General features: G+C 34.8%; 1 protein-coding gene across 2 annotated transcripts; it reads left to right on the top strand.

The window, feature by feature from the left end:
* The first annotated feature begins 50,470 nt into the window (after positions 1-50,470).
* Positions 50,471-70,714, top strand: LOC143387831 (transport and Golgi organization protein 1 homolog). 2 transcript variants are annotated; one of them, XM_076841981.2, is made up of 24 exons: positions 50,471-50,581; positions 51,735-51,866; positions 54,062-54,083; positions 54,993-55,081; positions 55,322-55,399; positions 55,480-55,590; positions 56,798-56,869; positions 57,050-57,154; positions 57,797-57,919; positions 58,018-58,126; positions 59,163-59,218; positions 59,307-59,397; positions 59,569-59,707; positions 64,430-64,531; positions 65,356-65,416; positions 65,531-65,566; positions 65,643-65,710; positions 65,821-65,921; positions 66,105-66,242; positions 67,019-67,087; positions 67,191-67,267; positions 67,393-67,464; positions 68,873-69,035; positions 70,041-70,714. In XM_076841981.2, exons 1-24 carry the CDS (start codon positions 50,471-50,473, stop codon positions 70,352-70,354), a joined length of 2,439 nt encoding a protein of 812 aa, XP_076698096.1. In that variant the 3' UTR covers positions 70,355-70,714. The 2 variants fall into 2 exon arrangements, with proteins under 2 accessions (XP_076698096.1, XP_076698097.1); XM_076841982.2 differs by lacking the exon at positions 67,393-67,464.
* Positions 70,715-72,089: the final 1,375 nt, after the last annotated feature.

Raw genomic sequence — 72,089 nt, 5'->3', positions numbered from 1 at the left:
AAAATGTTGCTTTTTAATAATGTAGGGAGTAGTGCTATGGTTGATTTTCAAAAAATTTTTCTTTTCTTTTTTATTTGCATTTTATTTTATTATATTTATTTTATTTTATTTGCATTTTTATATGTATTTTGAGCATTTCTTAAATGAGCAGTTACTTTAAGAAACTTTATTTGTAAATTGCTTACAGAATCGATTCCAAATACCTCCAAATTTCTTTCCATCTTGACTTTTCTCTTTATCTTCTCTGTCTTACTTTCTTCTACTCACATTATCTCAGTTCATTCTTCAAAACTTTAAAAATTTTGATGGGAAGGCCTGCAGCTTCTTCATTTCACGGCATGACCCACCATATTTCACTTGTATTAGATCCAGCTGCATCATACATTTAGATTATTTGCATACATCTGAAGGATATTCTTAGACTTCAAACCCTTGCCTAATAGGTAGGGAGTAATTTGGACTACATGCTCTTCTCTTAAAACTCTTGTCATTATTCTTCCATATCTTTTCTTTGGCTTTGGCTCTACCTGTAGCAATAATTTTTCCTTTGTATTAAAAGATAGCTTTTATAAGATCATAAGCAAGCCCATCCCAGTTTATTTCATACTTTCCAGTTTTATTCACCTATTTTATCATGTACTTTCAGTGAAGCATTTATCACAGTTTGCATGCACTGTATTTTTAAAAATGTTATTGCATTTTTTAATACTTCTACTTTATTTATTTATTAATTTATTTTTATGTGGTGCTGAGGATCTAATCCAGTGCTTCACACGTACTAACCAAGTGCTCTACCACTGAGTTACAACCCCAGCCCCACATGAACTGTGTTTTTAAATTGTGTATATCTTTTTGTCCCACTAGATGTTGAACTCTCATGGGCAGCAACTGTATGTTATTCATCTTGTATATCTCACAGTGCTATGTTAGCAAACATTTATGGTCTTAAGTTGATATAATTCATGATTTAGCACAATTTAAGTCATTAATCAGAATGATGTTTTACTTCATTTTCACCTACATACACTTCTCCTTTTTTGATATGTAATTTTAATTCATCATCTTTTTCAAAAGAACATTTATTTTGTACTAAAGCAAAAGCACATTAACTGTAGAAAACTTTAAAATACAAAATTATTTCAACCACAGCATATTTCTGTTTCTTTTTTTAATACACTTTTGTTTTAGTCTAGTCTAAATCATGTTGCATAATATATCCTTCTCTAATAGTTGTGTAATCATTCAACAAATATTAATTAAGCACCTACTATCAGGAAGGTATTCTAAGATTATACCAATAAACAAAGTAATGGTAATACCAATAAACAAAGTAGTCAAAATTACTTGCTTTCATAAAGCTTATATTGTAGTGGAGGGAGACATAGTATACAATAAAAATATACATACTAAGTGATAGGATGATAAATTCTTTGAAGAAAAATGAAACAGTTGAATAGGAAGTATATGTCAGGAAGAGAATTACAGTTTTAAATAGATCAGTTGGTACAGGAATTTTCATCAAAATAACTTTTAAACAAAGACCTAAATTATTAAGAGAACTATGTGTTGTCCGAGGACAAAGCATTTATTTATAGTGGTGGAACATAAATGTCCACAAAAAGAAAGCTTATTATTTTAAAATTATCTAAATTTTAATATATAGCCATACAGATCCTATTATCATTTAATTATTACTTGAGGAATTGTGTTAAATAAAACTAATTTCATCCTAATCTTAAAAAATATTTGATATACATGTATATTGATATATATAAATATATATGTGTAAATAAAATATATCAGAAATTAGCACCATTTTATTTATGGTTTACAATTTTTTAAATGTGGGTGTTTTTAGGTTTTCTTAATGAATATGTATTAAGATTATAAAAAGTACTAGAAATTAATTTTAGTACATACTAACTTCAGGTTCCTGTTAATGGAATAATGGGTATTTAACTACGCTCTCTCCAGAATCAACTGTAAAGCATGAAACACTTGGTTTTATTTAGCATCTAATTAGCAAAGCACAGTGCTTAGATACTTAAAAGAAGGGAAACCCAAGAAGTGAGCTCATCCTAGTATCCATACTAAGTTCAGGGAAGCAAAGCCCAAATACAACTAGCAGGATGGAAGAAACAGTAATTAGTGTACTGCTAAAGTGGTTGGAATTTGTGAGTCTAGGTATTGGAAAGAAGGAAACTTCTTACAGAGTTTCAATAATCTTTATAGGGGGTCTCTCTGATTTTTTTGCCTAAATATTGAACTCCATGTGTGCAGGACCACTCTCTTAAGAATGGGTACTAGGACTTCAAAGGAGATTCTGGAGATCACACAGTGCTGAGAAACTTTTTCAACCAGCCAGATTCAAAATCCTTGCTTACCACCCTGGGTATTAGTTGTAGATGCAAATAATATAAGAAAAAAAAATGAGACATAACAATGGATGCAGGAGAGATTTAGGGAATATTATAGACAACTTGATGCCAATAAATTTTAAATATTGAATGCAGTGGATAAATATCAAGAACATTTTAGGTTACTTCAGCAATAGAAACCTGATGGCCTTTTAATCATTAAAGAAATGAAATCAGTTCTTCAAAAGCTGACTATAAAGAAAATATCAACTCTTGTAAACTTATTTCTAAACTACCATAGAAAATCCCCTGTCTTCTAAGTTTTGAGCCTGTGTAAACTGGAATTTTCTGTTCCTTTAATGTTTGGTAGAACTCACTTATAAAACCATGAAGAGTTGATTTTTTATTTTACAATAATTTAAAATAAAATAGTTGATTTTATTTTAAAAAAATGCAATCCTGAAAATATAAGATCAATCAAAAAGAAGGCAAGAAAGAAGGAACAATGGAATAAAGAATAGGATGATAGATTGAAAAGCACACATGATGGTAAAGTTAAAACCAACAATATTAACAATTAACTTAAAGAAAAATGGACTAAACATTGCAATTATAAGGCAGAGATTTTCAGACTGTTACATTTTTTGTCTACAACAGTCACTCTGCTTCTTTTTTCCTTATGATATTCCCTTTTTTGAAGAGCCAGGACAACTACTTAAGATACTTAAGATATAGGTGAAGTTTATTTGATTATAGCTTTTATTTGATAAAATTTTAACTCTCTCTTTTTTTTCTTTTTTGTGGTGCCAGAGATTGAACACAGGGTCTTTTGCATACCAGGCAAGCACTCTACCAACTGAACTATATTCCCAGCTTGATACAATTTTAATACAATGAATAACTGCTATTTTGTAGCAACATATTTAGGCATGAATGCTAAATAGCTCACATAAATGACAGTAATTCCTCTTATTTTACTTAACCAATTTGATTTGTCATGATTTATTTGTCATGATTTAAGACCCATTTATATGCTATTTACAGGAGATAAACTGTAAATATAAAGATACAGAATAAATGTAAAAGGAAGGAGAAAAGATATTCTAAGCAAAAAAACTAATCATTAGAAATCTTGAGTGACTCTAATAATATCAGACAAAGTAATCTTCAGGACAAAGAGTCTTCAGCACCAATACTGATGATAAAAATACTAGTTCATAAAAAGACATAAAAACTGAATTATCTATTTATAACTAATAATGGAGATATTATGATCCAGAAACTTAATTCATCTTATAGTCTTGCCATTTAATAATAGAGGACTTATTACATTTAAACTTCTTATAATAAACAATAGAGGGGTATTTTTCTTTTGGTGCATCCTGTTTAGTAATTCTTTTACTCATTTACATTTTTTTTATTCACTTGTTTTAGTACCCATTTATTCTCTGTGCAATTAAATCTTCTGTTTTCTGATATGGATAAATAGTGGAATGTAGGTTTGTAGTAATACTGTCTAGATTGGAGTTCTGGATCCTCTTCTAGATTTATATTTCTTTATACCTCACTTTGTAAGCAGTGTAATAAAACACTGCATTGACACTTAGTACATAATAGCATTAGGTTTTTTGTTTGTTTGTTTTGTTATTTTTAGTATTTTTTATGGTTTTTTTGGGTTGGATGGTGGTGATTAGAGCCTTCTTGTTGCTCACTAAACACATGCTGTTAAAGTTGTTTCTCACTTCTTCCTCAGTAAAGAAATACTTTACTTTGTTGTTTGTCCTTATTCTAGAGGCCCAGATGCCATACATTCATACATCTGTTCACTGTCTTTAGTCTTCCAGGTCATCAGACTGCCATTGACCATCATTGATATTGGTACTGGTTAATTATTTGAGAACTAATAAAAAAGAAAGATAAATCATGACAAATCAAATTGGTTAAGTAAAAGAATAGTAATTACTGTCATTTATGTGAGCTATTTCGCATTCATGCCTAAATATGTTACTACAAAATGGGAGCTATTCATCTTATTAAAATTGTATCAAAGCTATAATTAAATAAACTTTACCTATATTTTAAGTGTCTTAAGTAGCTGGCCTGGCTCTTCAAAAAAAAGGTAATATCATAGGGGAAAAAAGAAGTAGAGTGACTTGTTGACAAAACACGTTAACAGCCACTTATACTGCATAAACCTAGATTCGATCTGGTTCTGGGGGTAAAAGCTCTATAAAAACTCTTGAGATAATTAGGAAAAATGTGAATGTGGACCATATGGTATATTATGTTGTGGAATTGTTAATTTTCTTAGGTGACATGATGGAATTGTGGTTATTTATGAGATTTTTGCTTCTTATTAGGATATTCATGTTGTCCCCTTATTCTTAGGAGATGTCATGCTTTTCAATGGTAGAACAGATGCATGTATTACATATGTGTTTATATGTAGAAGAAGAAAATAAATTTGGCAAATATTGTTGAATCTGGGTGAAGTGTATATGGATTTTTGTTGTGCTGTTTTCATTTTTTTTGTTGTTTTAACCACTTTTATAATGAAAAGTTGAATACCTGCACAAATGTAACAATTTTAAAATATCTCCAGAAAAAGAAATCATGATGAAAATTAGAAAATACTAAGAATTAGACACTAATGAAGATTCCATATTTGAACTTTAGATATGGCTAATTAATACTTACAGAAAATTTGTGATGTAGCTTTAGAAAATATGTGTTATGCTTTAGAAAATTAGTGAGACAAGCTTTAAATTTCAGATGAAAAATGAGTTATAGAAGTAACTAAAAAAATAGGTGAGAGTAGAAATCAATTAAGTACAAAATTAAAACATGGTAGGATCAATAGCTTCTGAGTTGATTTCTTTGCAAACTCCCATTAGGTGTTTAAGACTCAGAATGATGAATCAAGAAAAATAATAAAAGAAATAAAAAATGAGACATAACAATGGATGCAGGAGAGATTTAGGGAATATTATAGACAACTTGATGCCAATAAATTTTAAACATTGAATGCAATGGATACATATCAAGAACACTTTAGTTTGCTTCAACAATAGAAACCTGATGGCCTTTTAATCATTAAAGAAATGAAATCAGTTCTTCAAAAGCTGACTACAAAGGAAATATTAACTCTTGATGGTTTTAAAAATGAGTTCTACCAAACTTTAAAGGAACAGAAAATTCCAGTTTTACACAGACTAATTTTACAAAAATTAGAAGATAGGGAATTTTTTATAGTAGTTTAGAAATAAGTTTACAAAGTCTTCCTTTATGAGACATTCACTCCATGCTTTATTGTGAGATGGACCTATTAATGCAGCAGAAACAGGAAAAAAGCAGAAGTGATGCAAGAGAGATTTGAGGGAATGGTTTATGAGGCACAACAGCTTCTTTCTTTCTCTCTCTTGGATTGTTTGTTCTGGGAGAAGGAGCTACATCATGAGGACATACAAAGGCCTATGGAAAGACCTCTGTGATGAAGAACTAAGGCCTTCTGCCAAGCGTCATGTGAGTAAGCCATCTTGAAAGTGGATACTACAGCCCTGCTGACATCCTGAATGACACTTCATGTGAACCCAGCTAGCTAAGCCATTCCCAAATTCCTGACACACACAGAAACAATGTTGGCTGATTTAAAGCTTTAAGTTTTGGGGTAATTTATTACACAGCCATACATAGATAACTTATGTACTAGTATTCATTTGTGAAACTAAGATAATCTCGGCACCCAAATAGGCCATAAAAATGGCCTTTAGATTTACTATCCTACTCATAAACAGGAATAGATAATTTAAAACAAAAATTAGCAAACTGAAGCAAAACATGTCTAAAAAAACATGGTAACTAATTTGAATTCATTACAGAAGTGCAAACTTGGCTCATTAGAAAATCTGTTCATTTAATTTACTACCTTAACATGTGAGGGAAGATAAACTGATTATCTGAAGTGATGCAGGAAAAGAATTAATATATTGTATAACATTCTATCTTTCTTTCTTTGGTACCCAGGATTGAACCCAGGGCACTTAACCATTTTTGAGCCACATCCCCAACCCTTTTTTGTTTTTAGAGACAGGGTCTCCCTGAGTTGTTGAGGACCTCACTAAGTTGCTGAGGCTGGCTTTGAACTTGACAATCCTCCTGCCTCAGCATCCTGAGCCACTGGGATTACAGGTGTGTGCCACCATGCCCAGTTTACAAAGAAACATCAAAAAATATACTCATTAGTGAAAAATATTTAAAATACTCCCTTTAAAATGAATAAACAATAAATGTTCAGAGTTCATAATACATTTAGATGGAAAGAAAAAAATAAAATGAATAAAACAGAAATAGTTAGAAAGAAGAAATTTAACATAGGTTAACCAATATAGAAAATTCAATCAACATAAAAATTATTGACTTTATTAAGATAGTCAATAAAAATATTTAAAATATAACTGGAAAATTCCTTGGCGATAGCTCTAATTTTAGATGTTTAAGACTTTATTATATATTTAAAAGCCTTATTGAAAGATATAAATAATTTAGGACTGAATAAATGGAGGTATATACCATGTTTGTTGTAATAAAGACTACAATAAACATTTTTTTATTTCTCACCAAATATGTTTCATATGTATTCATTGTAATTTTAATCCAAATAGTATTTTTTTTAAAAATATCTGATTTAGGACTGGAGTTGTAGCTCAGTGGTAGAGCACTTGCCTCGCAAGTGTGAGGCACTGGGTTTGATCCTAGTACCACATAAAAACAAATAAAGGTATTGAATCCCTATACAACTAAAAAAAATAGAAAAAAAATCTGATTTAGGCTTTTTTTATGGAACAGGAAAAGATCTAGAATAGGCAAAATGCACCTAAGAGAGGGAAGTCATAGGTTAAGAAATTGCTGTACCAAATGCCAAGACTAGTGATGATTACAGTATTTATGATAGTTTGGTATTAACATACAGATAAATAACTGGAGGAAAAGAATTGAACGTAGAAAAGACTCATATATATCCTGACACTTGTTACAGGATAGAGGTGATCTTTCAAACAATGAGAAGAATGGTCTGTTAATAAATGCTGGTAGAATAACTGAATATAGAAGAAAAATGAAATGGGTCCCTTTTTCACCTTGATACAAAGTCAATTAAACTTTTTTTGTTTTCAGATAACTGTTGATTCACATGTGATTCTAAGAAATTGATTCTGTATATCCTGTTACACATTTTGCTCCAATGGTAACATCTTAAAATTTGTAGTAAAATATTACATTGAAGATATTGATGTAGATACAGTCAAGACTGAGTATTTCTATCACCACACAGATCCCAATAGGACCCTTTTACAACCACACCCACTTCCTTCTCACCCTTCACTCTCTCCTTAACTCTTAGCAATCACTAACCTGTTTTTCATTCTAAAAGTTTTGCCATTTCAAGAATGTTGTCCTACTAGGTTTATATAGTAAGTAATCTTTTGGCTTTTTTCACTTGACATAAATCTTTGAATATTTGTTCAGGTTGTCCCAGTTATTAATAATAATGTGTTCCTCTTTATTGCTGAATAGTATTCCCTGGCATGAATGTACCACAGTTTGTTTTACCCATACCTAAATAATAATGAAATAATCCTAATTCTCACCTCAGTTTCTTTGTATCATTATTGTAATTCTGTTTACTTTATGGAAACATACACAGAGTATATGTATATAAAATCATACATAATTGAATACATTATTCCTGTTATTATTTTGACCAAACTGTTATCTGTAAGATCATTACATTTTATCTTCACATTTCCCTTCTCTAATGTTCTTTGCTTCTTAATGTAGATTTGAGTTCTGTACTTTATCATTTTTTTTTGCTTTCTTTTTTGGGGGGAATGGGATATTGGGGATTGAACTCAGGGGCACTCAGTCCACTGAGCCACATCCCCTTCCTCATTTTTTATTTTATTTAGAGACAAGGTCTCTCTTGAGTTGCTTAGCTAAGGCTGGCTTTGAACCTGTGATCCTCGTTCCCCAGCCTCCTGAGCCAATAGTATAACAGGCATGCACCACCATGCCTGGCTGTTTTTCTTCTTTCAAAAAAAAATTTTTTTCGACAGTTTTTGTAAGGCATGTCTACTGCCAACAAATTTTTTGGTGAGATAGTCCTCCTTCAGTATTGAAGGGTATTTTTTTTTTCTGTTTTAGTATTTTCTCAACAGTTTAAGTATTTTACTCCACTATGCTCCTGCTTATGTCATTTCTTAGGATTGGTCACATGTTAATTGTCATCTTGTTTATGCATGTGTAGCTAAAGTGTCCCCCTCACCCTTGACTTCTTCTAGGATTTTTTTCCCTTTATTTTCTGTAGTTTGAGAATGATATGGTTAGGTATAGTATTTGTTTGTTTGTTGGCATTTGTCCTGGTGCGTGTTCTGTCAGCTTCTTGGATCTGGGGTTTGATGTCTGACATTAATTTGGCGAAATTCCTTGTCATTATTGTTTGAAAAACTTTCTTTGTTCCTTCCTTTCCTCTCTTTCTTGAATTTCTCTTACACACTTTACATCTTTTGTAGCTTTTCTACAGTTGGATATTCCAGGGGTCTAAAGTCTTTTTCTTGTTTTCAATTTCTGTAGTTTCTATTGAGATATCCTCAAGCTTAGATTCTTTGCGCATGTGTGTTCAGTCTACCAAAGCCTATCTGAGTTGAAATACTTCATTTCTGTTAACTAATCTGTAGCTTTTCTTTTTAGTTCTTATAATTTTCATCTCTTCTTCTTATATTATCATCAGTCCTTGCAGGCTGTCAACTTTAGCATCTTAATTATAGTTATTTTAAGTTCCTGACCTTAGAATTTCAACATCTTTGCCATATCAAAGTCTGATTCTATTGCTAGCTGTGCTCATGAAACCAGATATGATATGCTGGGTAAAAGGAACTGCTGTATATAGCCTTTAGTAATGTGGTGGTAAGGTTTGGGGGAGGGAACATTCTGTAATTCTATAAATTTCACACTTTTAGTAAACCTGAACTGGAATCTGGACTATAAATTATACTTCATGAGTATTTTTTGATTCCCCCCCCCAACTCTCAATGAGTCAGAATGATTAAAGGTGGCTAAAGTTGGAAAATTCCCTTCTTTCAGGTCATTTGGTCAGACGAGGCTATGTTTGAACTAGTTTATCTTGAGGGTTGAACTTGTTAATAAGAATAGAATGCTTTGGTATATTTCAAAATGGTTCCTTTGTCTCTTCTACCTGAATTACATGGGAATTTTTCCCCACCATTGACTGAGAATATCTGCTTGAGGTAAAATTCAGAAAAGTTGAAGAACCTCCGGTGATTGGTTCCTCTTGGAGTTTTTCTCTCTCAGACTTGTCCACACTGAGCCTCCAACAACTCATTAGTTATAGTACAAGTTTCCCTGCTTTGATACTGATTCCCACAGAGGTTTTGCTGTTTTGCTCCACCCTGTGAATCTAAGAAATTTCTCATTTTCTAGTTTTTTTAGCCTTTTTCCTTGTTATAGATCTTATTGGAGATTTCGGCTTCTTGCATGCAGAATCAAAAAATCTAGCTTTTTAAAAAAAATTTTTTTTAAACCTTCTAACAGAGTCTTTTCCAAAACTGGCATCCAGTTTATCAGTTTTCTCTATTATGGATAATGCTTTTGATGGCACATCCACCTTGCCCTATATATGAGAGATTTTCTCTCTAAAAATTTTGTAGTTTTGTTTTAAATTTAAGTTCATGATAGATCTTGAGTTAATTTATGAGACTTATCTTTTTGGAGGATGGGGGGAGATAACAGTTATTGAACCCAAGGATGCTTTTCCTTTTAAGACAGAGTCTTACTGAATTGCTCAGGCTGATCTTAAACTTGGGATTCTCCTGCCTCATCCTCCCAAGTTGCTGGGATTACAGGTGTGCACCACAGTGCCCACTGAGACTTATCCTGAAGTTCATGTTTTAAACTTTATTTTAATTGTGACAAATACACATGACACAAAATTTGCCATCTTCTCCATTTTTAAGAATATAGTTCAGTGGTATTAGGTATGTTCACATAGTTAGGGGGGCATTAACACCTTCCATCTGTACTCAGTAAACAATAATACACTAGTCCCCCTCCTACCACACCTTGACACCCAAAGTTCTTTTTTTCTCTGAGTTTAGCTAATTCAACTAAGTACCTCATAAGTAGAATCATTCAGTATCATTTTTCATTTTGTGACTGGCTTATTTCACTCAGCTCATCTTTAGGCTTCACCTATGTTGTAGCATGTATTCATATATATATATATATATATATATATATATATATATATATATATATATATATATTTAAGGCTAAATGATCTGTTGTATGTATATATCTTTTTTTGGTCCATTTGTTTATTGGTAGATACTTGAGTTGCTTCCACCTTATTCTATTATGAACAATGCTGCTCTGAACATGGGTGTACAAATATCTCTTTGAGCCATTCCATCAGTTCTTTTATGTATATATACAGAATTGGAACTAGTGAGTTCTGTTGTAATTTTATTTTTGATGCTCTGAGGACCACTGTACTATTTCCCATCACAGATGCATCTCCACAAGCACTGGCACTTACATTCTGGTTTGGGGGGTTGGTTTGTTTATTTTTCTAATAGTTGACATCTTACTGAGTATGAAGTGGTATCTATAATATATGGAAGGCCCATTGCTACAATACCATTATTTGAAAAAGCTTTTTCCTCCATTTAATTGTGTTTGCACTTGAGCATATTTGAGTACTTTTATTTCCAGATTTTCTTTTCTGTTTAATTGGTGTGTGTTTCTGTCACCTATCAATACTATGGTAATACTAGCTTCATAAAATGAATTTGGAAGTTTTCCCTGTTCTGTTTTCTGGAAACAAATGTATAGAATTGGTGATAGTTCTTAAACATTTGTAGAGTTCTCTAGTGAAAACATATGGACATTTACATTCAAGTTTAAAGTTTTGGTAATCATGTCAGAGTATGAAGGGATAAATCACTAACTAACTAGTTGAAGTACAACTGAAAGATTAGTATTTAAAATATTTAAAGACATTCTTCAGTTTACTAAGGTACACATAAGCAAATAGACATTTGGGCAAAGTTACTTCTTCTTTGATCCTATATAAAGAACATTGAATCTAAACTAAGGATTTGGAGAGACCAAATAATATTTTTTGGAGTGTATACTTTGTTTACATTTGAGATACCTTCCACAAACCATAGAAAAATCTTGCTCCTAAGAGGAAGTAACTCTCGTTTTGTCTTTATTGTTTTAATTGACTCTTATAGGTTATTTCAGTTCCCTTTTGGTTCTAGACAGTATTTTAAATATTTTTGTGTGCATTACTTATTCTGGTTGGCTGATGACTTTTTAAAACTTTGTCCTGTGAAGCTCACAGTGCTTTTAAGCATGCCTTTTTTTCAGCGGTAGCAGTTTTAAAGTCAGGTGAGTTTGTTATCCTCATTCTCATTTGTTTTCAAAAAGTTCTCTCTCTCTCTCTCTCTCTCTCTCTCTCTCTCTCTCTCTCTCTTTGGTTTACAGGAATACAGGAACACAAACTAAAATAAGATTATTTTAAGTAGGATTTTAATTAAAATCATCCTGTATTCCACAGTCATTACGACTTGAATGTGTGCAATTTTTTTTTGTTTTTTTTGGTAAGGGTTTATGAGTTTTATTTCTTTTTTTAAAAAATCAAGCTTTTGTTTTGTCAATTTTTAATTTTTACTTAACCACTGAGCTGCATCCATTTTTATTTTTTATTTTGAGACAGGATCTTGCTAAGTTGCTGAGGCTGGCTTTGAACTTGGGATCTTCCTACCTCAGCCTCCTGAATCTATGGGATTATAGGTGTGCACCACACTCAGCTCACCTTTTGGTCTTGATTAAATAAAAAGGTATTCCTGATAATTTAGTTGTTAGAGTTTATATATAAATATTAGTAGGAACTAAACCTTCAGAGTGTTAGCCCATGATATCCTTTTTCTTAAAATCCATCCTTACTAAGAGTTTAGCATTAGATTTTCCCTATAGTTTGAAGCACATACTAACAACCTATGCTTCTAAATCAACATTTCCCCATTTGCAATACTAATTCTATGAAAATAAAAGCTTTTGATTAAATTAATTTGGGAAATGTTGTGTAGGATAACTCTGTAACCCACTCTCAAATGGTCAAAGTGCATGTTAGAATATTAAGATTCATAAGGAATCCTCTTTTATAAGGATGGGGAACGTAATCCTCCTTAAAATCCTATGTTAAATAAAATTAGAATCCTATCTAACTTTGTCGAACTCACACTTGCTAAGTTTTCTTGAACATCAGCCATTTTTTGCATGGGTTGTCTGTGTATTGGGAGAACAGTCCTCACAAAATGCACTTAGAAAATATTGCTAATAAATCACTAATCTGTATCAACTTTGTAGTTCTCTTCATCTTCAGGTTGTAATTTGACTGGCTACTAGTATTTTTTATACTCTTTTATATTTAACAACTGTCTTCTACCTATGTTATGTCATAATTTCTTACTACAACATAAATGCTTTATACCTGTGCTGTGATTCTTGCTTTAAAGCAATGAACAGTAGGATATTAGCTTAGTGATTTGGGGCAGCCAGGGGGAACAGATACTATAATATCGATTATTTTACTGTCCTAGTAAAACCTAGAAGGGAATTATTCTTCATGTATTGTGGTCACTGGCGATCTATAGAAGAGTATTGGAAGTTAAGTTTAAGCCTTAAAATAACAGATGACCTCTTTTTGTCTCAGCTTGCTTACTTCTAAAGCAATCTTCAAACTTTTTAACATTCTTTATAGTTCATAAGACATGCTCTTTCATGGATCTGTGCTGTCCATTTCACTAGCCAGTAGTAACATATGGTCATTGAGCGCTTGAAACATGGCTAGATCAAATTGAGATGTGTTGTAACTGAAAATAACACTGGATTTCAAAGATTTAGCATCAAAAAGGATAAAATGTTTCAAAATTTTTATATTGATTATGTATTTAAATGGTAATATTTTGATAACTCAGCCTCCTGTTGTGCCTTTAAAATATATGTCTTGGTTTCTTCCTCTCTAAAAGCATCATTTATTTAAACATTGAGAAGATGAGCTTACAACTCATTGATTTCATTAAATAGCCTCTTCTTTATAAATTAAAACACATTTACTCCTTTGTGGGAGAGAATTTTAGTGTTAACTATATAATTGATTTTTGTATTATTTTTATCTTTTATTATGAGAAAAGTAAAGTGATTCTGTGGTTTAAGTGAAAGGCAATTAGACATTAAATTTGGTGACTGTTGTTTTTTGAATCAAATACTTAGGTTCTGAACCCTTTACTACTGTAGTAAACTCTAGAAAGAAGTAATAAGTCATGTCTCATAAGCATACCAAAGGACCATCCCAACAGCAATTTTCATAAACTTTCTGGTATTCATTTATATGAGACATTGGCATTGTCTAATATGCACTTCAAACATCATTATCTGCCATCTTATAGGAAAACTCATTCTAACTTTAGTCTTCTATAACATTTCCTTTTTGATTTCTCTTATAATCTGGGTTAAGTATCTAAAAATGATTTAATGCTTTTTTAGTTGAAAAAGAATCGCATATACCTAGTGCCTCACCTATTAGTGATACCTAATATATATTTAAAGAAAATTATGTCATTTATCTTTATTCCCGTGTGTGTGTGCGTGTGTGTGCGCGCACTCACACACACACACACACACACACCTCTTATCTCTAACCCAGTTTTTTCATTATGTAACATAAAATGGTGCTAAGTTATATGGCTATAAAACCTTTTTTCTGAAATAGTACAGTGTCAGAAAAAAAGAGCTATTTTCCCCATTGGGCTATCCAACAACATTATCCTGCTCCCTGTTTTAGTTTGTTTTTAAGTATTTTTATATGTTTATTATAAAATATAAGTAGTGACAAGAGCTTTCTAAAATTTTGAGAAGAAAATGAAGCCTCAAAAATCTCATTTTTCAAAGAAAACAGAGCTATCCTTACACATGGGTCTCAATGTACATGCACCTGCCTCCTGGCTCCTTTTATTATTTTTATGGGCCTTCTTACCTATATCCTATAGACCAACTAAATTTTCCTGTATTTGCAATCTGCAGCTACTTCTGCAGAATCAGCACTAGAGGGCATTGAAGTTTAGCAAAGGCTAAGCCTTCCTATAACTCACTTCTGGCAATAGATAATTGTTGTTAGGGAGAAGAAATTTCCCAAAATTGTGAGACTAGAGCCCACAATTTTCTTGATTAAAATTTTATTTCTGCTATATATATCACAATATTTCTTATTAGATAATTCATTTGAAGATTTAATTTTTAAAAGTATGTTATAAATGAGTAAATGCTTTCCTAAGACAAAATTGACTATCCACTATATACTTGAAGCCTGTTGACTCTGTGAACTTTTGTTATCAACTTGAAAATCTGTTTGTTTTGGGGGGGAAAAAGGAGAGAAACATGGATTGAGACTAAAGAAGCAGCAAACTTTGTTCAGAATACTGCCTGCTTAAAAACACAGATTTTTTTTATAATCCTTTTAGTGCGTGTTATATCCTCTTAGTGCTATTCGTAAATATTATAATGGAAAATTTCAGGATTTGGAACAATCAGCTGTCATTTAATGAAAGACGCCTATATATGGAAGAACAGCAGAAAAGAGAAAATAACTCACTAGAAAGTGAAAATTAGTCATATAACCTATAAGCTTTCAAATACTACCAACATACACTTTCAGTATTACTCCATGACTGCTTAATAAACATCAAGTAACAGTGGCCCAGTAGTCATTGACTGTAGTGACTCAATCTGCTATTCTTAGTTTTCTGTGTTGTCTATTTTAATGTTTGTTTCATAGTTTGAATCAACATCAGAAGGTTTTGGGGTCTTAAACTAGTCTCAGCTATAGAACATACATGATTGTTGTGCTTTTCTTTTACAAGGATCTGCTAAGCATTTTCCCCTTAAATTTTTCATTGTGAAAAATTTCAGATATGTTACAAAAAGAGAAAAAAACTATGAACCTCATATCTTTATTGTTCAGCTTTGACATTGTTAATAACCTTCCCATAACCCCCATTGGTTATTTTGAAAGGAATCCTCACATTTATGATTTCAACTATAAATAAATATAATTATGATTGACACTAAAAGAGTAGTTTGTTAATAGCAGCAAACATAATCAATACTCAGATATCTAAGTGCATCTCATTTTGGGAGGAGAGGTTACAGTTTGTTTCAATCAGTAATATTATAGTATCATTGGTTAATATCTCTTAATCTATAGATTCCCTTTAAATTTTTTTTCTTAACAGTTTTTTATTTGTTAAGCAACCCTTCATCTGAATTTTGCTGATATCATCTCCTTGGTGCTATTTAGTATATTCCTTTTCTCCTCTATTTCTAAAAATTAGAAGTTAGATGTGATGTGATATTTGGGCAAGTAGTGGTGTGTACTTTCATCAAGTATTAAGAATTACTTTTATGACTATACTGAACTAGATATAATATTGATCTAGGAATATTAGAGTTTTATATTTGTTTTGTTTTGTTAAGGACCACTGAGGCATGTCTTTGACCTCATTCTTCTTTTTATTTTCTATTGCCTTCCCTCACACATACACTTGAACTTCAGGTTAGGAATTGTTGGGAAGACACTATTACTTACTTGTTGTATGTTCCTGCATTATTTACTTTTAAATATAGGAGCCAATGACTATTCTGAATGGAAGTAATACATTATATCTTTAATCATTTTTTCCCATCTCTAGGTTTCCTATGATGTTTATCACCACCTTCCCTATAGGAATTGTTCAGCTAGAATGGCTGTATCAGGTTTTCAATATGTCATTGCCTTTCTATACCTAGATTTCCCTGAACATTCTACAAAGACATTAATAAATGGTTTTACTAGCATATCAGGTTTTTAAAAATTTTTTTATTTTGAATTAATTTGGCACTAAGATAAGCAGAATATTCTCATCTTGAAGAAGAAAGAGCAGAGTCAGTGTCCAGTTACACATAAGCAGTATTTTTGCTTCTAGCATTCCAGAGTCTATTTTAATACCCTTTGACTTTTATGTTGTGATACTTGGTTTGTATCAAGGAGCAATATCTAGATATTTTTTTTATATTTTATCTTCCCCTTGCCTCCCTTTCTCTCTCTTCTCTCCATTTCTTCTTTTGAATATACATTTAGAGTTGCCTAATGTGTATCAAAGTGCTAGGCTTAATGAAACACATTAACAAAACATAGTTTTTATCTACAAGGGAAATGATGGCCCATTGGGACCTATAGTCTATTTATATGGAGTGAGGAGAGTCATATTACACATAGAATCCAGAAAAACTGAACCCCCAAATTTAAAAAGCAGACTTTTAGGAGAAAATAAATCTCTTTGTGGAGCTGGGATTGTGGCTTAGTGGTGGAGCGCTTGCCTAGCATATGTGACACACTGGGTTCGATTCTCAGCACCACATACAAATAAATGAATAAAATAAAAATTTCTTCAACAGTGTTTTAGCATTCTTCCTGGATAATGGGGACAAATAAAAATCAATGTGTGAACTTACATAAATCATTTAACTTCTTTTCTGTTTTAGAAGTCAGTAAAGTAACCCCTGTCTTCATTAAACCTTTTTTTTTTGTGTGTGTGTGTGTGTGTGTGTGTGTGTGTGTGTGAACCCAGGGCCTTGTGCATGTGAGGCAAACACTCTACCAACTGAGCTATATCCCCAGCCCTCATTATACTTTTTTAATCCTCAATTTCCTTAACTGGAAGTGTCAGGGTTAGTCTAGTGTCATGTAACAATAGAACCTATTACATGCTTATTATTGTAATATGGCCTTTATATAAATCGTCTTTTTACCAAAACCTCTGGAGGAGTATAAAAATGGTGCATCAAAGTTAAAAGCATATAACTAGTAGTTGCAGAATTCTTCCTTATAAAGACCATAAAAATAAAAATTTCTTCAACAACTAATAAAAATATTTTTAAAATAAATAATGTCTTTGTGACCTGATAAGGAAAAAAAAATTTAAACACAACACCAGAATCATTTTTCATATAGAAAAACACATTCAAGTGCCACATAATGATGTTTCAATCAACAGTGGACCATGTGAGCCTATAAAGAGAATGAAGCTGAAAAATTCTTATTTTCACATAGTCATTGGCTATTGTGATAGCTCAATACATTTTTCACATGTTGGTGAGGATAATGGTATAAACACACTTACTGTGCTTCTAGTCATGTACTAGTATATAGCATAACATTTATATGCAGTTCACAATATTTGATAATAAACAACTATGTTACTGGAGTATGTATTTGCTATACGTTTTTGTCAGTAGAGAGTTAATCCCCCACTTATGAAAAAGAATTTACTGTAAAAACAGTACACCTTGTTTTGCCAGCAGCTGACTGATCAAAAGGCCATGATCAACAAAATTGCAATATTTTATTTATAGATATATTTAACATTTGTAATAAAATACACAAATTCATGAGAATGATAACTTCCAGACAATGGTCACTGCTGAGGAAGGAAGGGTAGAATCAGTTTTATCTAAAGTTTTCATCCTTAATTAAAAATGAAAAGCAAAGTATTTATATTTATTCAATGGGTACCAGGTACTTTACTTGGCAATAAAGTTTATTCTTTTGTTAGAATTTTTTTTATGCTCAGTACCACAAAATTGGCTTTATGGTAAAATTAATAAACGTTTAATAAGCATTCCGTGTCAAAAGCAAAGTTTGCTTTTCATACCTAAATAGAACTTTTGAAGTGACTCATTTGTTAATCACTAAGTTTACATATTATGGAATTTTATCCATGCCTCAGCACTTGTGAAATTATTTTGCTTTTTATACTCTAGAGATATGGCTCTTAATTAGGAACAAATGGAAATATGGGAGCAGCTGTGGATGTCACTATCTGGGCATTTAGTGGGCCCAGATTTAGTGCTACTGATGGCATTTAGTGGGTCCCATCCAGTGATGATAGACATCCTACAATGAGTAGGACAAGCCAATAAAATGAACAGGGATGCCATTCATAATGTCAGTACCACATTGAGAAACATTGGTCTATAGGTTAATTTCATTTCAAAGTACAGTATAGTACAAATGTTGAGGAATGTTTCATTAGTTTTGTCACACAAACAGCAAAGAATATATTTAACTAAAGGCTGCTATGATGTCAGTAGGTGATGTTATCTTATAGGACCATGATCATTTAAGCAGTCCATTGTTGACAAAAATATACTTTTGTGACATACCACTGCAGATCCCCTGAAGGTTCATAAGAGTGAGCAAGAACCAATGAACTATGATTATTTTAAAAGCAGTTTGAATTTAAAAACAGAATTGATACTTTGGATTTTGTTTCTTGATTAGGTACTAGAAGTATCCAAATGAGGTTTTTCTTAGTCTTATAGTTCTAATTATTTATTTTTATTGAGGTAAAATCTATAATTTAAACATAAATTTAACCTTTTAGGGTATGCTCTTACATGGCGTTTAGTACATTTATAGTGTGTAAACATCACCTCCATCTAGTTATAAAACCTATCACTCCCCATTTTTCCCCATCCCCACAATGCCCTGGTAACTACCAGTCACTCTGCATTCTGTCTTTGTATGTAACTATTCTGGATACTTCATATACATACATTAATGTGATCTTTTTTATTAATTTTTTAAAATTTATATATGACAGTGAGAGCATTACGATTCATATTACACATATAGAGCAAAAAGCTAAATACCAAAAAACCAAATAACCCAATCAAAAAATGGGCCAATGAACTGAACAAACACTTCTCAGAAGATGATATACATTCAGTCAACAAATATATGAAAAAATGTTCATTATTGCTAGCAATTAGAGAAATGCAAATCAAAACTATTCTAAGATTTCATCTCACTCCAGTCAGAATGGCAGCTATTCTGAATACAAACCATAATAAGTGTTGGCAAGGATGTGGAGGAAAAGGTACACTGATACACTGTTGGTGGAACTGCAAATTGGTGCAGCTAATATGGAAAGCAGTATGGAGGGAGATTCCTTGGAAAATTGAGAATGGAACCACCATTTGACCCAGCTGTTCCTCTCATCAGTCTATTTACATAGGACTTAAAAACAGCATACTACAGGGACACAGCCACATCAATGTGTATAGCAGCACAATTCACAGTAGCTAAATTGTGGAACCAACCTAGATGCCCTCAGTAGATGAATGGATAGAATGCGATCTTTTATGTCTACCTTCTTTAGTATAAAGTTTCTTTAATATAAAGACTTTAATATAAAGTCTGGCAATGTCAGTAAGGTTAAGGTGGTTGATAGTTTTGTTCAGACTCTTGTGTATCATTAGTGATTTTTTATAGTGTTACTATCAGTTATTAAAAGGGTGTTAAAAATTCAAAGTATGGATTTGTCTCTTCAGTTTTGTCAGCTTTTATATATTTGGAGCATAAATGGTTGTATGATGTTATGGTTCTGTGTTCTTAAAAAACACATTATGGTATTATGAAATGTCTTTCTTATCTCTTATAAAACTCTTTATCTTGAATTTAAATTCATCTGATGTTAGTATAGCCTCTGCATTCTTCTTGGCTTACTATTCATGATGTATTTTTATCTATTATCTATTTCTTGTTTTCGTTCTATTCCTATTTTTATTTAATGTAATTAAATAAAATTACATTAAATAAAAATTAAATTTTATTTAATTTATCATTAGCTTTCAGCTGTATTGCTATATATTATTGTTTTAGCAATGTTTCCAGGAATTATGAAATGCATTCTTTAATTTATCACAGTTTTAAGAGTTTAAATTGTGATACTTTCTCACATCTCCCCAAGTCTTTTGTGCTTTGTCTTCATACATATTACAGCTGTATACATTCTGTTTTTTACCTTAGTCATGTTTCCAAGAAATTAAAAGAATAAATATGTATACATATTGCCTTTTATATTTACCTACATTTTACTATTTCTAGTACTTTTCATTTCTGTTTATGGTGCATTGTCTTTAAAAATATCTAGCCCAAATTCTTCACATTCCTGTATCATGTTGCTTCTCTCATTATGAAGTAATATCTATTTTCCACCCTCTGAGTCTGGGCTGGTCTTTTGCCTTGTTTTAATGATCAAAATATATTTTCAGTGAAAATGATGCCATGCCAATCCTAACCTAACACCTTGGGAAGGTGTATACCTTCTACTTTTATCCTCTAGTTATCTAATCAACAAATAAAAAATTTTAGAATGACTGAATGACTAAAAGCATTTGAGGAGATAAGGCTGACCCAACCAGTTGAGCTAGCAGACATGTAAAGGAAGCTATTTTCTCAGTTCTACCTTTGGTTAAACAATCCCTGCTAAAGGAAACCACATAAGCAGTAATAAATACCTAGAGCAAAGGACCCATCAGGTTATGTAAAACCAAATCACAGAATAAGGAGAAATAACAAAGAATTTTTATTTTAAACCATTAAGTTTATTACACAGTGAACTAAAACACACAGTGCATCTGTTTCTACCTGGTGGATCATCTCCTTTTATCCTGAAGAGGTTCTTTTAGCATTGTTCATAGTAGAGATCTATTGGTATTGAATTTTCTTACTTTTTATTTATTTGAAAATGTCTATTCTGCTTTCAATTTTGAAGAGTATTTATCCTGGATTAGCGGTGTTTGTCTTCTAGCACCTTAAACCTTTCCATTAACTTTAACCTCTCATTTCTGATAAGAAGTCAGCTATCATTTTAGTCATTTTTACCAATGCATAACACACCACTTTTTTCTAATTGCCTTCAAGACCTTTTTTCCTCCCAATTGATTATTTACAGTTGACTCTGATGCATCTAGATGTGATTTGCTTTGTAACTAACCTTAGTATTCACTGAGTTTCCTAAATCTGTTAACATCTTTTTTGTTAATTTGGGATAATTTTAGCCATCATTGTCTTAAATATTTTTTTCTGTACAATTTATGCCTCTATTCTTCTAGAAATCTAATTATATGTATGTTAGGTCACTTTGTACTGATAGTAACCAAGTCTCTATTTTTTTCTTTCTGATTTTTAGACCAGATAATTTTTATTGGTCTATCTCCAAGTTAACTTTTTGCTGTTTTTGCACTATACAAACTGATAATAGATTTGTTTCATGAATTTTTTTATTTCAAATACTATACTTTTTATTTCTTTTAAAAGAAATTTTTCATTTATATGTTGACACCCATATCTACTTATTCATTATGATTAAGCTTTTCTTTAACTCCTTGAAATTAGTTATAAAAACTATTTAAATTTTTTTTCTGCTAATCCTAACATATGGGTCAGCTCATGGAACTTTTTTTATATGTGATATTTTTCTCTTGTGGTTCTCATTTTTCGATCTACTTTGCATTCTGGCAAAATTTAATGATATTCTACATGCCTATAATCCCAGCAACTCAGGAGGCTAAGGCAGGAGGATCAAGAGTTCAAAGCTATTCTCCGCAACTAAGGGATGCACTTAGCAACTCAATGAGACCCTGTATCTAAATAAAATGCAAAAAAGGGCTGAGGTTCTGGCTCAATGGTTAAGCACCCCTGGGTTCAATCCCTGATAGCAAAAAAAAAATTTTTAATTATATTCTGGTCATTTATAGATGATACATCATAGGAAGTCTGGATTATGTTGTCTTCCTATAAAGGATATTCTGTTTTATGTGTCATGCAGGCTAATTACTGGTGAATTGTTTTGATCATATTAGATTTGGTATTATTATTATTATTATTATTATTATTATTATTATTATTATTAGGTACCAGAGATTGAACTCAGGGTACTCAATAACTGAGCCACATCCCCAGACCTATTTTGTATTTTGAGAGACAGGGTCTTGCTGAGCTGCTTTAGCACCTCGATTTACTAAGGCTGGCTTTGAGCTCATGATCCTCTTGCTTCAACCACCTGAGTCACTGGGATTATAGGCATATTCCACCGCGCCCGGCTAGGTTTGGTATTTTTCTTTTTTTTTTTATATTTCATGGTGCATTATACTTGTACATAATGGTGGGATTTGTTGTTATGTTTTCATACATATGTACAATATAGTGATAAAACTTAGCCAATATCATTCTCGAGTGTTTCTCTTTTACCTGCTTTCCTCTCTCCCCTGATCCCGTTCCTCTATTCTACTGATCTCCCTTTGATTATTGTGAGATTCCTTTCACACACACACACCTTTCTTTTCCTTTTTCCTTTCTGGCTGCCTCTTACATGTTTAGCATGAATCAATTTTGGTTTCAAATGTAGGTCAACCATTTTCCCTTTACTCTTTTGTGTGTGGTTCTTTTTGCTAAGGCTTATTTCTGAACTCTTAATTAATTACCTGATATATTAGTGAATCTGCTGCAACCTGACTCTGCTGGAAACCTAATTTCTTCCAACATTGCCATTTAGCATCATCTTCAGTCTTTATAGCAGTCAAACTCTGTTAAGCCTTAAAGAGTCTCATCTGGTACATTCATATCAAAAATGAATTTCCTCCAGGCTTTTAGTATTGTCTCTCTAACACACACACATAATCACATTGCACCCACCATACATAACTCAGACATTCTTGTCCACAAAATTCCAACCACTATGATAATCTTGCACTTTGATAATTTTCTCCTTAACTCAGTATGACCACCATCTTACTTGAGCTTCATCTCCCTGTATAAGTGTGTTTTGTGCACCAGGCCTACAGTCACGTCTGAAATTAATACCCGAAAATGTTTAGTTTTTCTAGTTTTATACTCTTTTGTGTCAGGAAAACAAATCCAGTACAGTAGATCTATAACAGTTTAAAGTAAAAGTACTAAATTACTTATATCCTTGCCCATCAATAGTGGTAGAGGCACTTAGGTGAACTTACATAGAAACTGCAACATCTTACATACTCAACAACAATTTCATTGCCCATGGAACCCAAAATTAATTGAAAGAGTAAATCCCAAAATGGATATCTGAAAAATAAACTGATCAAAATTAGTAAGGCAGTCAGACTTAAGTAATCATATATTTTACCAATAGCAGTAGCTTAAAAGTATGGGTCTACATTAACTAGAAAAATACAAGTTAATGTCTAGAGTCATAAAAGTTTCTATTACAATCCAATAGGCAGTCTCCTATGATGCTTTAATATTATATGATGGTTGTGAAATGATTACAAACTAATAATGAACATAATCTATTTGCAGATTAAAATGTTCTTCCCTGTATTATCTACAAAGTTTAGATACACCTCAAAATGTCCTGGAAAAGAAATTTCTTAACTCTCATCAAAACGAACTGCCAGGTTTTTTCCTACATTTGACATGACACAGTGTCAAGATTTCTAGCCCTGAATACACACTTTCTATAGGGAAGAGACATTTATCTTGGCAATTAACAGATCATTTATCTCATTTCATACCACCAATTTTCATCGTAAGAATAGAAATGTTTATGTATTTATTCTGCTGACTTTAATCTATAATCTAATCAGGGATCAACAAATTTTCCCTGAAAAGAGACTGATAATAAATATATTAGACTTTGTAGGCAAGTCTTCATTGCTACTCAAGTGCCAGTGTAGCACAAAAACAGCCTAGACTGTGGGTAAATAATATAAGCTTCTGTGTTCTAATAAAACTTTGTTTACAAAAGCAAGTGTTATTATTGGACACCGTGGTGTGCTCCAACAGTCGCAACTACTCAGAAAGCTGAGGCAGGAAGATTACTTGAGCCTAGGAGTTCAGGCCAGCCTGGGAAATATGAAAGAAAGAGAGAGAGAGAGAGAGAGAGGGAGGGAGGGCGGGAGGGTGAGAGAGAAGAATGAAAAAAAAGAAAGAGAAAAAAGGAACAAAGAGAACAATTTAAAAAAACAGTGTCAGGCTGACAGCTATGATTTGCTCATCACTGTTCCAGAGTATTAATTAATGTTTATGCTCACAACAAATGTTTGGCTAAGCTGTGCATATACATACATGAAAGCAATTTTGTTCTTTTGGTTTGCTTTCTTTTATTTTTTTCCATTTTTTTTTTTTTTGGTGATACATTATAGTCATAAATCATGGCAGTATTTGTCGTTACATATTTCCACATGCACAATATAACACTACAGTTTGGCCAATATCATTCCCCATTATTTTCCCTTCACTCCTCCCTCTCCTGGTCCCTTTCCTACACTCTACTGATCTCCTTTTGATTTTCACTTTTCTTTTCCTTTTTTCTCTCTTGCTTCCACATACGAGAGAAAACATATGCTCCCTTGACCTTATGAGTTTAGCTTATTTTGTGTAACAGAATGTTCTCAAGTTTCATCCGTTTTCCAGCAAATGACACAATTCACCTTTATGGCTGAGTAAAGCTCCAATGTGTGTATATGCCACATTTTCTTTATTTATTCATCCTTGATAAGCACCTAGTTTGATTCCATAGTTTGGCAACTGTGAACTGTGCTGCTATAAACATGGGTATGCATGTACTACTCTAGTATTATGACTTTAATTCTTTAGGATAAACATTGAGTACTTGTATAGCTGGGTTATATGGTGGTTTCCTGCCTAGTCTTTTGAGGAACCTCCATACTGATTTCAATAGTGGTTATATTCATTTACAATCCCATCAACAGAGATAAAAGTGTCCCTTCTTCTCCACATTCTCTCTAGCATTTTTTATTGTTCATATTCTTTTTTTTTAAGTAGTTGGACACAATACCTTTATTTTTATTTATTTATTTTTAATGTGGTGCTGAGGATTGAACCCAGGGCCTCGCACATGCTAGACAAGCGATCTGCTGCTGAGCCACAACCCCAGCCCCCATATCGTTCACATTCTTGATGGCTGCTATTCTGACTAGAGTGAGACGAAAGCTCACTGTAGTTTTGATTTGCATTTCCCTAATTGCAAATGATGTTGAACATTTTCATAGATTTGTTGCCCATTTTTATTTCTTCTTTTGAGAAGTATCTGTTTAATTCATTTGCCCAATTAAGCTAGGTTATTTGAGGTTTTGATGTTAAGTTTTTTAAAGTTTCTTATATAGTCTGGATATTAATCCTATGTCAAAAGAGTAGTTAGCAGGGCTGGGGATGTGGCTCAAGTGGTAGCGTGCTTGCCTGGCATGCATGCAGTCCAGGTTCGATCCTCAGCACCACATACAAACAAAGATGTTGTGTCTGCCAAAAACTAAAAAATAAATATTAAAAAATTCTCTCTCTCTCTTTAAAAAAAAAGAGTAGTTAGCGAATATTTTCTCCCATTCTGTAGGTTCTTTCTTCATGTTACTAATTGTTTCCTTTGCTGTGCAGAAGCTTTTTAATTTGAAGCCATTCTGTTTATTAACTTTTGTCATTATTTTCTGAGCTTTAGGAGTTCTAATAAGAAAGTCATTGCCTGTACCTATATGCTGGAGTCTCAAACCTATATTTTCTTCCAAGGATTTGCATAGTTTCTGGTCTAATTCCTGGGCTTTTGATCTCTTTCAAGTTGTACAGGGTCTAGTCTTTTTTGTCTATATATGGATAGCCAATTTTCCTGGCACCATTTGTTTAAAAGCCTGTCTTTTCTCCCAGTATGTTTTGGCACCTTTGTCAAGGATCAGATGACTATGAACTGTGTTGGATCTTTTTCTGTGTCTTCTCTTCTCTCCCATTGGTCTATGTATCTGGTTTTATGTCGGAGCCATGCAATGGTTATTTGAATAGCTTTGTAGTATAATTTGAAGTCAGGTATTGTGATGATGCCTCCAGCTTGCTTTATTGACTTAGAATCGTTTTGGCCATTCTGAATATTTTATTCTTCCAAATGGATTTCAGGACTGTTTTTTCTAGTTCTGGAAAAATGACATTTATTATTATTATTATTATTATTATTATTATTATTATTTTAAATATATGTATGACAACATAATGCATTACAATTCATATTACATATATAGAGCACAGTTTTTCATATCTCTGGTTGTATACAAAGTATGTTCACACCAATTCGTGGGTATTTTGATGGGAATTGCATCAAATCTGTATGTTGCTCATAAAACCAATTTCAAACATATACAATCATATTAGTAGTGATTTTAGTGTCCAAAAAGAGATCTACTAAACAATAATTACTGGGCTGGTTTGGTGACTTGTAGTCCTAACTACTCAGAAGGCCAAGCCAGGAGGATTGCTTGAGTCCAGGAGTTGGAGATCAGGTTAGGCAACATAGCAAAACCCCCATCTTAAAAATAATAATAATTACTGATGTCAAAACACATCTCAATCATTATGATAGTCACTAACTCTTCAGTGTTTTCTTTGAAACTCTAATATACAATTAGTGAATGTCAATTTAGGACTACTTGTGCTGTTTTAGAGAGGAGAAAGTTGATTATAATGGTAAATGAAATCAGCTATCATGAACTGATTTGTGTTTATTTAATTACAATTATCATGTTGATGACTCTACATATTAAGTCTCCACCTATAGTCCCCTAGGTGCTAATTTTAAAAACATGAGTTTTCATTAGAAATAAGAAAATAAACCCCTCCATATGCATTTCAATAATTCAAATTGTATCATAATTTGACTATTAACACAAAGGAAAATCAATGCAACTAATTTACATTTAAATTTAAGATTACACAGTGCAAAAGAGGGAATAGTCTTGGAAAGGGAAGTAGAAAAATGTAAGATCCCTCTTAGAGATGTCAGAAAAAATAAATTCAAAAATGTAATTTTTTTTTAAAGGTAGTGTTAACTTTGAAGTGGAAAACAAAAAGCAAAAAACCTTTGAAGCAAAGTCAGTTGTGTTTACAAGGGCCTTTGGGTTTCTTTGATGTTTTAGTGCTTCTGGTTTTTAAAATGTTGATTTGTGGAGGATGGGCACAGGGGATTAAATCTAGGTGCTTAACCACTGATCCACATCACCAGCCCTTTTTTACATTTTTTTATTTTGAGATAGGGAATCCATAATTACTAAAGGCCTTGCTAAATTGCTGAGGGTGACTTTGAACTCAAGATCCTCCTGCCTCAGCCTCCAGAGCCACTGGGATTACAGTGTGCATCATGAAGCCCGGCCTTAAATGTTGAAGCTGTGCATACTGATGCTCTGTTCAGTTCAGTCTCTTTCTCTGTGCTTCATTTTGGAGAGTCTTTATCACTGCATATTCAGTTTGCTGATATTGACTTCTTCAATGTAGAATTTGCTGTTAATCTCATTCAGTGTAATTTTCACCTTAGCCATTGTTTTATCTGAGTTTGAATTAGATCATTTTTATATCTTCTTTTTTCTCCTTTACATGCTTATGCTTTTCCATAGCATCTTGAACATATGGTATACAACTGTATTAATGACCTTGTATAATAACTCTATCACAGTGTAATTAATGATCATTTCTATTAATTTTCTTTTCAACATGGGTTATATTTTCCTACCTCTTTGTATGCCTCATACATTTTTATTGGATTCCAAACATTGTGAACTTACCTTGTTGAGTATTGGATATTTTGTATTCTTTTAAATATTCTTGAGCTGTGTACAGCTTTTTTCTGAACTATCTTGGAAACATTTTTATCTTTTTAAGATTCTGCTAGACAGGAGTTACCTTCAATTTTGGGCTAATTTTTGCCTTTTACTGACTATGTTACTTGATGCCCTTTTATTATAGATTTTCCATTCCAGCTGGTGATTACAAAAATTGATCTCCATGCCAACAATCACCACCACCTTCCATCCTGTTCCTTTCTGAAGATTCTTTCTCTGGCCTTACATGTGTGCCCATTGTTACTTAACCACAGACTTCAGGGGAACCCTCCATAGATGTCTAGAGAGCTAGTACATGTACACACTCTCTCTCCCTCTGCAGTTCTCTACTCTCTAATTTACTCTGATCTGTGACTTCTAGCTGCATCGGTCTCTTCAGACTTTTAAAATCCATCTCTTCAACTCAGGAGATTTTCTATTTGAGTTTCCCTTCTCTGAATGTGGCCTGAAAAATTCTTTCCAGGGAGTAAATTGGGATAATCCTAGCACTCATCTCTCATGCTTAACTTTATCTTAGAGGTCACTCTTATGCTGCTTATTATCTAATATCTGAGAACTGTTGTTGTTTGTATTTTGTCCACTTTTTTCCAATGTTTCATATGCGAGGGTAAATCTGTTGCCCCTCTTGGAGAGATTTAGTCCTCCATAATGTTTAACACTATTCTCTGGCACATCATTTACAATAGATAAGGTTCTTCCTGGTAACGGCAGCGTTAGGCCTTCTGAATGCTCCTAGGCAAGTGCCTTCACAAGTTTCCAATGGTATATGTTATTATTCTGCCAATTATTTGTTTCAGATATGTTTTTCTTGTCTCATTTAGATTGTACTCTGACATTAGGAACCCTTCATACTTAGAATTTTATGTCCCCTCCACCCAAACTGGATACATTTATTTTTAACAATTACTCAACCCTTACCCCGTAAGAATTCCCTTTGAGGTATTAAAAAATAATGCACTTGAGATTATTTATCTCCATGCTAACAATCACCACCACATTCTATCCTGTTACTTTTCTGAAGGTTTTTAACATAACCTTATATTAAACATCAATGCCACATATTTAAATGCTATGAGTAAAAGTGAATGCTGATTCATCCACTAATTGTATGTATCCTGGTAGAAAGAGCTACCACTACCTTATTGTGGCCAGTTGAGAAATTTTCTTCTCATTATCCACCAGACTAGTTAATATGTCTTTAAGGCAATAAGTTTAAAAAATAATAATGATAAATCAAAATATTGAAAACTCTACAAACTAAGCAGCTAGTTCATCAGTAACTGGAAGCACTAACTATGCATATAAAATTATATCTGATTATGAGTCAAAGTAAATATCAAGAAGATAATATGCAATTAGATCATTTTGCTATTCTGATTTTTCCACCAATGAATTATCATTAATCTCTATTCTATAATAAGAAAAATTCTACAACATACCATATTCTATAATAAGAAAAATAAGAAAAAATTAAAACTAGTTTTTAAAGATCTGCTTAAATATTCCAGTATCATGTAACCAAACAACTACTCTCCACAACAACTATGTTTTTATTCAACACAAACATTCAGGGGTACATTCCTGGAGTTGAGGATGCATGCTGCTGAGAGGTGGACCTTTAATGCCTTGTTCTCATAGCTTATTTTCTCTCAATACTATTTATATAAGGGCGCTTAATAGTTAATATATGTGTTTAGGTTAATAGTATAGTATACTATACTATTGGAACCATGAGTTTATCCAACAAATCATTTGTTAACTCTCTCATACATTCTAGGCATTTCCCTAGTCACTGATGTAACAGTAGTGAACAAAACAACTAATTTTCTGCTCGTGTTGGAAATTGTGTTTGAGGTTGGGTTGGAGCAGTCAAGTAGATAAACAAATGTAAGGAAAGTAGTAAAAGTGGTGTAAGGCAGGTCTGAAGAGAAAGAAAGGCAGGGTGATGGGCTTGATAGTCATGGCAAGAGGCTCTATTTTGTGTAGGGTGGCCAGGGAAGGCCTTTATCACATGAAATGTCACTGTTACAAAGACATGATAAAGTGAGGGGGTAGTTAGCTAGTCAGATGATTTGGGGAGTTAAGGTTGAGGCAAAGTTGCAAGTGTAAATGCTCTGAAGCAGGGGTGGGCTTGGTGTATTTAAATGGAACTAAAAGAGCAAGAGAAGAATGTTAGGAAATGGGGGGAAAAGGATGAGGGGAGTCACATTGATTAAGAGCAGTCCATAATAAGGCAGGGCAGTCCATAATAAAGTCATGGCTTTTTTTCCTTTTTTTTTTCCTGATACCAGAGATTGAACCTCCAGGGGCACTTAAACACTAAGCAACACCCACAGTCCTTTTTAAAATATTTTATTTAGAGATAGGATCTCACTGAGTTGCTTAGGGACTCACTACATTTCTGAGGCTGGCTTTGAACTCAGGATCCTCCTGACAGCCTCCTGAGCTTCTGGGATTACAGATGAGTACAACCAGGCCTGGCTAAAGTCATTGTCTTTTATTTGGAAATGGGAAGCTATAGGAAGATTTTGAACAGAGAGACACAATCAAATTTATATTTAAAAATATCACTCTAGTTGCCATCAGGACAATAGATATTGGGGAAAATGAGGGCAGAAGCAAGGACGGAAGAAGGCTATGGAAATCATTCAGGTGACTTATGATGTGGGTTTGGCCTGTATATTGGCTTAGCAGATGCAGAGGAGTGGTCAGATTCTGGGCATGTTTCAAATGCTTACTTGGAAAGAAGGAAGTCAGAAACATAAATAAATAAAATGCTGTATAATTTATATCAAATTCTAGAAAATGCAAAACAATCTATAATGACAGGAGATGTTTGGAGACAGCCAGAAAAGGAGAGGGGAGGGCTTACAAAGAAGGATGAAAGACTCTTTTGATTTTGGTGATAGTCTCATCGGTATATTCATGTCAAAACTTATCAAATTTTACACCTTAAACATTTGCAATTTATTGTAGGTCAACTATATCTCAATAAAATTATAAAAAATAAAGACATAATATTGTCTAATGGACTCGAGTTGGAATGTGAGAGAAAAGAGATCAATGTTGGTTTGTAAGTTTTGGGCTTTGAGCACCTGGATAATGGGAATTAAATTGTCATTCTTATTTCTGAGATAGGGAAGACTGAAAGGAGCAGATTTTGAGAGAAAAATGAATTCAGTTTTCAACATGTTGTTAGAGATGCCTACTAGATAAATTTTATAACATAATAAATACATGGTAGAAAAGAAATGAAGAATGACTCAGACAGTTTCTCTCTATGATCCACTGGTTCTCCAGAAAGCGCAGAAGTACACTGGACCAACGGGGACCTCTCATGGCCCCTGTAGACAAATGTTTGTGCACACCTTTTTTCCATTGTTTTCTTTATTTAACATTATGAACATGGTGGACTACATTCTTTTCTCTAAGTTCTAAAGATTCACTTAATTTGGGGAAACAACTGATGGGTTCATTGTTGGAGGTTGATGAATAACTTTAGCAGAGACTATAGTAACAAGCCCTTGGTCACAGACAAATGAGAATGGTTCCACCAAGGATGGGAGCATTGCAGACACTCTTCCTTGGGCTGCCTAGCTTGTGCCTTTCCCCCACTTAACTGTACATATCAGTAATTCAGCTATATTATGATTTAAATCAGATTTTGCTCCTCTTGTCAGAAAGTACAACATTTGCTTGTTAGTTAATGGGTTGTGATGAAAAGGAGTCTACTCCTTGGGTTTGAAACTTAGCTCCATTGCTCACTGGATGTGTGACTGCCTCAATTTACTCTAAAATAAGGACTGGAATAGGACCTACTACTACTGTAAGGTACTATTGTTATGAAGATTAAATGAATTGATATGTATAAAACCTTTAGAATAACAACTGGACATAAAGAAAGTGTTCAAGAAATGTTAGCTAATAGCTTTCTTCTCTGACAATCGGTTTTGACAGTTGGTTCCCACTAAGTTGTGGACTTTTTCGGACCAGGACCAGATATCTTGTCTTTTGATTTTCATCCACTCCCACACCATGCTAGGGCTTTGTCCAGCGTCTGGCATGAATGGTAGCACAAAATGAAAGTTAAAAATATGCTGTTGAATTAAATGATTTCTTCCCTTATGGATAAAGATAAGAATCTCAAGATCTTAGCCCAAAGACTACTGTCCATCTCTCTGCCCTCACTTGTCCCCGCCTTAAAAAAAGCAGGTCACAGTCTCCAGTTTACACCCTCAATCACAGTTCCATTCACTTTCCCACTTTCCCCTTTCCTAATCAGAGGGATCTTGGGGTGGGGCTTCAAGGAACCTCTAGGAGTTTGAAAGGGAGGGAGCTTGGAACCATAGACTAGCTGTGACAAGTCATGGGTGGAATTTGGTAGTTCAGAAAAGGAGGTACCAGACCAGGAATGGGGGATGGGAGTGAATGGTGAAGTGGAGTAGGCTAGTTCAGGATGAACCAGAAATGAGACATTGGGGAAAGCCAGAAAGGACGGGTTGGCGGAGTGGCGGGGGATGGGTGGGTGAGGATTGGAATCACACGGAGGGTCGCTTGTGAGGTCACTGAAGCAAAGGCAGGTGATTGGACAAGAAAGAGTCCTAGTTGCCACAGCAGCGACTAGAGGAGAAGGTCTTCAGTTGAGTAGCAGGTCTCCACTAGAGAAGGACGGGGAGCTCTGGCTCCCTGCGTTCCCCAGTAGAGCCAGTGCATCGACCCCAATATATCCCTGCTGACGTGTTATCCGGGAAAGGCTTAAGCCTTCCCGGGCGCCGCCCCTCCGCGCCTCGCTACCCACCCGCCCCCTGAGCCCCACCTCTGGCGCCACCCGCCGACGCCCGCCGCAGCCTACTCCACTGTGTCACCGGCTCCCCGAGTCCCCGAGGTGACCACAACATGGCTGCGGCACTGGGGCTTCTCTTCTGGCTGTTCGTGCTCTGTCCGACCTGGCGGGTGCTGGGCCAACCGGACCTGAGCACCGGCCGACGCTTCTGGAAGCACAAACTCTGTGCAGACAACGAATGCAGCAGTGAGTAGGCGGGCAGGCGGCCTGGGTCTCCGCTGTGGCTCTTCTGGGCTGCATGGGGCTCCGATCCCCCGGTCCCCAGCCCCGCGGGCTGGGCTAGGGCGTAGCAGGATGACGGGTGGGGCGCAGGAGTGACAAGAGCCTCAGGACCCTGCGTGTGTCCCCTCCGGCTCTGCCGGCGCCCCAGCCAGCCCGCTGGGGGGGGGGGGGCTTCGACTCCCACTTGTTGCCAGCGTTTTATTTTTCTCTACTGACTGAGGTGGGGGTTGGGAAACAGGATTCCCCAGGGACAGCTCTCAGTTTATTCCCTTCCAGGATTCGCCTAGGATCTCAGTGGGTGATGAGGTTGCACGCCATGCATCCGGGGCTCCCCACGCTCTAGCAGAGCGCTTTTTTGCCCCCGCCACAGGGACCTGGGCAGGTGCAGTATCAGGGCAGATGCTCTCCAGGGCTCGGTGGCCCTAATCCCAGCGGCAGGTTGATGATGGGGCTCCTTGGGAACGGCTCACTGGCCCCTTCGTCCTTTTGCTGCACTGGGGATTGGGCTGGTTTTGCCTTTTAACAGGGACTAGAGTTTAGGCTTGGGAAGAGCACCGAGTCCAGGCACGCAATGTGTTCCAAGGTCTCGGCCCGACTCTGCTTCAATCCTGTCATTTCTGTGCATAGAAGCCTCCCTTCATATTTGAGGTAGGGTAGCAGGTGAGCCAGTAATCTTTTGCTTTTGAAAGAGGCCAAGGATCTGTACCGGCCACCTGGGAACTGCAGCCTCTTCTGTGCGCAGGAAGTGGACAGAATTGCTTCCCAGTCCTGGATTAGAGGTGGGTGGTGGGGAGGATGTAGCCATTCAGATTCAGATGAAGAGGTGTGTTGCAATAACAATAATAAATACTCCAAAATTTTTATAAGCCAATTCAGTTTTAGACTCAATTCAGTTTTAGACTCAGTTTTAGGATTATTATCCCCCTGAAGAGCTAGTGGAGGATGAAAATGCTGTAAGTGCAAAACAGTCAAAAGAAAAACATTCTGGGATTCAGAATGTTAACCAACACGTTCTTGAGAAAGCAATGAGTATAATTTGGGAGATTTTTAAGAAAAGTGAAACCACAGCCAAAAGGGTAGACATGATGGACAAGGAACGAGGTGATATGGAAATGGGAAAGGAGGAAAGTCCTCTGGCAGATGAGGAAGCCCAGGGACTCTTTGACGGAAGTGATGAGGAAAACACTCAGACTTCAGGGATAAGTGAAGTATTTCAGGATAAAGATTCTGACGATCTTGAAAAAGACAACCCTAAGGAACATCTGAACACTTCAGGGTCTACAGAAAAGGCTACTGGAAAAGAAATCTCAAAAGAGGACCTTGAGGACATAGGGCATATCACGGATGCAGAAAGCCAGGGTCCTGCTTCTGCAGACCTTGAAGATGATATACTCCCACAGAGTCCACATATAGCCCTAAAGCCAGAGGTTAGTGATCAGAAGGAAGACTTGCCCATTATCCGCAGCTTCTTTACAGAACAAAAGTCCTTGCAAGGCTTCCTGAAGTACTTTGATGTCCAAGAACTGGAAGCCATGTTGCAGGAAATGTCATTAAAGCTGAAGTCGGCACAGCAGGAGAGCCTGCCCTATAATGTGGAAAAAGTTCTAGATAAGGTTCTAGATAAGGTCTTCCGTGCCTCTGAGTCACACATTTTCAGCATAGCAGAGCAAATGCTTGATAATCGTGTGAATGATATTAGAGACATAGGAATAAAGGAAAGTAACATATTTGAAGAGGCTGCCGTGCTTGATGATATCCAATACTTGATCTATTTTGTGAGGTACAAGCACTCCACAGTGGAGGAGACGGCTCCATTTGTAACAGCGCCTCCTCTAGAGGAAATCTGGGCTAAAGCTGAAGGTAAATACCTGCCTGCAGCTTGAGCTGTAGAGAAGGAGTTGTTCCATCCAGGTGTTTTTGTGTATTATTGTAAAGTTCTGTTCAGTTTCCATGTGCCTAAAGGAGAAAGAAGGCTGACTCAGGAGCCCCATATGTTCCTTTATTCATTCTTTGGGGCTAGAGCATGAAAGGACATTGCTTATTCTTTTTTTCCTTTAGGACAGTTGGGATTGGTTAGCATGTTCAAAGAGAAATTTTATAAAAAGCTAAAGAGAAAGATATAAATGAGAAACTAATGCACAAAAGTAGACCTGGTAACAGTACAGATTTTATGTTAAAATTATAAAAGGGCTTTATTAAACATAATTTCTTAATCATAAAATATCTGTACTAGATCATGTGGGTGTGGAGTGACTAGCATAACTTTTTTGTTTTTTTAGAATTTAATCTCTTCTTATGTGGTGCTGAGGATCGAAACCAGTGCCTCACTTGCACTAGGCAAGTGCTCTGTCACTCAACCCTAGCCCTAGAATAACTTTTAATGGATAGCTTGCCTGAATTCCCCTCCCCAGCATTTATCTTTTGTGGATACCATGCTATCTCTAGTCTCTTGGGGGAGAGGTCACTTATTCTGGTTTTACTCCACTGGGTTCTAAGGTCCTTGCATTCATATTAATCAAGGATGGAACCAGGATGACAAGCCTTATAATGTAGTGCTTGACACATAGAAGCCTTTCAATTAAATATTCGTCAAACTGACAATGAGCCAATATCCTGATAAAAGCTTTCTGTTTCCTGGTTTCATATTTGATCATCTCTATCCATTGTTTTTCAAAATGAAATATTTCAACTGAGAGTATATGATAAGAATTCCAGAAGGACATAAAGCCATTGGAAAAATTTACTTCCCAAGAATGCTAATTTTACCTGATAATTTGGGGAAGGAAATAGTTGTACATTTAATCAAAGCAGATATATTTTGGATAAGAATGCAAAGTACAAGTGAATGTTCAGGGTAGAATATGAAGCTGTAAAGAGATAATCTTTGCTCTGGATCCTATTGGTCTATGTCCTGAGCTCAGGAAGGAGATAGGTTCACCTTTTGGCTCCTAGGTTACTTTGAACATATTTGAAAGGCACATTAGCAAGCTAGACATACGGAATTCCCTTCTCTATACTGGCTCGGTGAGACCAGCACACTTGTAGATGAAAGAGTTCCTGTTGTTTCTGAGCAGAATAGACATTTCACATTTTTGTTTTGGACCAGAATTCTCTTCTGCACATTTATTCATGTGGGTGTATGTTGGTTTGCCAAGGGAAGGTAAGTTATTGAAGCCTCTATCATAAATGTATTTGTTTATGAAATACTTTGGATTAAAGGCTTCTTTATAAATTTGGCTGTATAGTTCAGTCATCCTTTAAATGGGATGAAAACAATTAACCGTCTCGTATCCTTGCCCAGTTGTTCTCATGGGTGCATGCCAGGCCATGGAGGGCAGTGTTGAGGTATCTGGAGCTGTGTGCTGAGGGGGAGTGCTGATCATTGGGCTTAAGTGGGGGTAGATAGTGTCATCCAGCTGGCTCAATGCATTCTTCTCCCCTGTAGAGATGCAGCCACCCCATGAAGATGATTTTCCTAAAGAGAACACAAATCATCTTAATAGAAATCTTCATGAAGAGCCTCACCTCCTGAGTCATCATTTAAATATGAACCATCCTGAAGAGCCCAGCCTCTTGAGTCAACCTGTGACTGAGGACATGGGTGTCTTAGAAGTGTCTCAGATCCCAAATACTGAGAAAGTAGACCCAGGTAAAGCTTGCCAATTTTTCTCTACAAAGTAGAGGCATTATCATAATGAAGGCTTTCAAGGATATTTGTTGCCAAAGGTACAAAATAGAGCAAAGAGTGATATAGGTACATGTGAGTTCAAAAAAAAAATCTCTTAAGTGAGAGAAAATCAAGAATAAAGATGACTAGAAATCAAAAATAGGCCAGAGACTGTAACTCACTTAAAAGCAAATGTTTAGCTATGACTAGCTTGTGTAAACCATTTACAACTAAAATATTATTCTTCAAAGGCCTTATGCTCTAAAACTGTAATTTTCAACCAGACCAACAGCACCAGAAACTCTGGGGGTGGGACCCACAATCTGTGTTTAGCAGGCCTTCCAGGAAAGTCTGGCCTGGTACAAGTTAGCTTGAGAATCACTGTTCATAGTCTCATAAATTCTGTGTTTTTTCCCTTTTCTTCTATATGGAATGTAATATAGCTCAAGTCCTGTTTTGACTTGCTTCCTGGACATGGTAATTAAACTTTTTCAAATGCAGTCAATGGTCCAGATCTTTATACTATATACTTACAGGAAACAGTACAGAACTGCAATCCATTTTTGACTGACACTTATGAATACTTCATCATAGTTCACAGTATCCAGTGGTAGATGAGAAACAATTTTTCAAAAAAATCCCCAATAATGGCATCAACAGCATTCTACTTTTGTGTTGCTCACTCTCATTTTATCAGTAAATTAGATGATGACTAATTGTTTTATTTTATCCATCCAGTATGGTGCTATGAAGCCATAATTACTGTATTTTGTGTTTTTAAACGTTCTGGTCTGTAAGCATAGCTATAGCATTATCCTGCACCAGTGCAGGGCTTAGCAGCACTGAACCTGACCCCCCCCCCCATCTGCACACACAGAGTGTAGGAGAACTCATAGGAGGGGGGGATTCAGTTAATTTGAGAAGAAATAACATATCAGTTCTCCCATTTTCCAGAAGACATTGCATCCATATATGAACACTACTGACTTCTGAACTGTCTTTAATTCCATAAGGTTCTGAAAATGAATCACGCACCATTAAGATTTGTTATTTTCATGCTGCAAAACTTTCAAGATTAGGGAAAACTTGGCTTACAAAATTAAGGATGAATTATTTCCCTGGCCTTTTAGGTTCCACCACAAAATGATGTCAATCACCTTTATAGGTAAAATCTTCCCAAATGTCATTTAATGTGTTTCAGGTGCTGAGATGCTGAGCCAATGGGCAGACTTCACCAGCAGTCAAATTCATAGACCAATAGTGAATGGAGGGCCTGGGGTTGTATCTCGGTGGTAGAGTGCTTGTCTAACATGTGAGGCACTGGGTTTGATTCTCAGCACTGCATACAAATAAATAAAATAAAGGTCCATCAAAAACTAAAAAAAAAATTTAAAAATTAGCCAAAAGCTTAAAAAAATAGTAGTGAATGGAATCTCAGGGTTGAGAAAGACCTTAGAGGCAACTGGTCCAACTTCCTTTTTTTTTAGAGAGAGGGAGAGGGAGAGAGAGAGAGAGTGTGAGTGAGTTAGTTAGTTAGTTTTAATATTTATTTTTTAGTTATCGGCGGACACCACATTTTTTTTTTTAATGTGGTGCTGAGGATCAAACCCTGGCCGCACGGCCAGATGAGCGCACTACCGCTTGAGCCACATCCCCAGCCCAACTGGTCCAACTTCTTAATAACTGCATGTTGGACTCCTAGCTGTTTAATCAAAAGTACCCCAGGCTCATGTAGCTCATACTGAAATTCCACCCCTACAAGCTCTCAGGTCTAACTGGAATTCTACCTCATTCACAGAGCCTCAATGCAGGTTTGTACCCAATTCCCTTTAGTCTCCCTTGGTATTACTGTGTTCTTTTTAAATAGCTGTCATCTGTCCACTCAATAAATAGTTGTTGAGTATCTCTGCCAGTTGCCAGATGCTGTGTTAAGCCTTGGCTCATTCCACCTGTAAATCTGCAAACCAAGACTCCCTCTCTTTCAGCTTTCCTAAAATTTTTAACACAAAGTTTCACCAGCACTAAATCTATGTTTGTTGAATGTGACCCTGTCTATATATCTCTGGTTTTTAAAATTTTCCTTTAGTAAATATTGCTCTGAGAGCAGTTGTATGGCCATGGAAGTAGTGGAGAGTAGACTGGAGATTGTTCATTTTATAATTGAAGGGTCTGACAGCTCTAATTAGGATTTTGAAGTTTTCTTCTCTGTGTTAATTGTCTTTAGGAGAGCCACATATTCCAGGCACTGTGACTCATATATTTAGTGAAACACTCGATGAATATTGAAACTGAAGAGAGACATTTCTTATTCTATAGCATAAAATAAAATAGCCATTTCCCCTTTCAATTTTAGAGCTACTTGTAACAGAAGGTACTCCTGTTGATGATGCTGATACAGAAAACCAAGTAGAGGAGATAAAGGTGGAAGAGCCAGCAGATGCCACCCTTTTGGACAACATGCTTTCCTTGTTATATTCATTCTTGCTTTATTTCACTAAGATGGTAAGTTTGACATAGTTTCTTCGATTAGAATGTTGATTATTTATTAGTTTTTAAGTGGCTTCTGGTCATGAAGTGAAGAACTTAAAATGTCTTTATGAAAATGACTCCTGACCCTTTGAGTAGATAGCTCCTAAAACAAAAGCCATAGGGGTGTGGCTTAATGGCTACTTAGTTTAGCATATGAGGAAGATTTGCTGTCTACCAAGGCTGGACATTTGTACACCTGTAAAAACTTGGTTCTTCCCCTCAGAACCTTTCATTCTGGCAGGGAGATAATAGCATTCACTTGAAACACAGTAAGATAATGGCAGAAAGAGAGGCATTTATTTGATGGTAGAACATTATTGTCCATAAATGCATTTATTATGGTTGGAAGGGTGATCAATAAGGTCAGAAAGTAGTTGAGATGTGTTTGAAGCACAGGCAAAGGGCAAACAGGAGTGTGACATGTGGTTTCTTGTTGATTAGACAGGCTGGGGTGGAGGATGGTGGGGGAAGCTGGCAGTCAGAAGAAATGTGTTCAGAGAAATGGAAACATGAAGAAAAGGATATTTGGGGAGGCCAGGAGAATGTGAATAGTTGGTGTTGTATAAAGTGTGAAGTTGGAGGGGGATGGTCTGTTGGAGAGGCCAGCAAATCTTAAAGGAAGTCATGAGCCAAAGTAGCATTAGACCATTAATAGTGGGGATCCTTAGAAAGTTTTAAGAATGAAAAGAATTAGGTTAGATCTGTTTCTTAGAAAGAGTCACTTAAGGCTGACCTTTCTAAAGAAAATCATGATCCAAACAAGACATTTAATCTGTCTAGAAGCTTATCTAAGCATTTTAGGACTTACCTCCCCCTCATGGTATTTGTTGATATTGGACTTTTAGAGTTTAATTATAGGAATGAGAAAGCTTTTAGAGATTGGAGGATAAGATGATCCTAGGGCCATTGTGACAGTAATCCTTCTCAACTGAAGTTGTTTCCTGTAGGTTGTGTTATTTCAAGACTTGTGTAAGAAAAGTGATGTTGTTGTTTTCCTTGGAAAATGTATAGATTTTGAAGCCAGGTAGATCTGGTTTCAAATCCCAAGGTTATCATTTAGAAGTTTGGGCAAATAACTAAACTTTTGAATATCAGATTTCCCCATCTAAAAAATGTAGATAATGCTTACTCCAATCATAAGAATTAAATTATTTGACAAGGTAAAGTGTCTGGTGAGGTGTCTGGCATTTTGTAGGGTTTTACCCCCACGCACCCCCTAATTTTCATGTAGGCAGTCAGAGGTGGTATAAAGACAATGAATACCTGGGGAGGAAGACCACCAGGGTGGAAAAGATATGATGGGGAGAAATGAATCATTTTTCAGTTGGCTCCATGTTTGTTCATGGTGGTGGCAGCCACCTGGGTAATGAGTATGTACAAGCCAGGCAGTTAGAATAATATTTCCAGTGATTAAAGCCCAGTCTTCCACAGTCATAATTTGATTATCAGAATGAATCAACATCACTTGGAAAGTTTACAGCCTCACGATATGGGAAGGATTTCTTTATTCATATTTTTAGGTATGCACAGAGCCCTCCTCTAGGTCTAGGTCGAGGTACACGAATGTGGTGCAGGTATGGTCAGTGATTTTGCGGTGACAGGTAAGACATTGACGTGAGTGGCAAAGAAGAGGCACAATGTTATGAGACTGATTTGAAAGGAGCCTTCAAAAAGGCATTTTGATGGCCCAGTACGTACAGGACATTGTGCGAGGACTAAAAGAGTCTAACAGGTGTAAGGCATGATTGTGATTATTGAAAGCCTTAAGAAAAGGACTTAACAAATATATGCAAAAATTATGAACAAGTCAATGTAAAATCTTAAACAAGTAGTATGATATCTGATAGGACTGGAGTGTAATAGGCTCTGATGTGTTTGGGAGATGTGCACCAATCAGATTCATTGATCAATGGAATCTTAGTAGAATCTTAGTGTTAGAAGAAACCTTGGAAGGCTGTTAGTCTAGTTTCTCACTCATTGCTGTAATTTTCTTTACTGTGGCCCTGACGAGTAGTTATGAGGCCTGTACACCAGTATTTCCTAGCATGAGTCACTCTCTTACAAGGCTATTTGTTCTTCTGTTGTCTAGTTCATCCTTGTATTGACTCCAAATTTTCCTCCACATGATTTCCTCTATAAAATTGAATTCTTTTCTACATAGAAATCCTTTAAATATTTGAAGTTATATCTTAAGTTAAAATTTATTTTTAGTATTTTTATCATGGAAACTTTCAAATAAGTGCAGAGAGAATAGTAGGGGACTATAGATAACCATAACATACTGTACATTTCAGATTACTAGAAGAAAAGATTGTGAAAGTTTTACCATAAATGATGTTTGAGGAGGTAGATATATTTAACCTGATTTAAATGTTACATAGTATATACATGCATCAACTTCCTACAAAGCAATAGTAACAAAAACAGCATGATACTGGTACCAAAACAGGCAGGTGGACCAATGGTATAGAATAGAGGACACAGAAACCAATCCACAAAATTACAATTATCTTATATTTGATAAAGGGGCTAAAAACATGCAATGGAGGAAGGATAGCATCTTCAACAAATGGTGCAGGGAAAACTGGAAATCCATATGCAACAAAATGAAACTGAATCCCCTCCTCTCGCCATGCACAAAAGTTAACTCAAAATGGATCAAGGAGCTTAATATCAAATCAGAGACTCTGCGTCTGATAGAAGAAAAAGTTGGCTCCGATCTACATATTGTGGGGTCGGGCTCCAAATTCCTTAATAGGACACCCATAGCACAAGAGTTAAAAACAAGAATCAACAAATGGGACTTACTTAAACTAAAAAGTTTTTTCTCAGCAAGAGAAACAATAAGAGAGGTAAACAGGGAGCCTACATCATGGGAACAAATTTTTACTCCTCACACTTCAGATAGAGCCCTAATATCCAGAGTATACAAAGAACTCAAAAAATTAAACAATAAGAAAACAAATAACCCAATCAACAAATGGGCCAAAGACCTAAACAGACACTTCTCAGAAGAGGATATACAATCAATCAACAAGTACATGGAAAAATGCTCACCATCTCTAGCAGTCAGAGAAATGCAAATCAAAACCACCCTAAGATACCATCTCATTCCAATAAGATTGGCAGCCATTATGAAGTCAAACAACAAAAGTGCTGGCAAGGATGTAGGGAAAAGGGTACTCTTGTACATTGCTGGTGGGACTGCAAATTGGTGCGGCCAATATGGAAAGCAGTATGGAGATTCCTGGGAAAGCTGGGAATGGAACCACCATTTGACCCAGCTATTGCCCTTCTCGGACTATTCCCTGAAGACCTTAAAAGAGCATACTACAGGGATACTGCCACATTGATGTTCATAGCAGCACAATTCACAATAGCTAGATTGTGGAACCAACTTAGATGCCCTTAAATAGATGAATGGATAAAAAAAAATGTGGCATTTATACACAATGGAGTACTACACAGCACTAAGAAATGACAAAAATCATTGAATTTGCAGGGAAATGGATGGCATTAGAGCAGATAATGCTAAGTGAAGCTAGCCAATCCCTAAAAAATAAATGCCAAATGTCTTCTTTGATATAATGAGAGCAACTAAGAACATAGCAGGGAGGAAGAACAGGAGGAAAAGATTAACATTAAACAGAGTCATGAGGTTGGAGGGAAAGGGAGAGAAAAGGGAAATTGCATGGAAATGGAAGGAGACCCTCATTGTTATACAAAATTACATATAAGAGGTTGTGAGGGGAATGGGAAAAAATAAGGAGAGAAATGAATTACAGTAGATGGGGTAGAGAGAGAAAATGGCAGGGGAGGGGAGGGGAGATAGTAGAGGATAGGAAATGTAGCAGAATACAACAGTTACTATTATGGCATTATGTAAAAATGTGAATGTGTAACCGATGTGATTCTGCAATCTTTGTAATGTTTTGAATAACCAATAAAAAAATAAAAAAAACCTGTAAATCTGCAGATCCAAGATATTAAATGGAACTAGAGTACAAAAAGCATGAATAAAGCCATATCAAGGTATATTATATCATAAATAAATTGCTCAAAACCAGTGATAAAGAGCAATCTTAGCAGTTAGAGAAGACTTTTATGTAGAGAAGAACTAAGGATGACATCAGATTTCTTGTCAGAAATTAGGCATAAGAGAATATAGTGGAGTGATACCTTTAATATATTTGAAGAGCAATAATGTTGGCCAATAATATCATGCCCAGTGAAATATCTTTCTAAAATGAAGACTTGTACTGACATACAAGCTGAAAGAATTCACTCTACACTTGCACCAAGACAGCAGATGGAAATAATGGAAAAAGGAATAAAGAACACTGAAAATGGTGACTGTGCGCATAAATATTCAAAATAATTTTTCTTATTTGAACATTTTAAAAAGTCATTGACTGTTTAAAGACAAATATCAGTGTAGTATGGGACTTAGAAAACATGTAAAGTAAAATACATGACAACAGTATAAATCTCAGAAGCGTAGTAACTATTGTAACGTTCTTATTGAATATGTGAAGTACTATAGTATTATCTGAAGGTAGATTGTGACAAATTAAAGATGTATATTCTAAACCCTGAAGCACTAAGATTAGAAAACAGAGTTATAACTTAATAAGCCAATAGAGGAGTCACTAAAAATACCTATAGTGGTATTTCTGCAAAAGAAGTCAGAAAGAAAAGAAAAAGAACAAAGAACAGAAGGAACAAATAGAAGATTATATTAAGCTTACACATATGCACAGCAGTAATCCTATTAAGTGGAAAGTATCTAAATACATCAGTTAAAAACAGAGATTGTCATATTGCCTAAAGAAGCAAGACCCAAATAGAGGTCTATGGGAATAACACTGTAAATAGAAAGACACCAAGAAGTCAAAATTAAAATGATTGAAAAAGGTATCTCATGTTAAACACTAGTCAAGGAAATCTGGAGTAGCTACATTAAACCAAATGAGGTTGTGGGGCAAAATATATCATCAGGACTAAAGAAAGTTATTTCCTAATGATAAAGGACTCAGTCAAGATTATATAATAAACCTAAATGCTTGTACTTTTAATATTAGACCTTCAAAATACATGAAGTATAAAAATCGATAGAATTAAGAGGAAAATGATGAATATAGGATTACATTTAGAGATTTCAATATCCTCTCCTCAGCAATTGGCAGAAAATGAAAAATAAAAGTAAGGTTGTAGAAAGTATGAATGACGTAATCAATCCATCCATTTGAAATTAATTGACATTTATAGAAAACCCCCAAAGAGCTGAATACCTATTCTTCTTAGTGCATGTGTAACATTTACCAAGATAAACCATATTCTGGATCTTTTTTTTTTTTTTTAAAGAGAGAGTGAGAGAGAGGGAGAGAGAGAGAGAGAATTTTAATATTTATTTTTTAGTATTTGGTGGACACAACATCTTTGTTTGTATGTGGTGCTGAGGATCGAACCCGGGCCACACGCACGCCAGGCAAGCGCGCTACCGCTTGAGCCACATCCCCAGCCCCCATATTCTGGATCTTAAAAAAAAAATTATCAGTAAATATAAAAGTATTCAAAGACAGGCAAAGCTTATTCTCTGAACACAATAAAATGAGAAATCAATAATGGAAAATTCCCAAATATTTGGAAACTTAAGTGCCAGGCTGCTAAATATATATATATATATTGGTAGATGAACACACAGTACATTTATTTTCATGTGGTGCTGGGGATCGAATCCAGTGCCTCACACATGTGAGGCAAGCACTTTACCACTGAGCTACAACCTTAGCCCCCACTGCTAAATAATTTTTGAGTCAAATAAATCAGAGAAGAAATTCATATTTTGAGTTGAAGAAAACTGAAAACAACATATCCATTTGTGCAATGTCACTAAAGCGTTATTGGAAAATTTATAGCACTACCAGGCCCAGATAGCTTTATTAAAAAAGAAGTCTCCAGTCATTAACTTTAGTTCCTACTATGAGAAATTTGAAAAGGAAAAATAAGTTAATCTCTAAGTAAGCAAGAAAAAAGATATAATAAAGACCATAAGTCAGTGAAATTTTAAAAAAGGAAAATAAGAGAAAATCCATGAAACCCAAAGCTAGTTCTTTAAGATGAATAAAATTGATCAACATCTAGCGAGGGAAATAAAAGAGGAGACACAGATTACCAATATCCAAAATCAGAAAAGGGATATAACTACAGATTCCACAGATACTAGACTAATAATAGGGATATTATGAACAGTTTATGTTAATTAACTTGACAATTTAGTTGAAATGAAGAAATTCCATTTAAGCCACAAATTGCAAAAGTTCACTCAAGAAAAACAGACATCTTCATAAACCTTGTTGGCTATTAAAGAAATTGAAGGTATAGGTAAAAACTTTTCTACAAAGAAAAAAAAAAAGTAAGACCCAGATAGCTTTATTGGTGATCCAATTAAACCTGTAAGGAAGAAATGATACTAATTCCTAATAGTATTAGTAATACTAAACCCTTGTAGAATATTAAAGCAAGGAAATATTTCTCCTATGAAGCCAGTGTTATCACTACACTAAACCAAGACAAAGATATAACAAGAAAAGAAAACCACAGACCTCTCATGGGATCTCCAATGAACCTGTACAGTAATTCTAAACAAAAATTTAAGTCAAATACAACAATATGTAAAAGGAAAATACATCATAAAAAACTAGACTGATGATGGGGATTTATGTCAAGAATCCAAAATTTATTTAACATTTGAAAATCAATGAAATTTACCACATTGATGTACCTAAAAGCACAATCTTTGTGTTCAGCTCAAGAGATACAAAACAAGCATTTAAAAAATATAGCAGAGGTGGAAAATGTTGAGTAATATTGGCCAAATTATATTGTTATTTTGTGTGCATGTACAAGTAAGTGACAATAAATCCCATCGACATGTAAAAAAAAAATCAGCCCTGATTATTATTTAAAAAATTTTTTTTTAGATGTTGATTGATTTTATTTTATTCACTTATTTATATGCGGTGCTGAGAATCGAACCCATTGCCTCACACATGCTAGGCAAGTGCTCTACTACTGAGTATCAACCCCAGCCCCTCAGCATTGATTATTGATGTAGAAAAAAACAAACAACAAACTAGGAATAGAAGGGAGCTTAAAACATCCTCTGAAAAAAATTCAGCTAACCTCATACTTAATGGTTGATAATTGAATACTTTTCCCCAAGATCAGAAACCAAACAGAGATGTCTACTCACATTACATCTATTCAGCATTGCACTGGGGTGCAGTAAGGAAATAGCTAGTATACTAAGGCAAGAAAAAGAAATAAAATGCACTCAGATTGGAAGGGAAGAAATAAAATTCTCTTTATTTTCAGATAACATGAACATATATAGATAAAATCTGGTATGATCTAGAAAAAAGCTATTGTAAAATTTACATCTAAAAGCAATTATATTTTCTATATATTAACAATGAATAGTTAGAAATTGAAATTTTAAAGATTTCCATGTACAATAGAATAAAAATATGAAGTATTTAAACATAAACATGGCAAAAACTAAAATGTATATATTAAAAACTATAAAATATTGCTGATAGAAATTAAAGAGAACCTAAATGGAGAGATATAGCCTAATTTATGAGTCAGAAGACTAAGGTGTCCATTCATCCCAGTTTAATCACCAGAGTCAACATTATTCCAATCAAAATCCTAGCAGAGTTTTGTAGAAAATGACAAGCTGATTGCAATAGACCTAGAATACGTGGCTTCAAGACTTAAGCTAGGGCTGGGGATGTAGCTCAGTGGTAGAGCACTTGCCTAGCATATGCAAGGTCCTGTGTTCAATCCCTAGTACCATACGAAGAGGAAAAAAAAAATTATTCTAAAGCTACAGTAATTAGGATCGCAGACAAAACATTGGAACAGAGCCAAGAATTCAGAGATAGATACACATATATATGGCAACAGTCATTGACAAAGATGGAAAGACAAGTAGAGAATGGAAAGTTTTCCAGCAAATGGTACTGAAATTACTGCATATTTATATGCAAAATATTGATCCATGCCTTGCATTAGACACCTGAATTAACTCACAGACTTAAATATTAAACTCAAAACTACAAAACCTCTAGGAAAAAAAATAAGAGAAAAATTTTTGTTGAACTTAGGTTCGGCAAAGATTTCTTAAATTTGACAACAAAATCATTAAAAAGGATTTGACAATTTGGGATTCATCAATCTAAAACCTCTGTAATTCAAAATACACTTTGAAGTGAATGAAATACACAAAACACAAGCTGGGAGGAAATTAGTGTAAAGCATTTATCTGATAAAAGACTTGCATCAAGAATATATGAAGAACTCTTAGAACTCATTAGAAAGAAAAAATATAGTCCTGTAAAATAACACTTAATCAAAGAAGATAAACATATAGTAAATAAAGACATTAAAAATGCTTGACATAATTATCAGGTAAATGCAATTTTAAAGCATAAGAGTTACCACTACACACTTATTAAATAGCTAATATTAAAGATAATTGTGCTGAGTGGTTGGAGAAGAGATGGAGGAACTGGATGGGTACACAGCTGGTGGGGATATAAAGTGGTAGAATCACCTTCTTAAAAAGGTAAACATACACCAGTCATATCCAACCATTCTTTTCCAAAGAAAAGATAAGTTATATAGTAATAGAAGGAATTTTATTTCAGTGTTCTTGGCTATTTTAGTTGTAAAAGCCCCAAACTGGAAAAAAATCCAAATGTCTATCAATAGATGATAGACAAATTGTGGTACGTACATATAATGAAATGCTACTTAGCAATAAAAATAGATGATAGATAAACTGATGTAGACGAATCTCAAATTATGCTGAATAAGAGAAGCCATAGAAAATACAATATATTATCCCATACACATAAAACTTGAGGAATACAAACCAATCTATTAAGATAGACATTTTGCTGGAGGAGTGGGAAAGTGGGGGGCAAGAAGGAAGGGTGACAAAGGGCAGAATTACCTAGAGAATGATAATATTTTTGGAAGTAAAGGATGTGTATATTATCTTGATTATAATGGTGATTTCATAATTTCATGTTAAAATTTATCAAATTACACACTTTAAATACATGCAATTTATTGCATGTCAATTTTACCTCAAAGCTATAAGAAATATATTCATCTTTTTTCACTTTCTAAGATACAAATAGTGTTCTATAAGTACTTTTCTCTACTTCATTTTTAAAAAATGTATTCTGGAAACCAGCTCTTAGCAGTATTTAAAATTATTTTCTTTCTTCTTTGGTTTATTCAACAACTTTTATTGATGACGGTTGTTTCAGCCTTTTGTGACTATCTTGTGTTATTATAATTAATGCTTGAATAACATAGTTTTGTAAATATAAGTTTTAAACATTTGTTGTTGTATTCCCAGTATATTTAGAAGTTAGGGCTGGGGGACTATAGCTCAGCAGTAGAGCACTTGCCCTAGGTACCCTTCCCAGCACTGAAAAAGTGAAAAAAAAAAGTGGGATTGTTGAGTTAATAGGTAAATATATAAGCAGTTTTGGGAGATGTTGCCAAATCTCATCCATAAGGGTTGTATCATTTTGTATACTTATCAGCAGTGTCTGAGAATTTGTATTCCCCCACATTCTCTCACCTACTGAGTATGTTGTCAAACGTTTGGATCTTGCCAATGCAAGTGAGAAATGGTATCTTGGTGTGGTTTAATTTGTATTTTGTTCATTATGAGCTAAGCAGAACATGTTTCCATATGTTATAGCTATTTGCATTTCTTTTCCTGAGATCTGTTTATTTCTTCAGCCCATTTTTGTATAGGTTTGCTGGCCATTTTATTTATAATGTTCTTTATATTTCAGGAACATGATTCTTTGGACAATAATATGTTGCAAATATTTTTTCTCAGCTTGTCACTGTCAAACTGCATGGGTGTGTGTGTGTGTGTATGTGTGTGTGTGTGTGTGTGTAGCAGGTTTATATACAGCCAGGAAAGATTTTTTCAATGAGGCAGGTTTTGCCCACTCATAATACATAGAAAATTTTACCAAATATTTTATAGTACTTGTTTATTTTCTATTTTTACATTCAGGTTTCTTATCCATTTGTAGTTTATCTTTTGAATAATTAGAGAAAAATCCAATTTTATAATTTTCCATGTGGTATTTGCAAACGCTACTTATTAGAAAGTCTATTTTCCCCAGACTAACTTTTATTGTACCCCAAATGTCCAGTGCAGTTGGTTCTGTTTCTGGAGTCTCTATTCTGTCCCACAAACTCTATGTATTCTTGGGCTTGGACGAGGGTACATGATTTGATTATATAGTCTGCCCTCCCTGTACCCTTCATTGCTCTTCTTTTTCAGTGCTTTCCTGCTTATTCTTGTTCTTTTGAATTGACCATATTCAACTTGAGGACAGATTTTTAAAGATCCACATATGTTCATTCCCTCCCCAAGTTAAGCGTCCCCAGTTTCTTCAATTTTTAGCACGTGCTTTTTGGGCTATTCATGATTCTGTTCTTTCCCACAAGTCATGCAACCTTAAAATGTGGCATCCAGAAATGAAGCCACCGGCGTGGGGTGTTAATGACATGATTCCTTAGGGTAAGGCTTTTTAAAAAGAGTGTCATCCACAAGTGGATAAAGTCACATAGGACTGGAGTGAGTAGGGAAGGAAAGCCCAGTCCCAGCAGTAGTCCTTTTGAAGGGAGCAGGAGAAGCATCTCCTCTTCTGTCTGCACTTTTGGGTCAGGTACCTGGTGTCTCCACACGTTGAAAAAAGGGTTTTGTTCTGGGAGGGGCTGGGAGGCCTGACTTTCTCCTTTTTCCTAGTCTCTGCCTATAATCCCCTTCTGCTAGTTCCCTGGCTTCCTCCAGGGCCTTCTAAATTGCGGGTCCTCTTCCTAGTTCCTGGGACAGGTGAGCCTCTTTCCTCCTGGAATTCTTTCATTGCTCAGCTCTCCTCACGCTGTCCCCCCCCTCCCCCGGCTCCGCAGTTGGTTCTTCCCGCTCCCTCCCGCCCCTTGGCATCCTAGGTCTGCTGACTGCAGTCCGCCCAGCGGCTTCGTCTGCCGAAAGCGCCTGCGGTGGAGGAAGGCAAAGTTCACTCCCACTACCTGCCCACTGCGCTGGGTCCTCCCGAAGTAGGAAATGTTGAAAGAGAGGGTCCTGTGCTGTTCTGCAGGGAAGAGTCGCTTCCGCTCAGCTGTCCCTACACCATGGACTCAGTACCTGCCACTGTGCCTTCTGTCACTGCTTCCCCGGGGGATCCGGAGCTCCTGGGACCCCTGTCGGTGCTCTACGCAGCCCTCATAGCCAAGCTACTGGAGGTGACGGGTCCCATTCCCAGGGAGGGACCCCAATTCTGGCAGGCGGGTGGCTGAGTTCTGGCGGAGTGGGTGCACTGACTGTCGTGGCGTCGGAGAAATGGAGTGTGTCAGGCCCAAGGCAGGCAGGACATGACTGTATTGTTAAGCGAGGCCGGTGAGAGTGTACTTGAGCTTTCCCCACTTGCACTTTTATTTTTTTTTGATGGAATAGAGGTGACAACCTCATGTTATGTTTCGAAATGCAGCCAACAATCGAAACAGCTAAGGTTACTACAGGTCTTTTCCCTACAGAGACTGCTGGGGAATTGGGCCCAAATGACAGTTATCTCGAATTACGTATAGAGGACGGTGAAAACAGGGAAGGTAGGCAGGTGTTTAATGCACTGCCTTTGAGCAACCGTTTAAAATCAGGCTTTGAATTTTATAGAAGGATGTTAAATTCAGAGAAGTTTATCTAAGCCAGTTCTCAAGAGTGGTCTGAAATTACATGTCACTTATCTGTTTATATAAGAGTGGAATGGAAGTAAGATTTAAAATCTTATATGTATATCATCATTGTTTTTATTTGTTGCCATAAAATTAATTAGTTCTTTCATATATTTAAGTTTTTGCCTTAAATGAATTTTTTAAATTATAAAAACCAGGTTGTCTAAGAGAATAGAATGATCCAGAGGGATTCTAGCCAGGTGTTAGACAATGTGATGATATAGGGCCTGTTACAAACTGGAAATGTATGCTCAATTTAAAGTATTTAGATTCAGGCTGGGGTTGTGGTTCAGTGGTAGAGCGCTTGCCTAGAATGCATGAGGCACAGAGTTAGGGTTAGGGTTAGGTTTAGGGTTATGGTCAGGGTTAGGGTTAAGGTTAGGGGTTCGATCCTTAGCACCATATAAAAACAAAATAATGTGTCCACCTGAAACTAAAGATACATAAATAAATTTTTAAAAAAGTTTTTAGATTCATTATACTTGAAAACACTGCAAGTGAACAAAAAATATGAGACTGTCAGTATCCTCTCTCTTGAAGAAGCTATTGGAAAATATTGAGGAGGTGGATTTCTGATGAGGAGGTTGGTTTAGAATTGCCATGATTCTTTGTGACTGTTTTGTTATAAATTTAAGGTTTCCCATTTCTTCTAATTTTTCTGTTTCAGCTGTTTACTACATTGCCTGATGAGTATCAACCTGGACCTGATTTTTATGGACTACCATGGGAGCCTGTAGTTTTCACTGTTTTCTTTGGATTGGTATCCTTTGTCATTTTCTTTTGGAGAACTGTTCTTGTTGTGAGTAAATTAACTTACTTATACCTTAGCACATAAGCACAAGGATTATTTTATATAGTCACTGCCCCCCCCCCTTTTTTTCCTTTTCAGTTGCTAAAACACAAATTACTGGTGTAAGTCAAACTAACCTTATAAAATAATTTAGTGTGGGTGCAGTTGGTAAAACTGGTAATTCTTACAGCCATCCTGACCAGTAGTTTCATACGTATCAGAAGTCTTAAAAGTGGAATAAAAGATGGGATAGGTTAGATAAATATCCTTTTATGTAGCATATATGTCTAGTAATCTATATTAAAGAAATAACTATGCTTTGAAGATTTTGGTAATGTTTTTCAGTGGAACAGTGTGTTAGATTGAAGACTTAGCACAACATAATTCATTTAGGGGTTATTGTATGTTCGCTTAATGGAATAGTAGGCAGATTTATCTATTTCAAAGCTTTGAGGTACAGAAAATGCTCACAATTAAATGTGAAGTGGAAAAAAAAAGCAAAAACTAAGATTTAAATGTTGATGAACTGCGTGTTAATATAAACACATATAAACGGGGAAATGCTACAAAGAAATATAGTAAAATGAGAAAAAGGAGATGAGATAATTTTTCCAGTCTTTCATATATATTTTTCCCAGATTTTATGATTTGATCATATGTTCAGAAAATACCTTTTTATTTGGAAGTATAGATTATGTGTTGTCCAAAAATTCATTAAATGTTTTGTTCATTAAGTCTTTTTTTTCTGAGCAGAATTAGTCTATCTCTGTGTATGTGTGTACGTATATGTATAAGCGTATATATATACGCTTATACATACTTATGTTTGTACTGTAGGTCATTCTGTTTCATAGTTATTTAACATAATTGGAAGAAAATTATTTTAGGTAAATGGACTTTGCATATGAAAAGCCTAATAGTTAAAGAGGCCAAAAGCATTGGATACAAATCTTTTCAAATCTGAGTGTTCTTTTTCTGATTTCTTAATTATGTTAAGATAAGTTTCCTCTCCTTGTACAATTGAGTGTAAAATCTCTTAAAAGTATTCCCTTCTTAAATAGAAGAATCGTTTGCCTGTGAGGAATTTTCTAATCTCATTGAACTTTTTCTCAGCTAAAAGGAAAAAGGAAATAGAAGGATAAAGAGAAGGGAAAAACATGAAAACACTTTATTTTTCTCTCTTGTTTCTTTCATTTCAAGAACCCCGGTACCTGTTTCTCTTTTCACTAGGTTATGTGGGATCTGGTTCCTAGCTGTTGCTCCTCAGTTTCAGCATTTGACTTTGTAGCTTTAGTCTCTTCCTTAGATGACTGCTTTTATGCTACTTCCCATTTTCCTCTGTTGTCATTTTGAGTAAAAGGTTAGCAAGGCTATGACATTAAAGAAATGCCATTTCTTTCTGTATTGGAGTTTTCTGAATGCAATTTCCTATTACGAAGATCCCATGGATGATCCATGGACACATCTGAGTATCCCATCACCATTTATAACATTTGAAAGGACAAGTATATGCTAAGTTACGAAGAAATTTAGTGATGTTTTTTAACAATTTCTGCTTAGGTTTTATTATCAGGCAGTTTATTGCTGTCTTTAGGAAATGATTGGTTTTGTCCTTTCCAGAATATGTTAATTGTCATTTCTCTTGTTGCTTGTGCATTTTCTTCTAGCAGTCTTCCCTTTCAGATTTCTTGCTATATATTTAGTGGTGTGTAGAAATAAGATGATGTAGCCTCTTAGTTTCTAAATTCAGCCAATAGCCAAATTTAAATTGGAGTTCTAAGATGTTTTCTGGTGAGTGAAAGTGGCATATCTTAGTACAAAGATTATGCCTTTAATATTGTTTCCTCAGATTCCTTTTGAATAGTCATTGTTTCTAGACTTTATCCTGGTTATTTAGAATTCTCAAGTAAATGATTTTGAGTACACACACACACACACACACACACATACACACACATCTTTACTGTGAAATAAGGTACATATCTTAGTGTTTTTATGTCAGAGCCTATTTATGAAATATTACTACCAATTAAATTTAAAATGCTTGTTAACCTTTACTTATTTTTAATCCTATAAATTTATTATCCTGAACCAGAATGTTATTAAATTCTCACTTGGTTATGATTCTGACTGTTGTTTTAGGAATGCTGTTTCTATTGAGCAGATTTTTGACATCAAATTTAATCTTTTTTCCTCTCTTCTAGGTAAAAGATAGAGTATATCAAGGTAAATTTTTAGGTTTTTTAACTTGTATTGTATTGGTGTTTGATGTGTGTTTTATGTATGTTAGAAGTAGATACAGTGACTTTTAATGTCTATTACTTTTATACCTCCTGAAAATTTTACTATTCCTAGGTTGCTAGCATGGATAATAGAGTAGATGATGATGGTTCCAACTCTGAGATAGGAGATAAAGAGGAGGAACAAATTGTGGATAGGGAGATGATAAGTTTTAATTTGGGGCAGATTAACTTTGAATATTGATGTAATGCAGATGTATTACATTTAAAGAGTATTTCTATGCTAATGATTTAATCATGCATTAAGTAATTGAGTAGATAATTTAAAGAATGGTAATGTGAATCAGTATGCTTTCATTTCTGTTTTTCTTTGCAAAGAATTAAATGATTCCATTTTCTGAAAATAAAGTGTTTTGAGAAGGGAGGAATATCAAGCTACAACACTTTACTGTATTTCCCATCTGTGAAATAAGCTTAAATTGAAATATCATTTTGGATGGGAGGGGTACCTGGGATTGAACTCTGGGGCACTCTACTGAGCCACATCCCCAACCCCCTATATTTAGAGACCAAGTCTCACTTAGTTACTTAGTGTCTTGCTGTTGCTGAGGCTGGCTTTGAACTTGGGATCCTTCTAGCTCAGCCTCCTGAGCCACTGGGATTACAGGTGTGCACCACCGCGCCCAGCAAAATATCATTGTTCTTATATTTTTCTTAAATTTTAATAATTTTATACTCTTATTGCTAATAAGCATAGATTGCTTTTTAAAAGCATAATAGTTATGCTAAGAAGTATTTCCTCATAGTACCATATAACATGTCTTTGCTTTTAGTAGATTGAGTAATTGAATTTCATTTAGTGATTGTAATAATCTTGTGTATTTCACCCTTTTAGTCACTGAACAGCAAATTTCCCAAAAGATAATCAATTTCATGAAAGAAAATGAAGAACTGATAGAGAAAGTTTCAAAGTATGAAGAGAAGGTATAATTATTTTTTTGTTTCTTTCTCCCTTGGTTCTAGCTTGAATCATTTCTACCTGTTTTAATTTAAAAATTGTATTTTAAAATTTTTGTTTCATTATTTTCTACAAATCATCCAAATTCTAAGCAGTCATATGTATTAAGTACTGCTTTCTTCTGGAAAGGGTCACTTGTCTGGAAGTAACTTGTATAGTAGCACTATAATTTGTGTATCTTAATTCTGAATGCTTTATTTACATAGATGAAGGAATCAAAGAAACAGGTCCAAGAAACCATGAAACAAAATATGATTCTTTCTGATGAAGCAACTAAATATAAGGTAAAAATCCCTTCTTTGGGGGGAATTACATTCTAAACTCAAGTAAATGTAATGAGTAATCTTGACACCTTTTTTCCCAGGATAAAATAAAGCTTCTTGAAAAAGCTAAAGAATTTCTGGATGAGAGAGCTAAAAGTCTTCATGTTATGTTAGAATCTGAAAGAGTACAGAAAGCTAAGAATCATGACTTGGTAAGAGTTTTGCTGCTAAGTGTTGCTGTAATTTGGCTTTTGAAATATTTTGTAAAATTGGTTAAGTTGAACTTAGTCCAGCTGTTAACTAAAGTAAGATTAGGAGTCAAGGAAGTCGAACCCACTTCTGTGCCCATTTTGTGGAACTTTTAAGTACTGATACAACAAATTATTTTTATGGGCCTAGGAAATATTTTTATTCTCAACCTTGTATAATTTTTATATTGCTTTGCTCTGCCCTTGGAAACATGCAGATCAACTAAAAAACTATTGTCCAATTGAACAGTATTTGTTTACTTTTTACTTGAAAGAGTAATGAATTAATCAATTTTCTGTACTTAAAAAAATTTTACTTACATATTTCATTTTCAATTTTTATAAGTTTCTGTAATTACATAAAAGTTGCAAAAGATAGTAGAGAGTGTGTTCTGAAATATCCTACCCCCAAGTAAGCTTGATCACCTAGCTGAGGTAGTATTTATCAGATTTCTCCACTGTAAAAATTCTTTCCAATTCTTTTCATATTATATTCTTTGGAAGTTACCATGCACAGCCCACAGTTAAAGTATGAAGAGTTACGAGCTCAGGATGCAGCTCATGGTAGAGCACTTGCCTAGCATGCATGAGTGTCAGGATTCAATCCCAGGCATTGCAAACAAAGATTGCAGAGTTATGTCCACTTCCTTAAGGAGCAAATATATTTATAAATTTTTTGGAATTCTTCTGTATGTGAGATTAGTCTATTCTCCCTTAAATTTTATCATTTTTTACTTCAGATAAGAAAATTTTAAAAATGATCTTGGGAAATTTTTTTCTCTATCACTAGAAAAAAATTAGTAATTTGAACTGGTATATTTGAAACAGTAATTAATTAATTTTCTATGCTTTAAAACATTTTATTATTGCATTATGATTTTCTATACTTTGACCTTTTTTTCTGGTTATCTCATAAACAGTAAGGTTGTGGATGCCATGAAATATTTATGACTTCATTTTCCCTCATCTCTTTCAGTTCTTGATTTTTTGCTTAGTCCAAAGCTGGATCCCCTGCATTTACCTGAAATGTAATGGGATGGCTTGACAAATACTTTGTTGTGTTTATCTTTTTTAGTATATATATGTGTGTACACACACACACACACACACATATATGAGTATTTCTACTGAAATCCTAATGCATATTTTGTGTTCTGTTTTCACCTGGCAGATAATGGAAAATAAGAAATCTATAGAGAAGCTTAAAGATGTCATTTCAGTGAATACTTCTGAACTTTCAGAGGTAAAGCTGCCAACTCTTGCTAATGGGATATTAATACTACATCTTAGTTTTGTTGCGGACCAAAAATTTGAAGTGTGCTAAAATGTGCAAAAAATGAGAACTATATGATGTCTGGTTTGGGAAAGTATAACTTTGTTTTTTCTTTGGAATTAATTCACTAACTGTAGTGTTTTGAATTAGCTTCAAATTCTCCTTAATGAAGCTAAGCTTCGTGAAGAGAAGGTGAAGTTGAAATGCTGTCAGCTTCAGAAAGAAAATACCATGCTTAAGAAGACGAAAGAGCAGGTAAAGAAAATTTGATGTCATACATAATGTAAACTAGAGAAGTGAATATCATTATCTTGTATCTTTCTTGGATCTGTTTCTGAGGTAAGGAATATTCATGTAGGACCTTTTCTAGATATGCAAACTTTAAACATGCTCCCTAAATTGAGTGCATATATATGTTCTCCATCTGTTTTGGATTTTTGGATTATTGCTTTTCTTATCAAATGTCAATCAGTTATTAACATGCATAGCCTCAAAGAAACTTTTTAAACCAGAAAATTAAGTATGTTATGATCCTCTTTTGAGTAGTTACTGATTCACCGGCCAAGGGAAGATTACATGATAAGGAGTCTAAATTTAGGAAACAGTCATATGTGCCCAGCCATTCCTGCTGGAAGTAAATTATTTGAATTGGCAGCAATTTTCTGGGGAATGCAATAAACAGGGTCAACTTCCTGAGAGCTCTGATGTTCTTACTGCAGCTGTGAGAGTTGGGGCCACTCTGCCCTCTTCCTTAACCAAGGTCTCAACCTCCTCGATTGAGGCAGGCCACCAAGGAGTATGGTTCTCTATTTCTTTGTCTAAGTCTTGTAGTCCTGATGTATCCAGTGCAGAAACCCCTCCCTAACCCATAGGAATTCATGTGTTTTGACTTTTCAGTTGCAGCAGGAAATCAAAGACTGGAGTACATCACAAGCTGAGCTCAGTGAACAAATCAAATCATTTGAGAAGTCCCAGGAAGATTTACTTATAGCTCTTAATCACAAAGATGATACTATTAATGTAAGTTTATACTCCAAATACATGTTTCATCTCATGAATTCTCCTGAAATCTTCTGAATTAAAATCGAGAGTCTTCCAACCTTTTGCTTCTTTTCTAGGCTTTGACTAATTATATCACACAGTTGAATTGGTTACAATGTGAATCTGAATCTGAGGATCAAAATAGAGAAGATGAGTCAGGTGAATTAACCAATGGAGAGGTAGCAGGTAAGATCAGTCTCAGGGAGGTTGAATCCTTTTTTTGCTTTCCTGTGTTTAATTAAGTATTTATACAGATGCCACTTTTCAGCTGGTTGATTTTCTTCTTAAGCTTCAGGGTTGTAGACACATATCACTGGATCTATAGATATGTCTATTGCATTGGCAGAGGTGGGTTGCTGGGGTATAATGTAGCAATAGGCATGTGAAGAACACTGACTTTTTCTATCCCATTGAAAACTAGTAAGTACACTGCAGCTACAATAGTCACATCCTATACCTCTGAGTATTGAACATTGTACAGTAAGAGAAATTTGTTTCTTAACTTATGCAGATGATAGTTGATTTTGATACTCATCATCTCTCTGGCTCTGTGGTTTTAAGGTCCACAATCAGTCTTAAGAGTCCGGAGGTAGTTGGAACCATAAACTAAGGCTGTGAGAACAGAGGCTAGAGACTATCAGAAAGCTAGAGAGAGGGAGTGTAACAGTGTTTACTGATGAGGAAAATATTTCCAGATGTTTTCTCCCAAGTTGGATATTGCTTACATAGCAAGTATTTCAAACCACACCTGGTAGTAGATTCAGGGAGAAAATAGAGGATTTAATCTTTCTAAATAAGACACTTACTTGCCCAGGTGAAGATAGATCTGAGAGAGGAAGAAAAGCTTTTATCTTACAAGAATAGCATAGATAACATTTTAGTTGTGCAAACTAGAAATTCACCTTTTCTTTTGTTTTGTTTTTAAGACAGACACAGTACTTTTATTTATTTTTATGCTGAGGATCAAACTCAGTGCCTCACACATACTAGGTGAGCACTCTACCACTGAGCCACAACCCCAGCCTGAAATTCACCTCTCTCTCTTTTTTTTTTAAATCTAAGCTTGCAATTCTCTTAAAAGTCATTAGTCTAATCAGTTTAGTTATTTAATTGATTTTTTTTTCTTCTGGTGTTTGAACACAATCATTATTTAGTTTGGGGAAGTTAGGAGAATATAGAGTTAAAAGTAAGGAAAGAAAAAGCTAAAATCTTTTGTTTTTAGGTGATCGGAATGAGAAGATCAAAGATCAAATTAAGCAGATGATGGATCTCTCTCGGGTATAGTTCTTTGTAAGAGTCCCATAGTGCCTGTGAATTCTTCCTGTGCCTCACTTTTAAGAATACCTCTCTTTTCTGCAATTTTTAGACACAAACTACAATATCAGTAGTTGAAGAGGATCTAAAACTTTTACAACCTAAGCTAAGAGCCTCGATGTCCACAAAATGTAATCTAGAAGGTGGGTTCTTCTTGAGAAGAAATTGCCATGTTGGAAAGTCTTAAAATTTTATTGGAAAGATAAAGAATGGCTTCTTGCTTTTATGCTTCTTACTTTTCTTGGCACTACTCCCTCAAAAAAGTTCTTAAGTCCTTGTAAACATATAGAGATAAGCTGTTTTATCCTTTACAGACCAAATAAAGAAATTAGAAGGTGACTACAATTCACTACAGTCTTCTAAAGTTGTACTGGAAGAGGAATGCAAAACTCTAAGGCAGAAAGTGGAGATTTTAAAAGAACTCTACCAGAAAGATGTGATGGCACTACAAAAGTAAGATTTTCATTGTTTGTTATTGTTATCACTGTGTGAACTAATAGATAATTTTATCTTTTCTTAAGATTATTTACAATTTCTTCTAGTTGTAATAAGTAGAGACTTGTCTTTTTTCCTTTGTTTTTTGTTTCCTATAAGTTGCATTTTTCTTTCCATCGTCAGTCTTAAGAGTCCTTAGGTAGTTGGAACCATAAACTAAGGCTGTGAGGACATCGTAATCAATTGTCAAATTCATATGAAGGCAGGAAGTGGTAAAATGGTATTAACAGTCACTGATGTGGAAATACCTCTCAAAGTTCTAGACCCTTTCTATGATCCCCCTATTTATTTTAATTAACTTTCACTGTGATCAGTTATGTAATTCTAATGTTTTGAACTTGTATCTCTAACTCTGGACCTTTAAAAATACTGAGTGATTTGGAATGACATGTTTTAGTAGAATAAAAACTTCAAAAAGGAATAATATTTACTTATTGATGGTACAAGTTTTGGACTTGAATATCTCAGATGTTCACACAAAATGGAACTGTGGCAAGGACCTTAGGAGTTATGATTACAGAAGTACTTGTTTGTAGTATATATTTATATATTAATCTTCTTAGTGTGGAGCTAGTTATTTTTTGAAAGTTCATTTGAAGTTTTTAATCCACAAAAATACTTGAATTCTCTAAAAATAGGTTGTGTCAGATTTTATTTGTTTGCACCTGATTTTACTCTTTGGTATATATATATATATATATATCTTGTAAAGCAAAGACAGACCTTCTTACAGACCTAACTATTTTTAGGTATTTTGACTTCTGTTGCCTAATTAATGCATTAAATATTGAAACCTTTCCATTAACTTTTCTAAAATTCTGTGATCTCCAAGCGACCTTTTTCGAATCTCAAATTTTTGTTCAGGCCAGTTCTAAATTCCTGGCCTGTTTCAAAGAAACATTTCTCATTTTATCATTTTTTTTTAAAAGAACACTTGTTTTCTCTTTCCCTACTAGTAATCTGAATGACCTAAATGGCAACTAATTTTCTTTGTAATGCAGTTAAATTGTAGCACTATTTTTCTCAACTCCTCCAAAATTCATTCAGTCATCATCTGTGGTTTGTACTCTTTTTACTCATCCCTAGGTACTATGTTAGTTCATGCCTGTGTCATCTTTTCTGTTTCTAACCAGGATCATCTCTCTTCATTCTCCATTTTTTATATTTGTATATAACTTATTACAAATTCTTAGTTTTCTCTATAGCCGCTTGAGTGGACTTTCTAAAATATAAGTCTGTGCATGTCAATGTGTGCCTGTGGTATATGAAGAATTTGCTTTCTATTTGATGACCTGTTCTTTTTTTCTTCCTTGTATCTTTTTAATAGTTTAAATATTTTTAATTATTTTCCTCATCCCCTGTATAAGCTTGTTGTAATCATAAATTATAATGGAATTATAATTATATTATTATTATTATATTCATCTTCTCATAATTTAAAGGCCATGGTATATATTCTGGATTTAATAAAAACCTGACATAGATTAATAGGTTTATTATTTTTTTTATGGGCTTTAAGTAGCTCCTGAATCAGATAACTGTTGTGGCATTGTATGTTAGTACTTCTTATACTGTGAACTTCACAAGACATTCATTCAATTTATACACATATTTAAAGTTTCTATAGTTCTGCATTCTACACTGTTGGTTTCTTATTTGAAATTATTTTCATTCTATTTGAACATTGTCCTTTAATGATAGATTTGATTAGTGTATCAAAGGTAGTACAAGGATAAACAGATAATAGTATTTTATCCACTAAATATTGCTACCTTTATAATCTGTATTAGGTTGACATGAACTTCATGATTAGAGTTAAAACCAGTTTCCATTTTTAAAGGATCTTTCTTTTGGCTACTGAATTTTGACTGTTACTTAGTTTTAGCAATTTAAAAATATCCAATTAATTACCATCTGTTTTAATTTTTTTCTTTAAGGGTCCATTATCATTGTTGTTTGGTCTTATCCCTCCCGTAGTTTCTGTAGTCCTTTCTCTGTTTTTATAACAGTTGTATTGGGAAGTGCCTATGTGTAGTTTCCCCACCCCACCCACTTTTCCTCTTGCAGTTATGTTGCTTGGGACCTTTAAACACTTCTTGAATTTTCGAGTCTTTTTCTAAATGTTGATTTTACCTCATTCTCTCTTCTGATTATAATAATGCATATTAGAATTTGATTTCCCCTGCCTCCTACATTCTGGATTTACTTCTTCTGGATATTTTCTTCTGACCTGTCTTAAAAGCGCTAGGATTTATTTTACTTCCCAAATCTGCTGCTAAAATCATTCATTGAGTTTAGGATTTTAAAAAATTCAGGGTTTAAAATATTATTTTATTTGTAGATGGACACAATATTTTATTTTTTATAGGATTTTTTTAAGAGAGAGAGAAAGAGAATTTAAAATTTATTTTTTAGTTTTTCTCAGACACAACATCTTTGTTTGCATGGGGAGCTGAGGATTGAACCCGGGCCGCACACATGCCAGGCGAGCACGCTACCGCTTGAGCCACATCCCCAGCCCGACACAATATTTTATTTATTTTATGTGGTGTTGAGGACTGATCCCAGTGCCCCACACATCTGGGGCTCGTGCTTCACCACTGAGCCACAACCCCAGGCCTATTTCAGTACTCCAGCTCAAACCCAGGACCTTGAGCCATGTGCTCTACTATTGAGCTACCTCCCCAGATGCCTTGCTCTTTCTCATAAGGGACTAGGGTCTTACTGCTTTCCAAGCTATCTTTAATCTCATAATTCTGCCTCTGCCTCCTGAGTATCTTTGACTGTAGGTAGGTCACCACACCCAACTATTTCTTGGTTTTATAGATTCTAATCCTTTGACAAAATTCGTAATCTTTTTTTTTTCCTCTTTTGTGGTGCTGGTGTTTGAACTCAGAGCCTTGTGCGTGCAAGGCAGCACTTTACCAACTAAACTATGTTCCCAGCTCTGAAATTCATAATCTTGACTTTACTTTTTTGACTATATAAAGCACAGTGATTTTAAAACATGTGCAGATAACCCCATTCGGTGGTTTCCGTTTCTGTGGGATTTTTTCTCACAGAATTTTGTCTTATGGAGTGCCTGGTCAGTTTTGATTGGCCAACATTGTTGTGATAATTATAGATGAAATTTGCGGACTAAGACGAAGTTATCTTCTTATAGAAAAGTGTTGAGGTTACTTGAGTAAGATTTTCACTTTAAACTTAGTCAGCAATTAAGATAATTCAAAAATGACTTGTCTTTTCAATGTTTCAGTATTGTTCCTTTTAGATTTTTTGCCTGTTCATCACTTAAGTGTGCAGTACTTTCTAATCTAAACTCAAAGGCTAGGGCTTTTATTAAGGGTCCCTTTATTGGTAGCCTCTTTTTTCCTCTAAGCCCAGGAATTTAATGAAGGCTTGGTTCAGACTCATATCTTTGTGTTATCTTCAATAGGAGAAAAGTACCTTAAAGTGCCAGCCTTACTTGTAATTCTGAGATTCCTTTTTCTAATGGATCTTGGCCACATACATATATCTTCACTGACTTTTTAGCTTGGATCCCTTCAAACACAATTTTATATTCTTATAAAGATGTTTTGATTGTTCTTAGTGCTCTCAGACTAACTCTTTGATAATTGGAAACAAAATTCTCTCTTTTCTTCAAGATTCAGTTTTCTCCATATTCCTTCTTAAGCCAGTGGGGAAAATTATTATATTCCTTTAGGCACCATTTATACCTGAAACAGTGAGCTCTTTTATTCTTTAGCATCTTACAAGGTAACTAGTATATTATAGCCACTCATAAAATACTTGCTGAAGAATTAAATGAGAAGCTATATAAGAATATATAATCCCCTTTTTCTATTTGGTATCAGTAATCCTTTTTTACTGTAGTTCTTCTGATTTATGGAAAATTAAGTTTCAAGTTAATTATCTTTTGAATTGAAACTATGGCTAAAGTAGTACAAGGATAGCAGAAAATAGTATTTTTTAAAACATTAAATGTGGCTACCTTTGTGTCAGTAGATGAACATGTTGAGTTTCATGATCAGAGTTAAAACTTGTCAGTAGATAATACTCTGATAGTGGGTCAGTTTGGCTTCTTTTTCTGGTTGATAGACATTATCAAAACTCAGATTTGTCATTTTGCTTAATTTACAATTCTTTTGAAATAGATATCTAAAGTGTGAAAAATGTTCTGTGGTTAATTGCATAGCTAAAAGACATATTCTAGAAGATTTTTTCTTTGACTGACTATATCTTTATTATGGTACCAGTCTTGGATTGAGAAAAGAGTTCCTCCATGACAAAGATATACTTAGTGTCCTACCCATGGCAGAAACGAGAAAAGAATTATCCCTTGCTTTATCCTAATATGTTTAATTATGTTAGGTTGATCAGTCCTGATCTTCCACATTGAAGTAAATCCTGATCTTCCATATTGAAGTAAAGTGAGTTTTTATTATCTTACACACAGGAGACTTGCCCTTGGGGCACATGTTGTTTTCACATTTATTTTATTTACTGGTAAGTTGAGAATTAAGAGGAGAAGTTAGAAAATGTAAGTGATTTGCCAGAGTTTGATTTATGAAATTGCAGGTTTGAATTCCTATTTTATGTGCCTAAGCATTTTATAGAATTGTGGGAAGTGATATTCACAAAGAGAAACTTTTGATTTGATAACTGGCTTTATTTTAGGAAACTGATTCAAGAAGAATGTGAGAGACTAGAAAAAGAGCAGCAGCTGTCAGCTGCAGATGAAAAGGTGGTTTCCGCTGTACAGGAAGTTAAAAATTACAAGTGAGTTCAGTTTCTAAAGGAGGGTGTCAATGTCTAATGAATTAGTGTTAGCTTTCTTTTTAATCTTTTTTTTTACATTATGTAGATAGAAGAAAATAGCATGGAAGTATAAATAACGAGAGGATATGAACACATTCAATTCACACAGGAGAAAAAATAAATTTCAACTTAACAAATGAAAAATGTTAACAAAAATTTACTTGTACCCAATGGGCAAGACCATAGGGAACTTGGTCAATGCAAACAGTTCTGGGGGTTTTGTATGTTGTAGTAATTCTTTAAGAAATCAGTTTGCTGTGTGTTATATCAAGACCCACAAAAGTGTGGCATTTGATAGACCTTGGAAATCTTCTATGGATATAATTTGAAAAAAAGAAAAAAACTTTTAAGGACGAAGATATTTCTAGCAGAATTACTTGAGAACACACTGATGAACAGTTAAGGAATTAAATGATAAAAAAGTTATTAGTATTAGGTTTTTATTTTATTTATTTATTTATTTATTTTTGGTGCTTTACTACTAAGCTACATCCTTAGACCTTTTTTTTTTACCTTGAGACAGGGTCTCAGTTGCATAGGTTCCCACTTAATTGCTGAGACTGACCTCGACCTTGTGATCCTCCTGTCTCAGCTTCCCAATCATTGGGATTACTGGCATGTGGCATTGCACCTGGCCTGTAGTATTAGTTTTGATCACACTGGATTCATATAACTAGAGAAATGTTTTTCTTATGTATGATAAAAGTCTTTAAAAGTATAGCTGATGGAATAAAGGGAAAATGGTTAGAATGTTTCAAATTTTATTCAATTGTTGTAATTTTTAGGCGGAGAATTGAAGAGATGGAAGAAGAATTACAGAAAACCAAGTGCTCATTTAAAAACCAGGTAGTAATTAATACTGTCCTGTAGTTGTAGAATTCTTTGATATCTAATACAGACAATTATAGGCTATTATAATGAGTCCCTAAAAACATTTTCTTAATGTGTTGTCTTTTTCAGATTGCCCTGCATGAGAAGAAAGCTCATGATAATTGGGTAAGATTTTTCCCCCCTTTTCTTTATTTTTTGCATAGCCTACCGCAACTGAATTTGAATATCTTCTCTTTAATAGCTCAAAGCTCGTTCTGCAGAAAGAGCTATAGCTGAAGAGAAAAGGGAAGCTGCTAATTTGAGACAGAAGTATGTGATTTTTGTATCTTACTGTATGTTTTATAGTGTTTTAAGGTTATGCTAGGTATTATCTATGATTGCTGTTTCATAATTCAGCCCATTCTTTCTCAATATTCAAGACTACTGGAAATGACCCAAAAGATGGCAATGCAGCAATATGAACCTGTGATTGTAAAACCAATGCCGGGGAGACCAAATTTACAAAATCCTCCTGGGAGAGGTAGGGGGCACTTTGTAAAAGGAGCTATTTTATTTCTTGGTGCAGAATGTATGTAAATTACTTTTTATTTCTGTGTGTAATGGTTATGAAATAATCTAAATGATTTGCTAAAGCGGGAGGTGTGGGGCTTGGTGTCAGGGAGAAGGCTGCCTTAAAGTAGTAACACGGCATTGTTATCTTTAGGTCCACTGAGCCGTAATGGCTTTTTTGGTCCATGCCCCTTGAGTGGTGGAGAATGTTCCCCTCCACTGACAGCAGAGCCAGCTGGGAGACCTCCTTCTGCTACTCTTAATCAAAGAGATATGCCTAGAAATGGATTTGGTGAGCATTCACATGTTGCTTTATAGTAAACTGTTTCAAGGTTTTGGTGTTTTTTTTCCCTTTTGAATATTCTAATGAAAACATAGAATTTGGGCCTGTACAATATATAGAAGATAATTTCTTACTTTATCTTAGTGAATGTTTTCTGTAAAATCTGTTCTAGAATAGAAAACATTTTTTTTTCCTGGAGGTCCCTGTATTGTTTTTTTCTTTTAAATTTTACACTGTGAAGTGTAAACCTTTATCTTTAAATTAAATCTCTATGGTGTTCCTTTCCCAAATATTATAAAAGTAGCCTTAAACTTTATGTGGCATACATATTTCCAATATGAAATACTGAGTCTTATTTCCAATTCTAAATAGGACTGTAGTCTTGGTAAGATTGGAAGTCAGGTTATACAGACTAAAGAAAAGCCAACCTACACATACTTCAAGTCTATAGCTTAAAGTTTAGGACCAGTATGTATTAATTTGCTGTTCTATCAACCCAAGGCAGTTCTTTATTTTACTTAAGTCTCTTTATAAATTGTGATTTACGTATTAGGCAACCCATTTTAAAAAAAAAATATTTTTAATTGTAGATGGTGTGGTGCTGAGGATCAAACCCAGTGCCTCACGCATGCTGGGCAAACACTCTACAACTGAGCTACAACACCAACCCCTGGGCAACCCATTTTTAATGTTGCTTTCTAGTTATTGTTGAACCCTGACCTGTCCACCAGTGGTATATTTCTTCTGAAAAATACATACAAGGGCTCTGATCTTTCTTTCCCAAGGGTCAATGGATGGACCTTTACCTCGTACTCAATGGTCTTCTGAGGCATCTGGGAAACCCGTTGCCTCTGGTAAAGAGACCAAGTAATTTCAAAGAATCTGTAATTGTGGATGCAGGCTTTTTATTCTTTTCATGTTAGCATAAATCTGAATCCATTCTTTGATCTCTAACAGACCCAGGATGTGGTCCAGCTCACATGAACAGCAGCTCCAGAAGTTCTTCTCCAGCTAAGGTGACGGATGAGGGCAAGGTAAGTTCTGTAGTTACTGTGAATCACGTGGTCGTGCAGGAACATGTAGCTTTCCTACAGTTCTTGCTCTTTGCTTTATCCTTCTTTGTGTTCTATTTGTACTGTCCCATTTGTTTTTTAAAAAGCAAACTGTTCCCCAAGAACCTGAGACCCCCTCAGTTTCTACTATTACTTCTTTGACTGAGCATCCAGTTGGAGTAAGTACTTAGAGGTTGAGAACTGAATTGGGTTTTATTCTGTGCATTTCTGGGAAGGATATTCAGAGCATGACACTGATCTTGTTTGCTTTAAACTGCATGCAATATTGAGCTTACTTTTCTCCTTAACTTGGAAATGTGGCTTAAGTGTGTACAACTATAATGAACTACAGAATGTGAAAAGTTATCACTCTAACTTTATATGGTGTTTTGTGTTGAATGTTCTAAGGCAAAGTAAATTCATTATAAATTATATAATTCATCATTTTTATTTTTGTTTGGAAGAATGCTATTTAAGAATTCCTCCATTTGTGCAAACCCTACTTTGAGTGATTTGAATTAGATTGGTATCAGATTTTCTAAAAGTGAAATACTGTTTCATTGCAACAATGATAATCTGAAATGACCTCTTGAGCCAGTCCCAAGCAATGGTCTCATTTGTTCACATAAGTGCATTCTCTTGTAACTGTGTTGCTATTATATCTGGTAGGTCTTCTGCAGCTCTATAATAAAATAAATTTTTAATTGTTTAGTTTCAAACCCACTACTCATAGGAAATGATAAATCAATATCTCAAATGGTGTACAGTAAATGAAAGTAAATATTAAAGCCTTGTCTTCCTAATTTGTGTATATAGCATTGTGTTGGAGAATACTTCTCAAGTTCCAGTGTATACATATTCCAGGAATATACATCTCTGGAGCAATCTAAGGGCAGCTTAGATAAGACCCCCAAACCCCTTTGTAGTAGAAGATTTAAAAGAGAGCAAAGACCCGTTGTTAGAGAGGAGTAGAGGTGGGGAAAGCATGGCTTGGAGGCAAACCTGGGATTGAGACCCTTTAATATGCAGTGTGGCCTTCAACAAATTATGATAATCCATTTGCTTTTGTTCCCTCTTATTTAAAACAAGGAGACAGTCTACTTAAAGATCTCAGAGGTTGAATAATATACGAAAGACTTACTGAAGATACTCTGAATAGTAGCTCTTATTATGTGGGTAGAGAATGGATTTTTCATTTTATTCTGTTCTTTCTTAATATGGAAGTAATGAGCTATTGTGATGAAAGGGAAGTGATGGGGGGGGACTCCCTTTGAAATAGGTTGTAGTGAATACAGCATGACATACTGGTCAGAAATCACCTCTGTTAATAACCTCTGCCAGTCCTCTTGCCTTTCCCTTTCCTGTGCAGATATAATCAGTAACAAACTGCTCCCTCTTGTGGAATCCTTCTAACTTCTGTAAGCTGTCAGTGGGAATACACAGGAGGGGTGGGTAGAGTTTTGTTGCACTGATGGTGTTCTCTGGACAGGTGCCTGTTTTGGGTTTTAGCTTTTATCGGTGTTGGTACTTTGTCTTAATACATAGGAATTTTAAAACTTTTAACTTCTTTAAAATCTTAAATTGCAGGTTAATATGGCTATGAAAGGGCCCCCTCCTTTCTCAGGGGTACCCTTCATGGGCCCCCCTATGGGACCTCCGATGGGACGGCCTCCACCACCTCCCTTTTGGTATGGACCACCATTTCAGCTCGGTGGGCCTTTTGGGCCTCGGCCAATTCCTACACCATTTGGTATGATGATCTGAACAGTAGTGATTGACTTATAAATCACATTCATCTTTCATTTCTATTGCTTGCTAAAACAGTTGGTTGCTATCTCAGGTCTTAACAATGAAAGGATACAGCTGAGTACATTTTAACTTTTCCTCCAGTTTTCTGGGACATATGGGACACTACATAATCTTATACTGAGATAGGCAATAGCTATCTCATAGACAAGGATAAGGGGCTATATAGAGAAAAGCCAGAAATATTACTTCTGCAGATGTTTGTTGAAAATATGTTGATATGCACTGCAATAGATGGAAAGGTGAATGAGACACATGCCATAACTTAAAATTTTGTCACAGATATGAAAATCCTATAGCATAAAGTTTGTAATCACCCATAATGGATGCATAAGCAGTAGGTTATAGAATATAGAAAAGGAAAAGTCAAACCCTCCTTACCTTGAGAAAAGTCAGAAGGAAGTGTTAAAGAGGAGGATTTAACAGTGACCTAATAAATGTTGCTGATTTAATTAGGTGGCTGTGGAAGGCCTTTTCCAGGAGGGCATGCACCTTGATTCTGATGGCATGTGTAAAGTCCATGCTGAAATACTTCATGAATTTTTAATGGATACAGTCATAAATAGTAAGATTTCCTTTTATCAAAATTTGATGTAGTAAAGTTCTTATTTCATAATTATCATCTTGTCATGGTAATATAGTACTTCCAAATATAAATGGAGCTCTTGTGAGATAGAAATAATTCTGCAATTATATAGTAGGGAAAGAAAAAAGATAAGCGTGGAGCTAGGTAGAGCCATGTTTAAATCCTTAATATGTGGCTTCATGGCTGGTTGGCCAGGCTATAACCTAAACTTGTTCCATTTCAGTTTGCCTCATCTGGCAAGTCAGGATGTTCACCAGTTGATGTTCTAGGCTTGGGAGAAATTAAAGACTATATTAACATACTTGAAATCACCCAAGTTCAGAAATTTCTGGGTATTTACATAACTTCCTTTTTATTTTCCAGGTCCTGGTATGCATCCACCAATAGGCTTCAGAGAATATGCACCAGGTGTTCCACCTGGACAACGGGATTTGCCTTTTGACCCTCGTGATTTTTTTCCAGGACCTGAACCATTTAGACCTTTAGGCTCATTTGGCCCAAGAGAGTACTTCATTCCTGGTGCCCCATTACCACTTCCAACTCATGGTCCCCAAGACTATGGGCCACCACCTGCTGCAAAAGACTTAATGTCTTCAGGCTTTAAAGATGAACCTCCACCTACACCCGATTCTCAGAGTAGTGAGGGCTGTTCACAGGCCTTAAAACAGGGCCCATAAAATTAACCTCTGACACTTAGTCAGAAAGTGGACTATGAACTATTCATTGTGTTGAAGGATTATTGGCTTCAAAATATAAAAGTTTATTTTAAATGGTTTATGTTTTTAGAATGAAGCTGCCTTGGCGCAGTATACATTTGGAGCCAAAATATTTTCCCCCTAAATATCCCCCACTTAAACTAGAGTATCCTTCCAACTTTAAAATGTGCAATAAGGAATACCTTTGTTTTAGTTAATGTAGCATATACAATTGCTAAATGATTTAGAATGTCATAATTATGGACATTTCCTGTGGAAATGCTTTAAGAACATGTATTTCCATTATCCTATTTTTAGTGTATTCCAGTTGATAACAGAGAAATGGTGTTATGTAAGCTTGATTTTTCTCTTTAAATATCTGGTCACAGAGACTGTTACGCTAAAAATGTTTACTCAAAGATCATAAACTTCATTTTCCTTCTTGCTGAAGTTCTTTGTTGTAATAGTTCATAAAAAAATTGTTTATTAATATTTCCCAAGTGTCTGTTGATTCATTGGATCGTCATGAGTCTTTGTGCCTTTGGGGAAGCATGTAAACTCACTCTCAGAACTGAAGATGGTGACTTGGCAGCATATTTACTGTTGCTCACTGTTAAGGAGGCTGGACCTTGGTCAACTGTGGACTTACACAGAGGAATTTCTTTTACTTGTGAGAAGTCTTGTGGCTCTATTTTTGTAGCACATTCATGTACTTTTTTCTAACCACTGTCCATGTGAGAATGGTTTTCTGAGAATGAGATTACATTAGTAGCAAGAGTTGTTTTACCTGAAGTTCTACTGCTTTTGCCATTATTGCATTATAACGGTAAAATATAGGATGGTATGTTGTGTCTATAAAAAATAAGGAAATTTCTTTTAAAAAATGTACACACACACACTCTTCTCTTTCCCATACCTTGCCACTGATTTTCAAGAAATATGATAAAAAAATTAGAAAAGTATAATCCTCTGAGAAACAATGAATGAAACTCTAAGGCTTATAATGTCTTTAATCAACAACTATGGGCTGAATTAAATTCTTTTTTTTCACAGATACTCAAATATATTTTATTTAAAAATCAAAGCAAGTTCTGAATCTGTAACTACTTTCTTTAAAACATGTTTCTAAGAACTAGCAATTTTACAGCAATTTTAACAGTACATTTTAAGAAGTTTAAGATTTAAATAAAATTATAAAAGCCTGGTACTTTTGTTTCCTGCTAGACCATATTCTTCCATTCTTTAAATTTCTAGAAAGTAATAGGATTGTTGAAACCTAGAACATATCATTGTTCTTTTTATGTCCCCTAAGTATTCTCAAAATAGGGGCAAAAGCTTCAGTGTGAAACAAAATCTCTGTGAAACAAAATCTCTAAACTACTGAAGATGACTCAGAATCAAAAAGAATTTGAGTCCGTTAGGAAGAATTCAATCTACATACCCTCCATTTAATATCAGAAGCAGCAGCTGTGTGTAAGAGGAAAACCATATAATACCTTATGCCATTTTTAACCATGTAAAATAAAATTTAAGTCACAAACACCAATTTTGTATGTATTTTTCAACCTCTTTTACAGGACACAAGGCAATGCTGAAGTTACTATAACTTCTAATTTTAAAATAGCATTTAAATAAAGGTGATGTCAGCTAGGAAGATAGATTTTTAAGGAAAGGCAGATTTATTTTTTTATTCAAAGCAACAGTAGTTTTCCCTCTA

This window comes from Callospermophilus lateralis, unplaced genomic scaffold (genome assembly GCF_048772815.1).
Source record: "Callospermophilus lateralis isolate mCalLat2 unplaced genomic scaffold, mCalLat2.hap1 Scaffold_86, whole genome shotgun sequence".
NCBI lineage: Eukaryota > Metazoa > Chordata > Mammalia > Rodentia > Sciuridae > Callospermophilus > Callospermophilus lateralis.
Note: the sequence above shows the minus strand (reverse complement) of the source record. Positions and strands in the feature narration are given on the sequence as shown.

Coding starts and splice junctions, on each gene's coding strand:
- LOC143387831 (XM_076841981.2), top strand. CDS start 50,471: ATGGACTCAGTACCTGCCACTGTGCCTTCTGTCACTGCTTCCCCGGGG. Junction 55,400..55,479: donor ATGAAGCAACTAAATATAAG/GTAAAAATCCCT, acceptor CTTTTTTCCCAG/GATAAAATAAAGCTTCTTGA. Junction 57,920..58,017: donor ACAAAGATGATACTATTAAT/GTAAGTTTATAC, acceptor CTTCTTTTCTAG/GCTTTGACTAATTATATCAC.